Source organism: Dromiciops gliroides, chromosome 5 (genome assembly GCF_019393635.1).
Source record: "Dromiciops gliroides isolate mDroGli1 chromosome 5, mDroGli1.pri, whole genome shotgun sequence".
NCBI classification, from domain to species: Eukaryota; Metazoa; Chordata; class Mammalia; order Microbiotheria; family Microbiotheriidae; genus Dromiciops; species Dromiciops gliroides.
In genome coordinates, this window is record NC_057865.1 from 298,326,067 (window position 1) to 298,398,155 (window position 72,089).

Genomic DNA, 72,089 nt, shown 5'->3' on the forward strand with positions numbered 1-72,089 from the left:
AAAAAAAAAAAAAAGAAAGAAAGAACTATGGAGTATAGATGCTGATTGAACCATATTATTTCTTTTGTTTTGGGTGCTGTTGTTTTTTTTTTTTTCTATTTTGAGGTTTTGCATCACTGCTCTGATTCTTTCTCTTGTAACAGGATTAATGCAGAAATAGGATTAATGTTATTATGTGTATATATATGTGTGTGTATATATATATATCTATATGTATATGTATAGAGATATATAGATATAACCTATATCAGATTACCTGCTGTCTAGGGGATGGGGGAGGGAGGGGAGGGAGGGAGAAAAATCTGAAATTGGAAAGCATGTATAAACAAAAGTTGAGAACTATCTTTACATGTAACGGAAAAAATAAAATACCTCATACATTAAAAAAAAAGATATAAATATTATGTCATTTAAATCTACAACAACCATATGCGATAGGTATTATCATTCTCCCCAGTTTACAGTTGAAGAAACTGAGGCAGACAGAGGTTAAGTGACTTGTTCAGGATCTAACTTCTAGTAAGTATCTAAGACCCAGATTTGACTTCAAATCTTCCTGAATCTGGGCCCAGCATTCTGTCTTCTGCCACATCGCGGTTCCTAGGAGAAAGGACCTTAAGGCCTTGCCAAGAGAGGATCAGTTAAAGGAACTGGGGAGAGTTCACTCTCAATGTACTTCTCTGGTGCCCTTCTCCAAGGGCATCCAGATTTAGAGCTCTTCAGACACACTGCCAGAATATACTGAGAGCTTCTTGAGGGCGTAAGCTGAAACTTAGGCATCTTTTTGTTTCTCTCAGATCATAAAAAGTCCCTTAAATTAAAAAAAAAAAGTAGAGAGTTAAAGGAGGTCTCTTCTTCTTTGGGAGGTCCCCACTTCCTCGCCCAACTGCTTGATTCATGATTTTTGGTTTATGGGCCTTTAATATTAAGCTTCCTTTCTCCTGTAGGTTACCTGTTACTTGTGAAAGGATGTGTATGGTGTTTGGAGAAGAGAAATAATAAAAGAAAGAAGGAAAGAAAAAAAGAAAAAGGAAAGAAAGAGAAAGAAAAAGAAGCAAGAAAAGAAAGAAAGAGAAAAGAAAGAAGGAAAGAAAGAAAAGAAATAAGGAAAGAAGGAAAGAAAGAAAGAAGGAAAGGAAGGAAGGAAGGAAGGAAGGAAGGAAGGAAGGAAGGAAGGAAGGAAGGAAGGAAGGAAGGAAGGAGGGAGGGAAGGAAGGAGGGAGGGAAGGAAGGAAGGAAGAAATCATCCCCACTAGAATAAAAGGAACAAATGATCATTCATTCTCTGACTGAAGACCTTCAAGGAGGGGCAACCCACCACCTGTCAACAAAGTTTCTGCCACTTCAAGACGACTCACTGTTTGTAGTTATTTTCTTTCTGGCGTCAAGTCTAAATTTGTTTCTTTGCAATCTCCACACCGCTTCTAGATCTTTCCTCTGGGGCCAAAGAGAATAAGTTTCAGCCATCTTCCAAATTCTTGAAAAGACTGTCTCTCCCATTCTTCTCTTCTCCAAGCTGAAGAGCCATCTTGCCTTTAACTTACCATCCTATGGCAAGATCTCAAAGACTTTCACAATCCTTGTCTCTCTTCTCATGATACATCAGAGCTTATCAATGTCCTTCCTAAAATGGGTGTCCCAAACTGCCTGTCATGCTCCAAATGTGGTTTCATCACAGTGAGATAATCATCCATCCCTCTCTTTCTGTAGCCTAACATTTATTTTTATTTTCCATTCCATATTCTTTCCCTCCCCCACTCATTGAGAAGGGGGGGCATCTAGGTGGTGTGGTGGATAAAGCACTGGACCTGGAATCAGGAGAATCTGAGTTCAAGTCTCACTACAGACATGTACTAGCTGTGTGACCCTGGGCAAGTCACAACCTCAATTGCCTTAAACATCCAGGGCCATCTTCAGTCATCCTGATCTGGACCCAGATGGCTCTGGAGAAGAGAGTGAGGTGGGTAACCTTGCATAGCCCTCCCTCAAATCAATTCAATGCAAGTCATGACATCATCCTGATGTTATGGTCCTTTTCAAGAATGAAGGACAAACAACATCATTGAGAAGGCAGGAAATGCAATATCCATTATATATGTGAGTTAGATTCTTTAGTAGAATATCATTTTGACTCCTATTCACCATTTGGTTCTCTATAGCCAACATTGTGTTGTGTTCATTTCAGACAATTCGTTGTCACTCCATGTTTTCCTCATTGCACTTTTGTGAAATAATTGTTTGGACTCAAGCATCAGACTTTGCATTTTTCTCTACTGAATTTCATCTCAATAGATTTTGTTGAATATTCTATCTTTCCCAGATCTTTTGGCATCCTGTTATGCATTGTGTTCCGTCTCCTATGCTTTGTTTCATCTGGAACTATGATGTGGAAACCACTTGGGACTGTATCCAAGTTATGGATAAACATGTCATATGTGCTATGGATACTCCATACCTTCCAAATGGACACAGAACCATCAGTGACTAACTCATTGATCTCTGAGTGCTTTCAATGAAGCAGTGTTGAGTCCATATAATTGTCTTTAAAAATATTGCTTTTTTGTTTGACATTTCAGAATATACCCCAGTAAGTGATCTCTTTTAATAAAGAACAAAAAGGAAATATAAGAACCTGTTCTGCAAAACTATTAACATATATACAGAATCTGTCACCTAGGTAATATTCCATGGACACATTCCTCTATCTTTGCAAATAAAGATGAAAGGGATTTTTCTCACGTCTCCACCAGGGTCAAATGTTGCATAAATTTCTGTTTCCTGGCCCCTATGTCTTGCCCATCAATTGCCTTCTGATTCTAATTTCAGAGGACCTGGTCCTGCACCATGTAGGACCAGCACAAGAAATCTGTCTCAGTGAAGTGTTCTTCTGGATGCCTTGGCTCACTCATGCCTCAAGTTTATTGCAAAGGCATAGGCAGATGGGGTGGGGGTGCAGGTCAGGCAGAAAAGAAGCCAATCTTTGGAAATCAAACTGTGCCCTCCTACCTCTATACTTTTGCTTAGGCTGTTTTCTGCACCTGAAATGTGTTTTCTCACACACTTCACCTATTCACCTTCTGCCTACCCTTTAAGGTCCAACTAACCTGACATTTTTCTCCAGAAAAGATTACCTTATTGGCTGGTGGATTCCTTTCTTCTCAGATCTCAGAGAACTAGCAGATGCTACATCTATAGAACACCTTGAAGCCTGAAAACCCTTTACATGTCTTATCTCATTTTATCTTCAAAACAACCTGATATGGTAAGTTTTATTATACCTATTTAATAAATTGAAGAAACTGAGGCCCAGGGATTAAAGAGAGGTTAATAAGGGTCACAAGCTCTTAACTATTCTGAGGGGGTATTTGGACTCATGACTTGCTGACTCAAATTTTCCCACTGTCCTCATTATGTCACACTGCCTAACTTCCTTTACTCTTGGTTTACAGTTCCCAATAAAAAATAGTAATTGATAAAATAATAAAAACATCTATTAATGACTTCCTACATATCGGACACAGTACTAGGCACTGAAACTAAACTTTTAGTCCCCAGGGAAGAGTACAGCAGTTAATAAGTATTTGCTATATTGAATTAAGCCCCAAATATCTAGGTCCAGGGGGCCTACCATAGTGGTGAGGTAGGGGGAGGATCAGAGAGATGGGAAATCAGTTTCTGGAGCAAGAGTTCTCAGCCTTCTCTCTTTTGATATTGTCTGATGCTTGGGTGTGGAACAGAGCACACAGAGGCATTTTTGTAGCTGGATGTGGTACAGGAAGTGGATTCAGTATAACTGTTACCTGAGAAAAGCAGGGATTTTTCTCTTCCCTCACTTCCTGTCCTCATACTAGGGGACTTAAACCTATATATTGATTCTCCTTCAATCATCCTAAAAATTCAATTTCTCAGCTTTCCCTGACCTCCCCCCATCCTCAGCCACACGAAAAGATGGTCATACCCTTGATTTTGCTATCACCCACAAATACACCACATCCAGGATCAAGAGTTCAGAAATCCCCCTATCCAATCATAATTTATTGGCTTTCTGCCACTCCCTCTGCCTTGCCTCATGACACCCTACTCTTCATCTGAACTGACCTTCAGTGCTTTGACCCCTCAGTTGCCTCTCAGATGATCTGCACTTGTCACTCACTCTCCTCTTCTCCATCTCGAAGCCTTGGTGAACCAATTCTATTGTACATTGTACCCCACTCTTGGATCCCTAGCTCCCTTGTCATTTCCCAGTCTCCTCCAAGATGTCATCCCATTTGTCATCTCCACATTTACGCACATATTTTCAGTCCCTTTCTCACTCAATCCTTCCATCTCAGCTGATCATCATCTTTTCTCTCTACTGCCCTTTTTAGCTAAACATCTACAATAGATGCCTCCAATTTCTCTCCTTTAACCCTTTTCTTATCCCCTTATAATCTGGCTTCTGACCTTCTCAATCCACCCAAACAGCTCTTTCCAAAGTTACTGATGATCTCTTAGTCACCAGATCCAATGGCCTTTTCTCAAGCCTCATTCCCCTTGACCTCTCTGTGGCCTTGGACACTTGATCACTCTCTCCCCCCTGCATACTCTCTTCTCTCGAGGTTTTCAGGAACTCCCTCTCTCCTGGTTCTCCTCTTACCTAACAACTCTTTCACAGTTTCCTTTGCTGGATCTTTATCCAGATCACACTGTAGGGGGAACACAGGGTCCTATCCTGGGCCCTCTCTTCTTTCTCTCTGTTACTTCACTTGATCCCATCAATTTCCATGGATGTAATTGCCATTTTTATGCTGACTATTCTCAGATCAACCTAAGTTGCCCTAAGCTCTCTTTGGACCTGCAATCTCACATTTCCAACTGCCTTTCAAACATATTGCAATGGATTCTTGGAGACATTTAAACTAAACACATCTAAAACAGAATTCATTTATTGTTCCTTCTAAATCCTCCCCACTGACTCCCAACTTCTTCATTGCTGTAGAGGGCATCACAGTTCTACTAACCCTTCAGGTTCATAATCTGTGAGTCATCTTGGACTTCTCATTCTCTCTCACTGACCCACCCCATCCAATCAGTCACCATATTGCATTTCACCTCTGAAATATATCTTGAATTCACCACTTTCTCTCCTCTGACACTGCCCCCACCTTCGTGCAGGCACTCATCACCTCATACCTGAACTATTACAATAACTGCTGGTGGGTCTCCTGCTTCAATTTTCTCCTCACTCAAATCTGTCTTTCATTCAGCCACCAAAGTGACTTTCCTAAAGTGCAGATCTGAACCTGACCCCCACCCCCCAGTCAATAAACCCCAATGGTTCCCTATTGCCTCTAGGATCAAGTACAAAATTCTCTGCTTGCCTTCAAAGCCCTTTATAACCTAGCCCCTTGCTACATTTCCAGTCTTGTTAGACCTCACTGCCTACCCCAGTGATCCTGGCCTCCTGCATATTCCCCAAACAAGACACTCCAGATCTGAGCTCTGAGCATCTGCTCTGATTGTCCCCCTCAGATGGAACACTATTCCTCCTCATCCCAGCCTATTGGACTTCCTGACCTCCTTTAAGTCCCAACTAAAATCCCATATTCTATGAGAAACCTTTTCTTATACCTCTAAATGCCAGTGCCTTTCCTCTATTATTATTTCCTGCTTGTTTGTTATGTGGCATTTTGGTATATAGCTGCCTCCCTCATTAGACTGTGAACTCCTAGAGGGCAAGGATTGTCTTCTGCCTCTTTTTGTATGCCTACTGCTTAGCACAATGCCCAGCAAGCAATAATTGGCAATAATAAAATTATATTGATTGGATGGTAGTAAAACCATTGAGGAGAGCTTGGTCCCAATGTTTGCTCCTTCTGGGTAGATGCCAGAGGCCACACATCTGGGCCCTCAGTGCCTAGGCATCCACTACATCTGGCTTCCAAATTTTAACTGCTTTAAGAATTAAAAGGAAGGAATAGAGGATAAAGGCTTAGATGTTGGTGGTGTTGTGGAAGGGTGATTCAAGGTACATGAGATTCCAGCATGTTCACGTCACAGACTCTCAGATTTATATGGGACTTTAGCAACATCTACTGAGAGAATCTCTGACAAATAACTTCCCAGATTCTACTTCAAGACCTTTAGTGATGAAGTCCTTCCTTATCTCTTGAAACATCCCAGTTGGGAGGAGTTTCTCTTTGTTGAGCTAAAACAATTTTATTCCTCTACTATTTGGATGGGGAAACTGGAAATGTTGAATAAGACTTGTTGCTGCTGCCATATGTTATGGGTAGGGAATTCTATAATCTTTGTTGGCTTCAGGAAAGGACCTACCAGATTAGGAAAAATTGAAGGTGGCAAGAGATTGGAGATACTGAAAGAGGCATTCTCCCACAGAACATGGAAAGGAGTGAGCTCTATGGCATAAGTAGATAGAATTAGTCTTAGCAAGGAGAAGTCTTAGCCAATTCTCCAAATAATTTTGGAGCAAAAGAGATAATATCTAAAGCCCCTACAAGTTCTAGACATGCTATGAATCAAGTCTAAGATCTAACTGTACATTCCTCAAAGAGACCTTAGCATCTGGTTCAATAATAGATCTCTCAGTCTCAATGATAATTTTTAAAAGAAAATTGATTCAATTATACTGATCAAGACTGAAAGAAAGCTTCAGTAACTGACTCATAGAAGAGGTAAGAAACTATATCTCCTCATTTTTCTTTGAAAAGGTGGGGTATGATGGGTTTTGCATAAACTGTCAGATTTAGTCAATGCTTCAGTCTATTTTGTTGAGCCGCTATTTTCCTCTCTTTTTTTATTCTTTTTTTCCCCCACAGGGCAATGAGTGTTAAGTGACTTGCCCAGGGTCACACAGCTAGTAAGTGGCCAGTGTCTGAGGCCATATGTGAACTCAGGTCCTCCTGAATCCACAGCCACTGCTTTATCCACTGCAGTGCTACCTAGCTGCCCTCTTTTTCTTTATTCTTAAAAGAAATGGCTCACTGGGGAGGGAGGGTAGAAAAAGTGTACTTGAAAATAAAGGTAATTTAAAAAAAGATGAATAAAACATTTAAGTGAAAATAAAACAGAAACCCTATTTTTCTAACATAGCCTCCCTGATACCATTATTTCTTCAATATTTTCCAGAATGTAGAATCATTTTCAAAAGAAAACAAACATCTGCTTTTGCTGGTAGATGTGGCATACCTCCATCATTAGAATATCTTGTCTACTTTATCCCATTGCACACCTGCCATTTCTTATGTAGACATATTCCTTACCTAAAAGGAGCACAAAAATAACATTATATGTTAAACACAGTGGGGAAAACCAGTTTGGGGCAAAATCCAAATAATTCTGTGGAAAATGAGAGAAAAATAGCCTCTCAGATATGTGACTGAGGAGAAATGAAAGAAAGAAAAAAAGTTTGAAAGTTCTAGAGTGGAAGCACATTCCTCAGGGGCAAAAATCCTGAGAGATTGTTAAATGGCTGCAAAGCATTGCTTCCTAGAAGCTAATTTAGATATTCTTGGTTTTAGGGCTTTTGCATTTATTGCTGAAAAACTCTGAATCAAATAACTGCTTAGAAAACATGGGACTCTCTTTATATTAACTATTTGTACCATTTCTAACAGAAATGTGGATTTGAGGCTTCTCAACCCAAGATATAGCCAGGTCACTGCACAAAGGGAAGCCCTGATTTGAGGCATCAGAAACCAGATAAGAAGCCATCTTGATAAGTTACAGGTAAGCTGCTGAGAGAAGTCAATGAAATAATCTCTTAACATGAGACATCAGAAGACAGGACACAGCAGTCAACAGAGATGAAATGCCAAAAGTAGGTTAGAGCAGCTGACTTGAGAGAGACAGCCTCTGCAGTTAGTGTAGGGAGCTGAACTGTTTGGAGGAAAGTTTTGATGCTGGGAACTGAATGGAATAAGCAGAATCCTGAAAAGTATGAAGAGCTTAAGAACCTACTTTGTTTTTAGTGCCATCTATAGCTAGAGAGTCAAAACCCCCAAAAGAATGAGATTGCCATGCATACTCTCCATAGCTAAAGGGAAAAATTTCTCAAAGCACTTAGAGAGATGATTTGAATAGCTTTGATGATCCCAGGCTTAAAGGGAAATGCTTTTTGCTGGAAGTTTCCTGCTACCTCAGTATCCAACCAAGAGAGCTGAACTGGAAAGATATACAGATCTAAGGCATTAGGTTGCCATTTCCTAAAAGAGCTTAACAGTGCTTCAGTGTACTGAGGGTACTGAGAGAAGCATTTTTGTTCAGCAGGAGGGTAGGGGAGCCTGGAAGAGAAGTCCCCAACAGGTGGCATGTGGCATGAAATGCTTTTTTCAAAACAGGAAGGAAATCAGTGGCTACAGTCCATAATCATGAGTTGCTCCAGCCACCTGGATTTTCCTACACATTTTCCCTACTGCTAGATTTCTGTAAGTTTGTGTCTATTTATCTTCCCATGGATATGTGCATTGTTGGGAGTGTGAGAACCAGGTACATGGATGGACTGTGACATGTTATTAATTTTGTTGTTCAGTGATTTTTCAGTAATGCCTAACTATTCATGAACCCATTTGGGGTTTTCTTGGCAAAAAAAAAAAATACTGGAGTATTTTGCCATTTCCTTCTCCAGTTCATTTTACAGATGAGAAAACTGAAGCAAATAGGGTTAAGGGAAAATAATAAATGTCTGAAGCCAGATTTGAATGGAGGAAGATGAATCTTCCTAACTCTAGTACAGCACTCTGTCCTCTACAACACCCAGATTCCCCTAAGTATTCATATATTTGCTTTAATTTAAATATTTGGAAGCTAGGTGGCACAGTGGAAAGAAGGCTGCACATGGAGTCACAAAGACTCCTCTTCATGAATTCAAACTCCACCTCAGACATCTACTAGATGTGTGAACCTGGGCAAGTCTCTTAACTGTTTTTGCCAAGAAAACGTCAAATGGATTCATGATGTGACTGAAAATGACACAATAATTTCTTTTTTTTAGAAACATTTTTTGTTATATGTGATGGCTTTCTGGGAGGGGAGGATTAATATAGAAAGACAAATAGATATAAAAATGACTTTTTTAAAAGAAGAATTGATAACACTTTTGTGATTGATTTTTGTAAAGGGAAAGAACATTAGTATGTCTATTTGGGGGGTCTACACACAGAAGTCCAAGGGCTGTAATCATAAGTATATATATGTATTTTCTTGGGACATGAGTGTTAGCAATAGGGGCATTGAGAGTTTCACTGTAGCTGTGCTGTGTCTGCCACCACATCCTTCTGATTTGGGAGTGGGATGGACCTCCAGACCTTCAAGAATGGGCATCAGAAAGGGAGTGGGTGGGTTTTATTACCTTGGGTCCTTCTACACTTGCCATGAATCATCCTCATCTGCATATTCCTATTCCAATTTAAGTTCCTAGTTGTCAGGAATCTCCAATATCGCCAAAGTCAGTCACATGGCCTCACTGCTCTGTGCTGAGCAGGTGCTAAAACTATATTACACTGAACAAAACTAACTTGGGGAGAGCTTGCTCTCCCCCCCCCACCCCTGTGAGGGACAAGGGGACAAGACCATGCATCTTAGAGGAATCATAGTCTTTAATTCCCAAGAATGTGACAAGATGATAATTGTCCCTATGATAAAGGTATCATAAGATGATAAAAATAAGATTAAATTAAAGCCTTGCCTCACATGGCCAGGAGAGCTGACAACTAACTTATGTTCAGGAGGGGAAGGGCCATAGACTTAGCTTCATATCCAGATTTATTTATTTTTTATCAAAGATGTGAATGGCTACAAAGGATCTTCATGAAACATAAAACTTCTCAATTTCCCCTTCCTCATCATCATAAAAAGAATAGATAAGTAGATGATAGATAGATAGATGGACAGACAGACAGATAGATAGAGAAGTAGATAGGTAGGGAAGCAAATAGGTAGACAGACACAGATGGACAGATGGACAGGTAGATAGATAGATATGTGTTATTGTGGTTAAATTACTCTGCATATGTGTGTATGTATGTTTGTGTGTAGCAATTTGTACCAGGCTACACATATAGTAGGTGGTAGACTTGGGAGTTATCCCATTTTTTCTCTTCCTAAATTCAGTTCCCTTTCTATAAGCCTTTCATTCCCCACCTCACAGGAACATAGGTTGTTATGAGCAAAGTGATTTGTAAACTCTAAAGTAGTATAAAAATGGGAGTAATTTGAATCAAGTAGTTTCTGAGTTTTATAATACTAATACCTTAGCCAAGAGCACCTTGGCTCCTTGGCTGGTCTACCAAACACTCTATTTCCCCAGTTCAATTATTCTTCCAATGAGGAAATAGGATTAGTTATCAATAGTTAAGATGTTTGAATGGTTTAATGGAACTGTAGCCCATACACCAGGAAAGGCCAACAGCATCCTTGGTAAATGTAAACCCATTAAGTACAATGCTAGAGTAGCCACCCCTGGCACATGCCTCACTGATAATGGCTCGTAAGTGCCACGGTGCTTAATGACAGAGCTGCTGTTTACTGACAATGGACCTGGCTGGAATCTATGAAGCAATGGTGATCTTGCTATAATGTCATCTTCTTCCACTTTGCTTTCTATTAATAAGTGATAAGCAATAGAGTATAGGACAGAAAATGGGATGCTAATGGACTTTAGCAAGATGACTGCAGCATACATTGCCTGGACAACTGTGTCCATGTTGCCAGAAAGCACTGCAGAGAACTTATGGGCCATTTGCAAACTTTAAAGATTGGAAGGTATGTAACTTTTAACTACATGGAATATACCCAGGGTGGTTGTTGTTGTAATGATATCTGCATATGAAGTTAATAAGAGATTAGATCTTGACAAGTCACTACTCTCAAGTGGATCTTCCATCCAGGCCAATCACTGCAATCCATTAAGGTTCTTGCCTGTGCATCATTTACAGGCTTTTTTCAAATAGAACTGTCATTGACTTTCAAGAAAAAAAATAGGATTTGCAAAAAAGCCATTGGCAAGCATGGTTCCTTCTTTTGTTTTATGAGGATTGTTTGAAATGTGAATTTCATCCTTTCTGATGAAATTTTGAATTTGTTGAAGTCTGGGACACATACACACACCCACACACACCCACACACACCCACACAATCCCCCCAAGAAAACCACTGGATTAACCAGTAAATTCAGTCAAGTAATTAATGAGAGGATAGAGGCAACTATCTTATATATTATCTCAGGTGAACCTAATTTCCAAGTTGGAAAGGACCTCAGTGGGCATCTAGCAGTCTAAATAGAAAACTGACTAAAATACCTTCCATAATATCACTGATGAGAATACATCCAGACTTTGCCTGGAAACCATTAGCAATGGAGACAGTGTAGCTCTCATTGTGTGGAAAGCCTTTGTATTGATCCTAAATCTCTCTGTGATTCTTCCCAATTTTTCTTAGTTTTGTTTCTGAGGCCAAGTGAAATAAGGGTAATTTCTCGTACATGTGCAATCCTTAAAATGCCCAAAGACAGTTGACATTTCACCTCCAAGTCTTCTCCTGGTTAAACATCTCTAAGTTCTTAAACTCTTGCTCCTAGGATCTGGCTTCATGGGCTTTCTTCATCCAAGTCTTCTTTTTTTCTGAATGTGCTCCAGTGTATATTACATGATATTTAAATGCCAATATTGTAAATGTCATGTACCAGAAGAATAGCATACAATGAACAGTATTAAAAATAAACTCCAAATATACTCCAGTATACATCCTTACTGTGATTTCAATGATGCATAAAAGGTTGACTTATCTACTAAACAGGTTACATGGGCACCAATAAACCAGGAAAGCAAACTGTGTCATCACTCAGATGAGATTATTGAGAAAAGTGTTAGGGGGGAAAATGTGGAGAGATATGACTATGTGTAATACTTTTTCCTTGGTGCTTTGGACTATATTTAATCTAGTAACCAGGTTGACTGATTTTTTCAGCTTTCATCAGTTTCTTGACCTTTGTATAGTCCCACCTTAGCTTCTTCTTATATTAATATGCCTCTATAGTCAGTCCTTTCTGATTGGAGGAACTCCAATCTCATGTACCAGTCACGGCTAAAGTTCCAGCTTTGAGCAAACCAGGTGAAAGGAAAGGAGCCTAGAGAAGATTGCCATCATCAGGAAGTCATCCAGATTGGTGGTGACTCTTTGGAAAGAGGCAGCAACAAAGCTAGTCAAGGGGAAAGGCTGAAAAAGTAAAGAATAAATATAACATAAAGAAAACTTTTCTTTCATAATACGTAATCTGCATGTGGCTGACATGAGGACTTTAATAACTAAGAATCTTTGATTCCTAAAAGTAATTGGTAAATCTAGAAGAAATAACTTAGGCTTAGCTGGCAGATTTGTGGACTTCAGTTTGTGACAACCAGAAAGAATTAAATCATCTAGTTGCTGGAAAACCACCCTCTTTGGAGCAGAGAAGTGTGGTTGAGAGATATGAAAGACTAGACTTCAGATAAGCTGAGGTTCAAGCAGAACTAGTCTAAGGAGACACTCATAGAGTCACCTGCTTCTTGGAAGAGCTTACTAGAGGAACAATATTTCTTTTGATATTTGGAAGAGCTGACAGGAAGAAGAAGTTTTATCTTTCCTACTTGGAAGATATTACTGAAGGATGGGACCTTGCCCTGAACTGCCCCATACTACCTGACATATGGAAACCTTTCAGAGCTCAGATGAAGGGGCTGGCCTGGAAAAGCTTTACAGATTCAGTACAAGGTTTCTGCTTTTTATGAAAGTGCTTAAAATCTGTCAGCAGTCCAGAGAAGGAACAACCTATGAAAGGCAGGCAGAAAAGAAGTGGCAGCACCAAGCTCTAGAAGAAGGAAGGCTGACATGTTTTTCATGCATGTCCCTTATGGTTGGGAAAGTTTCTGGCCAATCTGCCTCATGAGCACTGAGTTCAATGGAGGGAAAGAAGTGTACCCCCAGTTGACTCTTAGAACATTGTTACCATTCTTGCTTGGCCTTCTGTTTTGTATTTGCATCTGATTAAGAATGAATGTGGTTCATCTTAGCTGATTTGTTACTTAAGAAGTGCGTTAGTTGGGGCTCAGAAATTATAGCTTACACTAGTAGGAAAGTAGTCACTCTTAGACCTGTTAATGTTAGTTGTAGTACCTATCTGTATGTAACGATGTTGACTGGGCCAACCAACTAAGAGAATGAAGAGAAGGAGGAGTGAACAACATGGCCTATAGAGGACAACACATAACTTTTGCAGGTAGAGCAAAGCTGTTAGGAGCAAGCAACTCACTGTAGCAATGGGATCAAGATCCCAAAATATCCTTATACACTAGGTCCAAAGCCTATAATGTGAAATCGAGTAGGGATAAATGCAAAGTCTTATTCCAGGGTTAAGAAAAAAATAGCATTACCAACACAATATGAGTGAGGGATATCTAGACCAAATTTCATTTACCAAGGTGGTTTTTAATCTAAATGAAAGTGCAGAGTCCAGTGAGGTAATAGGCAGTAAGTCCAACCCAATAATAAGCTGGATTGAGAAAGGCTTATGGTCCAGGACTCAGGAAATGATCAACTCACTGTACTTTGCCCTGGTCAGACTTCAACTGGAACAGTTAGTGTATCTATTCCTGGCCTCATATTTTAGTAAGGGCACCGAGAGTCTGGAGGGTATTCATTAGTGGACAACCAAGATAGAAATGAGTCTCGGATACATGCTGCATGGGAATTATCTGAAATCATGAATGTGATAAACCTGACAAATTTCCTTAGCCTACCCAACCACAATTATTGTGCAGTTTTTCCTAGTTACAAGGCCTTTTAATGCAGGCTGATGAGTGATTGTTGATTGATTGACTGACATGTTCTCAGCTAGTTAAGGTATCAAGATGAAAATGGGATGGGTGGTTTTTACCCCATCCTTGCATTTGCATGTATTAGGTGCTTAGCAAGTTCAGCTGAATTAATTTAAATTGAATTGTCATCTGTAAATTTGTTGAGCAGTCATCCATTCTGTCATCCAAGCCACCAAGAACAATGGGGAACAGTATGGGTGAAAGAGCATGATTTCTGATGTTGAGGCCTTAGTTTTAAAGGTTTCATGGAAGGGAAACATGAAGTGGAGAGAGTAAATGTTTGTCCTTTTAAGCTGGTGAGCAGGGTGTTAGAAGGAAAGGTGTCATCATTGCCAATGTGAGGAGAAAGCCAATGGGAAATTTTGGAGGAGTAGAAACAAGCTAGAGCAGAGTTTCCATGGGGCATAGTAAGAGGAGATAGGAGAAGGTGAGGGACAGAAAATTAAAACAATTGTGCTTAATGGTCTGAAAGCTCATTGCCACTGGCTTGAGATTTCTCAAATATAATTGCATGTGTAGAATAGTGTTAGATATTTCATAAGAGGATGTTAGGAAGTGCTTTCCAATAATTAAAATGCAGACACAGCCTTGCTCAGATACAAGACTATGAATAAAGCTGCCACTTCTCTTGTTGTGCCTCACCAACTCACTATATTAGTTCAGTCATGAACATTTGAAGAGAATGGCTTGGGTTGGATTCCAAGCCCCAGACTTATCTCCTATTATCATCACTGACTCCTGTAAGATTTTGTCTAATAGGGAAGGAGAGCTTGGGGTCAGTCACACAGCAGATCAAGTAGCATCGTAGGAGAAAGAAACAGAATCCTTCAGAAGAGGCCTAAGGTATAGTGGGATGATGCTCTCTTTTGATTCATGGAGGTTTTGTTTATGAAGGAGGTGGTTTTAAGATTCCTTTTTGTTTCTTCCAAATTATCAATTGAATAAACACAAGAACTAGATTAAGCATTGAGTCATGGCTTTAAAACTTGGCTGGGCTACTTTATCAATGATGTAATTTTCTTAGAGTCACTTCATCTCTTTGGGCCTCAGTTTCCCCTTTTATTAAGTGATTTTTCCTCTCTTCCTATAACTATCACCTTAGGATTCAAAGTGTAATTAGCTCATATTTATTCATCATTACTATCATGAAATAGGTCTGCCCCCTATTCAGTCTCTCCTACATGCTGCCAGGCTTATTTCCCTTCTATATAGATCTAATAAGGCCATTCCTCAACTGAAAGCACTGTAGTGGCTCCCTTTCTACTGCTACCCAAGAAATGTTTGAATTCCTTGGTTTCTCATTCAAGGTCCCCCTTCCCCACCATCTCTTTTGAAGTTTATCTCCCTCTGAGTCCTCAGTTCTAGACAGTCTGACTAATACTGGACATGACTTGTATTCTCCTTCCTCCATGGCTTTGCTTAGGCTACTTCCTATGCTTACAATACTCCCCTTCTCTTTACTGACTTATTGAATCTCAACCAATACCTTAAATTCTAACTCCATGGGTACTTTTTTCAGGCATCATTCCTGATTATAGAAGAGGGTGTAGGAAAAGAGTGATGGATTTATTCTGAGAGGATCTGGGTTCCAACTTCAGCTCTGCCACTCACAACCTATATGATCTTAGGCAAGTCACCTCCACTTTCTGGGCCTTGGTTTCTGTATCTGTAAAATGACAATGGTAGCACTAGGTGACTTCCAAATTTCCACTGAGCTATAAATTAAGGTCCCTAATCTTACAGAGCAGCCATGCAGTGATTTTTTTTATAATTACTTGTGTTTGTATATTTTTCTCCAACTAGACTGTGAACACCAGACATGCAGGAAATATATTTTGTCTAAACTTTCCCCCTCATCTCACAAAACAGTCCTCTGTACTCAGGAGGGGCCTGATATACGTTTGGCAAAATTGCAGAAGTAATAGGGTAGTGGTTTTCATAGGAACTGTAATTAAGAAACTCCTTAGGAATCATCTCAAATCCTGCTGTCTAGAATAGGCCCTATAAAAGACTATGAAGTTGGTAGGGTTGTCTTTGCTGCCCCTGTCTCTCATCCAAGCACCTCCTCCATCAAATAGATGGCTATCTATCCAATGTTTGTTGATTTCAGGGTACCATGGAAAAAGCACTGGATTTAGAGTCTGAAGGCTTGTTTTCAAATCTTGCTTCTGAAGGCCACTACTTGAGCCTCATTTTCTTCAACTACAAAATGGGGGCTTTGGATTAGATGGCCCTTAGGTCCATTCCAGCTTTATATTTGTGAATTTATAAATATTTCCCCCAGTGTGAAGGCACCAAAGTTCTTACCTTGTACTACAGATGTCCATATTCATTTCCCGTTTTTCCTTCCGTGCCACTTCCTCCACTTACCTTTCTTCATTTTAGTATATAGCACTCTAGCTTCTTAAAAAAACCCCATATTTGGGAGCTACAACATATATAAGTGAGAGAGGATGAGATATAGCATAAAACTATTAAGGTAAGTCAGAAGCAGATGTTACAGAGCTTTGAATATTAGCCTGAGGGGGTTATTTTATTTGAAATGCAATAGGGAAAGCTAAGTTGGTGAATTAGAGGCAGTAAGCAGATAAACTCTCTCAACATTCCCCTCCAAACAATTTAAAAATAATGCCTCAAATCAAATTTTGGAGTGGCAACGCTAAGAAAATATCAGTGTGAGACATTTTTCCATCCTATAAAAACTTAGGAGGTCTGCTGGGGTGGAGGCCTGTCTAGAGTACACACATATAGCAGCAGAAGATTTGAGACCTCTCAGCTCAAAGATGGTAAGGAAGTAAAACAACTGGCCAGGGGGGGAAAAAGTACAGGGGACCCATTGCTGGCACTAAGTGTACCTGTCACTGATCAGCAGCTCAATTGTTCCAGGGCAAAGAAGACTGCTTATGTTCAGTCACAACAGAGCAGAAGTTCTGGTCACAGTTCAAGAGCCAAGAGAAGTACTAGCACTTGTTTAGGAGAGCAGGAAAACTTCCTGAGTAAAGACCAGAGCACAGATTTCAAATCTCTCCCCGCATGATATCACTTTGAAAGCACTGAACACTTGAAGAGTCCCAGAACTAATTCTGAAAACAGTAGCACAGAAAATCCTGAAAATTTAGACAGCAGCTCCTTATCCATAAGTGAGAGTAGCCCAACTTTAACATAATGTCCAAAGCAAGAAATAGGTTGCATAATGAGCAAACAACCACAGCAAGGGAAAAAAACAAACACACAAACAAAAAAACTTGACCATACAAACTACTACTGGGGGCAGCTAGGTGGTGCAGTGGATAAAGCACCAGCCCTGGATTCAGGAGGACCTGAGTTCAAATCTGGACTCAGACAATTGACACTCAGTAGCTGTGTGACCCTCAGCAAGTCACTTAACCCTCATTGCCTTGCAAAAAAGACTAAAGCTCACTGAATAAAATAATTTCTTAAAAATTAGAAGTGGTCAAGTGGAGACTAATGACTCCAAGAGACATAAAGAAACAATAAAACAATGTCAAAAGAATAAAAAATAGAAGAAAATGTGTAATATTTAATTGGAAAAACAATCAGGAAAACAGGAGAAATAATTTAAGAGTTATTAAGAAATATTTTAAGCATTTAAGAATTAGAAAGCTATTATCAACCAAAAATCCTAGATCTGAAGTTTCAATAAATTATGAAGGAATTGTCCCATTATTTTAGATCCATAGTATAAAATAGAAATGGAAATAATCCATTATTCACCTCCTGAAACTGATCAGAAAATTAAAATTCTCCAGAATATTACAACCAAAGTCTAGAGCTCCCAGGTTAAGGAAAAAATATTGCAAGAATCCGCAGTCAGCATCACACAAGATTTAGTGTCTTTTATGTTAAAGGATTGGAGGGATTTTAATGTGGTATTCTGAAAGGCAAAGGAAGTAGTATTATAACCAAGATTATCTACCCAGCAAAACTGAGTGTAATCCTTCAGGGGGAAAATAGATATTTAATGAAATAGAAGACTTTCAAGCATTCCTGATGTAAAGACCAGAACTGAATAGAAAATTTGACATTCCAATAGAAAACTCAAGAGAAGTATAAAAAGGTAAACATCAAAGAATAATCAAAATAGACTCAATAATGGACTATTTGCATTCCTACATGGGAAAATGCTTTATTTTACTCCTAAACACTTTATCATTATTAGGGCAGTTTTAAAAGAGTATACATAGAGAAAAGACATGGTTGTGAGTTATGCTGGAATGATCTCCAAAAAATGAAGGGGTGCCAAAAAAGAAATGCTCTAGAAGAAGGGGAAAAGGAGAATTAGAGTGGAGACATTTTTCTCACATAAAAGAAGTATACAAGGAAGAGCTCTACAGTGAATGAGAAAAGAGTGGGGTGGGCAATGGTTAAAACTCATTCTCATTAAAATTGATTCAAAGAGGGAAGGATATATATATATATTTACATATATACATAAATAGATACATTTACATCTACATCTATGTCTATGTCTACATCTACATACATATATACATACATACATACATACATATACATACATAGGTATACAAACATTCAGTTGTATATAGAAATATTATATCTTACCCTATAGGGAAAAAGGAGAGGAAGGAGATAAGAAAAAGGAGAAAAAAATGATAAAAGGAAGGGTGGAGTAAGGGAGACAGTGGTTAGAAGCAAAATAGATGTTTGAGTAGGTACAGGATTAAAAAGAGGGAAAGAAGGATAAACAGAAAAAAATAGGATTGAGGGGAAATGCACAGCTAATAATCATAACTGAGTACAAATGAGATGATCTCATCCATAAAATGGAAGTGGATAGCAGAATAAATTAGAAATCAGAATTCAACAATACATTGTTTACAAGAGACACACTTGAAACAGAAAGACAGAGAGAGTTAAAATAAAGGACTGAAGTAGAATCTAATATGCTTCAGCTGTAGGAAAAAAAAAAAAAACCACAAGGGTAGTAATCATGATTTCAGACAAAGCAAAAGCAAAAATAGACCTAATTAAAAGAGATAATCAGGAAAACTACATTTTGCTAAAAGGTACCATAGTATCTTTGATGTAATATCAAAAATGTTTATAAGTAAGTTTCTCTGATAAAGGCTTAATTTTTCTCATATATAGGGAATTGAGCCAAATTTACAAAAAATAAGATACATTCCCCAAATGATAAATAGTCAAATGAGATGAACAGGCAGATTTCAGAAGAAATCAAAGCTATCTACAATCATATAAAATACTTTAAATCACTATTGATTAGTTAAATGAAAATTATAATATCTCTAAGGTACCAACTTTCACCTATTAGAAATAATGAATGCTGGAGAGGATGAAGGAAAATAGGTACACTAATGAATTGTTGGAGTAGTGAACTGGTTAAGCCATTCTGGAGAACAATTTGGAAGTATGCCAAAAGAGCTATAAAACTATGCATGTCCTTTGATGAACTAATAGCACTACTCAACTTGTGCCCCAAAGACATCAAAGGGAAAAGAGAAGGACCTATATGTGCAAACATATTTATAGCATCTATTTTTGTGATGGCAAAGATTTGAAAATCGAGGGAATGATCATCAATTGGGGAATGGCTGAACAAGTTGTGGCATTTGATTATGATGGATTACTATCATGCTGTGGGAAGTGAGGAGGGGGGTGACTTCAGCAAAACATGGCAAGACCTATATGAACTAATGCAAAGGGAAGTAAGAAGAACTGTGAGACCATTGTGCACAGTAATAACAATGTTGTGATGAGGACCAAATGTGAAATACTTGGCTACTCTGATCAATACAGTGATCCAAGATAATTCCAAAGGACTCATGATGAAAAAATGCTATCTACCTCCCAAGGGAGAACTGATCAATTGAGTGCAAATTGAAGTATAATTTAGTCACTTTATGTTCTTTGTTTGATTTTAAAAACACACAATATGTCTAAAATGGGATATGTTTTTTCATGATTTTACATGATATCATATTGTTTGCCCTCTCAGTGAATATGGTAGAATGTGGGAGGGAGGGAGAAAATTTGGAATTCAAAATTTAACAAGAAAAGAATGCTAAAAATAAATAAATAATAAATTGATTTAAAAAATTTTTAAAAGGCAAAAAATCCCCACAACAATAGGGAGCTACTATGTTTAACAGAGTCAGACCTATACTTTATGAAAATTACTTTAGCTGTGGGGTAGATGGTTTGGAATGGACAAAGACTGGAGCGGGGTGGGGTGCTAATGAAAAGGCTATTGTCATATTCTTAATGAGAAGTGTTGAAAGCCTGAGCTACAATAGTGTTTGTGTGGGCAGAGGATGCAACAGATTCTTTGATGGTGAAGTTTTTCCTTTACATTAGTATTTGTTTTTTTTTTTTTTTTTTTTTGCAGGGCAATGGGGTTAAGTGACTTGCCCAGGGTCACACAGCTAGTAAGTGTCAAGTGTCTGAGGCCGGATTTGAACTCAGGTACTCCTGAATTCACGGCCGGTGCTTTAACCACTGCGCCACCTAGCTGCCCCCTCCTTTACATTAGTATTTAACCCATTATTCCTATAGTGTAATATCCTGCAATCATGCATGTTTACACGCGTGCACACAAACACACATGCACACACATTTTTCTTCCTCTTTCCATTGTGACACAAGTCAGGAAGTTCTTCAAATTACCTCTTGCAGAATCATCTCTCATTGGAAAACCCAGAGAGATTTCTGGCCTTCCTATTTATCTCAGAAACCTCAATGACCACATGATAAATCTGTCCCCTATGTCTCCAACCCTGAGCATCATATATCTGAATGAGTCCTTTGAAGAATGATGGGCCCTTGCCCTAGACAGTGAGCTGAGAGGAGTGGGTTCCCAGAGGACAGCCAAGGAGCAGACTGCTCACTCAGAATTTGTAATGTTAAGCTGTCCCTTTAGAGTATGGGAGTGTTGTAGGGGATGTTGGGTCTCTAGGTGTATTTTGCCTGAAGATGTATGGCTTGAAATAGAAAATCTATAAAAAGAACAGCCGATAGCCAGATATGATAAGTACTCACCCTTGATTGTCCCCAGTTGAAACCTCTTGTACATAAAATAATAATTTTTCTTTTTAATTTGCCTCTATTGACTCAATTGGGCTGGTCTCTCAGGGCCTAGGTTGAGTAGATAATTAAACAAGGGATGGTGAAGGCCTCCATGTACACTGTCGAAGCCATGCTTATTATAGATCCAGCAACAAATGGAACGTGCACTAATTAAGTGTCTGTGTAAAACACTGGGCTCCTGTTTAGATGTGACCCAGCCCTTGACCCCAGAGAGTGCACAGTCTAGTCCTAGGTTGGAGTTGAATTACAATATAAAATTACATTATAAGTAACAAATATTGATTGATTAATTAAGTAGAACATGGAGGAATAAAAACCTTACTGGGTGAGAGTGAGGGACCAGGGTAAGGCATCACTGACTGGAGCATCCTTGAGAAGTTATCCTTAGAGTTGGTTATTGAAGAAGGGATTGGGATTCCACATGGAAGAGGGGCTGTATACTGCATAGAGGGAACATATTGAATAAAGACATGGATGTGGATGAGCAAGTGTGGGACATTTCAGGGGACAGAGAGTCGTATATATCGGTCACTGATTGGATCACAGATTTACACCTGGATGGAACCTAGGGGTCTTTTATTCTAACCTCTCTACCTCATAAATGAGTAAAATGAGCCCTGAGGAAGTGAGTTGATTAGCAACAAGGTTGTACAGATAGTAAGTATCAGAGAAAGACCTGAAGCCAAGTCCAGTATTTCTACTGTACTGGTCTAAATGGAACATAGAGTCTACAGAGGGGAGGGATATAAGAGAATGGAGGAAGAAGGGAGCATGGGGCCAGATGGTGGAGGACTTTGGCTGGCAGGCAGAGAATCTTGAACCTTACTCAGGGATGGAATAGGGAGTCACTGGATATCATCTCAATGCCCATCCTTGGTGCATTCCCAGAGAATTCCCTGTGTATTTGAAAAGGGGACAAGAGCATGGGGAGGGTGCCTCCTGGAAGATGTCTTAGACACCATCTTTGCCAAGCATGAGAAAACTGATGTTGAGAGGAAAGGGGGATCCACTTAGGGTTACTCAAGAAGTAAGTGGGAGGTAAGACTTTAAATTTGGATTTTCTGGTAAACGTATGTTGGCTTTTGCTGCAGTGTGGAGATATGTGCTCTTAAGAAATATGATTGCTTTTCCTTGGAAATCAGATTATGAAGCTCATTCTCAGATGTGCTCATATTCTGCTCTTCCCAGGAGAAGGAGGCGTACCTGAAGGACAAGAGGATGTGACAGAGCAGAAGGCCACTCCTTGATTTCCTCCCATCAGTGGTTCCCTCACTGGCCACTCTCCCCACATACTGTGGGGCCAGTCAGACAAGATTTGCCCATGTGCCAAGGCTGATCCCACTTCTTTCAAATGTTTGTGAGCCCATGACCGTGTAAGACACTGCAACCACCTAATGATTTATTAATGATATCGCCCAGCAGGGCTTGGAATGGCTCCTACTGAGATAGATATATAGAAAGAAAGATTCTCTCCAAAGTCCAAAGCTTATAATCCTAAATCCCACACCAGGAATGAAAAAGAGAGAGAGAGAGAGAGAGAGAGAGAGAGAGAGAGAGAGAGAGAGAGAGAGAGAGAGAGAGAGAGCTTACTTGCTCTCTGCAGATAGAGCTGCATGTTGAAATTTTTACTGTCTTTTAATGCCACCTATTCCAGGAAGCCTTCACGGATCTGGTTTTAGTGGCTCAGATCTGAACCAGTGCTGTATTTGCCCCCTCTCTGACACATGATCAGGTATAGTGGACATGGATTTTTTTGTCTCTGTAGATTTGCTTCAATCAATCAATTTCCAAGTATTTATTGTTTCCTGTGTCCCAGGAAAAGAATGAAATGGGTGGGTGAGAACAGCCTGTTCCAATGGCCATGAAGGTAGCTGAAGCAGGTGCTATGGAACACTTGGAGCTTAGTCCGACAGGGAAGACTCCAAGGTCATCCACTACATCCCTTGTCATTAACAGTCATCCTGATTTTTCCCTTGTCACTGGACTTTGGTGATTCTGGAAGAGAGAGTGAGACTGATGACTGTGTGACTCTGTCTCACTTAAATCCACTTCAAGAGCAACTCAAGACATCACATGTGGTGTCATTGGTTCTCTTCAAAAATGAAGGACAAGGGCAGCTAGGTGGCATGCTGGATAGAGCACCGGCCCTGGAGTCAGGAGGACCTGAGTTCAAATCTGTCCTCAGACACTTAACACTTACTAGCTGTGTGACCCTAGGCAAGTCACTTAACCCCAATTGCCTCACCAAAAAAACAACAACCCCAAAACAAAAAAATGAAAGACAAGAGCAACAATATCTACTCATAAAGAGATGGCATTCTAATGAGAGAAATAGATATACATATGTATGCATGTGTGCATATGTGTATATATACATATATATATGTGTGTGTGTGTGTGTTTGTGTGTGTATTTAACTGCAACTACAAAGTAACTGAATACAAGGCAGTTTGGCAGAGAGGGCATTAGAAATTGGGGAGGGGCAGGGAGAAGAGGTTCTTGCAGAAGATGCTGCTCAAGCTGTATCTTCAAGGAAACAATGGACTCCATGAGGCAGGCTCAAGTAGGGCAGACATTCCATTCATGGAAGACAGTCAGGGCAAACGAGGAGAGATGGTAAATGGAGTGTCGTGGGTGAGAAGCAAAGAGAAGGTCATTTTGTCTGGATCAGGGGTGGGAGTGATCCTGGCAGCTCCAGTAGGTGAGGACCATTGTGTTATCCAACCTCTGGCTCTAGTGCAGTCCTTAGCCCAGGGCTTTGTTCTAAATCCTTAATGACTATGTATGGATTTGAAGGAATGAATTTTCAAGAGGAAAGAACTCAGAGGAAAAAGCAATATGGTATAATGCTAAAAGAGCTGCATTTCGAGCTGGAGTGCCTGGGTTCAAATTCAGGCTTTGTGACTTATTTCATGTTTGACTATGTGCCTATCCCTTATTCCCTCAGTTTCCCCTTTGAAATGAAGGATCGCAGGCATGGTGGCAGACACCTGTAACTCTAGCCACAGGGAGGCTGAGGCTAGGGCAATGCTTGAGTTTGGGAGTTGTGAGATACAGTCTGAGATACAGAGATAGGTCTGAAATTGAGAGAGTGCATCCACTGAGTCTGGCCCCCATGTGATAAACCCTCTGGAGCAGAGGGTTAGCAGGCCTTGGCCTAAGGAGGGGCAAACTGGCTCAAATCCAAAAGCTTGGGATTGGCCTGTGAGAGGCCACTGTACTCCCAGCCTGGATTAGTTAGGAAGACCCAATCTCAAACTAAACTAAAACTAACCATGCTGATAGCTAATGCTTATATAGTCCTTACCATGTTGCTGGCACTGGACATGAGGTGCTTTACAATTATTACCCCATTTGATCCTCACAACAACCCTGGGAGGTAAGTGCTATTATGACCCCCATTTTACAGATAAGGAAACTGAGACCAACAGAGTGACTTTCCCAGGGTTACACAGCTAGCAAGTGTCTAAGGATGTACTTGGATTCAGGTCTTCCTGAGTCCAGGCCCTAAGCACCACTTATTGTACTCTGCTGCCTATGATGATGATGAGGGAGCTGGAGTGGTGATCTCCAAGGTCCCTTCAATCTCTACATCTTATAATAAGACAGGAGTGGGGCATAAGAAGTGTCTTCAAGTCTTTTGAGGGCTCTCATGTAGAACAAGGATCAGATATTCTGCTTGGCCTCATTCAGGGTGAAGATTTCAGGTGGACCCAAGGACATAGGATGTAAGAGACCCCCCTCAGCCTTGCCAGTCCAGCAGCAGTCGCTAGAAAAGCATTACTCTTCCCTAGCACAAACCAACCCTAGGTCTTCTACCTTCAGATTCACTGGCTCTCTTCAATATCCCCCTTAAGCTGTTTCCTCTCTTCCTCATCTTTAACAAAACTGAACTGAATATGGGTTTGTTTCCCCATTTCTTTGTTGTCCATTTCGCTGTTTGGGCTAAACAGAAAAATGCTGGAACAAGGATCCATTGCCCCCTAGATTCGAAAATGCTCTGGGCATTTGCCTGGGTTCCTTAGATGCTGTGCTAAAGAAAGGAAAACGTTTGGCTAGGAATCCTCAGCTCCTTTTGGACACTGACAGGACATTTTTGTAACCAAGCAACCACTGTGGAATTTTTTTAATGCCAACAATTTTAATATGATATGTCATAGTCAGAACAGATAACTACCATTTCCCCACCTTGTCCAACACGGATGCGGCATCTGATGTCTGCACAGCTTGGGTTTGCTGAATCTGCCTTTGAGAAGTAGACAGTCCCAGAAGCCATGGACCCAGTACTCTCAACAACAAGGACAAGGGGCCAGTGCCTTCTGACATGAGCATCCCCAGTCCCTGGGAGGTAGCATTTAACAGGGTCTAGCAACCAACCAGGAATCTCTCTCCTCTTTGCTGTTATACCTTGACAGACCCTGGAAATCATCTGGTTCTCCTATCTATCTCCAATCTGCAAAAAACAAACAAACAAACAACAGCAACAACAAAAACCAACTGGCCAGTTAATTGAGTGAATGTAGTAAGGGAAAAATTAGAGCCATTCTAACTGGCTGCTTGATGTCCTGTGCCTGCTTACAAGAAGCCATAGGTCAGACTTCTAGGACTGCAGTCCTTTGGGCAGTCTGGGTGAGAATCTTCCCTTTGGCTTGAAGCGATCGTGTTAACGATTCATTTTCCAACAGGCTCTGGCGTCTGCCCTCTAGTGCTGCCTGCAAACTCCTGGGGCTTTTACAGTCAGAGCCCAAACTACCTCTGCCCACACAATGCAACAGGGCTCTAGGTTGTTCTGTACTGGCTACGGAAGTTTTCTGTCAGGACTCCTCAGCTATACTTTCCATTTTAAGAAAACATTTTAATTTAAAGTTTTCAGTCCCAAATTCTGTACCTTCTTCCCTCCCTCCCTTCCCTCCTACCTGAAGTAGTAAGCAGATATAGATTATGCATGTGCAATTATGTAAAACATGAGCAAGTTAATCTTTTTTTGTATAAGAAGATTCAAATAAAAGAAAAAAAGAAAGTGAAAAACAGCATGCTTCAGTCTATATTAATTAATATCAGTTCTTTCTTTGGAGGTGCATACTGTGCTTCATCAATAGTCCTTTGGGATTGTCTTGGAGCATTGTATTGCTAAGAATGGTTGTCTTTCACATTTCTTCATCAAACAATATTGCTGTCTCTGTGCACAACATTCTCTTGGTTCTGCTCATTTCACTATACGTCAGTTCATATAAGCCATCCCAGGTTTTCCTGAAATCATGCTGATTGTCACTTCTTATAGCACATTAATATTCCCTCACCATCCTATACCACAGCTTGTTTAGCCATTCCTTGATTGATGAGCATTCTTTTGATTTCCAAATCTTAGCCATCACAAAAAGAGCTGGTATAAATATTTTTGTACAAATAGGTATTTTTCTCTTTTTTGGATGTCTTTGGGTTGTATGCCTAGCAGTGGTATTGCTGGATCAAAGGGTATGCACAATTTTATGGCCCCTTGGGCATAGTTGCAAATATTGAGGTAAGAAAGGAGATTAACAGCCTCTTTTCAATAATCAAAATAGGGTTTATTTTTAAAACTTTTTATTACTTTTCAGTTACATGTAGAGATAGTTTTCAACATTTTTTGCAGGGCTATAGGGGATTAAGTGACTTGCCCAAGGTCACAGCCAGTAAGTGTCAAGTGTTTGAGGCCAGATTTGAACTCAGGTACTCCTGAATCCAGGGCCGGTGCTTTATCCACTGTGCCACCTAGCTGCCCCCCAAAATAGGGTTTAATAATGGGAACAAATTTAAAACACAAGTCAGGTTAATAAAGCTAGGGACAATGAAAAAGGGAATGGGGGAAGGAAAAAAATATGAGACCTGCAAATTCACCACCACCTGGAACAAGCAGTTTCAAAGAGAAGCAGTTGCACAGTGTTCCAGCATCTCTCTCGCTCTCTCGCACCTCCAAAGTTAAACTTTCCTCCCTTCTCTCTCCCACAGGAAACAGGGCCAACCACACACACACAGCCCTAAGCTAATTGGCTGGCAGCCCTGATTGACAGAACTAACAACTGTCTCTGCAAATGCCAGCCGCCCAGCTTCCAGATGCCAAAGTCCACCTGACCTGTCCTCAATGGGCTTCTCATCATGATGGGGCTTCCCTCATTATAATTTGGCCAGGCCCATGCAGGGGACCAGGTGTCTGGCACAAAGTCAGCATGCATGGTGCATGCTGGGGCCTCCAATCCCAGCCAAAGATGGGGGTCACAGAAACCCCAAATCACAACCAATTCCTTACAATGTGTATTACATATATATATATATATATATAAATGAATTTATAAAACTATGAATTTTCATGAATATATGAAAGTATATTAAAATAAACGTGGCCTAATGGTCTACCCCAAAATACTGTGTTGTTGTCTGTGAAGGTGTTTTCTAGGATCAACATGGTCCTTTAAAGTTTTTCCATTCTGTACATCATCAATCCCCCAACAAAAGGAAACACTAGATGGAAAGAAGGCTTCTAAGCCCCTAGGGATATATTATGACCTCTGGAAAAAAATTTTCACTTCTTATATATTTCTATTTTTCTACAGAAGTTTTCACAAAACTTCAAATTGCCATTGCTTACTAATACTGTGTGTGTTTATGTAAGTGTGTGTATGTGAGTTGTGTATGTATGTGGTCAAAAAACACTAGATGTCACACATGACTACAGACCCAGAGCTGGATCCCTTGGGAAACAGAAGCTTTACCACCTGTGCTTGAGGAATTATTGGTTTGCAAGCTTAGACTTAGGCACAAAATGAAAATACCATATCCAGTACTGATGGGTGTGGTTTACACAGCATATATTGAGAGACCGAGATGAGCAAAAGCACCCCAGGTATGAGGGCTGACCTGTGCAAAGGCATGGGATTCCAAGTCTGAGGCACAGCTAGCAGGGCAGTTTGCCTGGAATACAGAATGTAGGAAAAGGAGAATAAAGGGTGGATTGTTTAAGGGAATAAAATGGAGGATAGTCTGAAATGTTACACAGGGAAGCTGAATCACTAAGGAGTGATTCAAGGTTTTTGACCATTGAGGTAGCATTGTCCAACCATTACCTTAAGATTATTCTTTTTATTGATCTAGTAGATGGATTGAGGAGGGAAGGGTCTGGAGATAGAGATACCACATTGGAGGTTATTCACTTAGTAAGCTCTTGGTTGCCCATTGAGCTGGTTGAGCTTCCAACCACCCCAATTTAATCTGCATGTGTCCCAAATCACTGCTACATTGCAATTATATTAATTATGATACAATTTTGACTTTGTGATGTACAAATTCTGTTGTTCTCTTCTCACTCCTGAGTTTTTCTTGTTTATCATTGAATCTGGCCTGACCTTCCAATACAATGGATTTTTCAACATTTCAAGACATCTGATAGTATCCTTATAGATATACATTCCCCAAATCCATGTATTGGTACATAGTTTTATAAGCTAAGAAGGGAGGCAAGACAAAGCAAGGTAATGTAAGAAAAGGGAAGATAAGGGAAGGGAAGAGGAGGATGGAAGAAAGGAAGAATAATTGGGGGGGGGAAGGATGGAAATAAATCATCCCTTGACAGCCAGCCTGCTGGAGATGAGTCCTTAGACAGTAGACACAGAGATTGTTTCCAGTCCAGTCCTGGAAGTTTTCTCAGCTTGGTAGTTTTTAGGATGTCCAAGACATTATTTCACTGGCACAGATATCAGGAGCACAGGAAACCTCCACACCTCGATGATACACGTGGGTAGGATGTCAGAAGAAGGGATGCTATGCACAATTAACTTTTACTGGTGTCATCTTTGCCCAGAATATTTGCCATGACCTGTGCTGGGCTCGTCTAAACTGAGACATAAAAAACACACCTGTATTATCTGCTCAATAAATGAGCTTCGGAATGCTCAGGCACCTGGGTTTCCCTTTGCCACATGAGCAAGCTGAGGCAAATAGCTGTGTTGCTACTCAGGGAAGATAGAAGGAACAGCAGTGACTGTCAGCAGCTGATAGTGATTCAAATTGTGTTATCATGGAAGCGGAGTGGTGCAGGATGAAAATGACAGAGCCCTAGGTTGGAGCCTGACATAGAGGGGAGACTGGATTCCAGGATGCAGCTGTGCAGTGAGGAGGATCTGAAAGAGGAAGCAAAAGACCCACTCATGCATTTGTATGTTGACTGCAGCCTCCAGCTACTCCTGTACCCCTGGGGCACAGGACTGAGTACAAGTAGACAGTGGTGCCCCATGGGAATATCTTCTTCCTTTCCCCAGCTGCCACAGCTATTTGATCAAGTGTTATCCAAATGGAAACCAGCTAATGCTCACGAGTCCTAGAGAGGGAGAGAGGGAGGGAGGGAGGGAGGCAGGCAGGCAGGCAGGCAGGCAGTGTTGTATAGTGGATAGAGCACTGCATTTGAATGCCACCTCTAACCACAGGCAAGTCTCTTACGTTCTTGGAAGCTCTCTTTCTCCCTCTGTGCATCAGAGATAGTCATACATGAAGTATATACTCCCAGACTTCTTGTTAGGTTAAACTGACATATTGCATGTAGGGTGCTTTGTACATGTATATAAATATGAATTCCAGTGAGTTAATATCATGCATTAGTGAAACTATGATTTCCTATGTGTGGATACCCCTTCCATGATGCCAACTGCTTTCCCCATAGCTTCTCCTGCCCCTCAAGTCCAGCTTATCTGCCTCAATACTTTGTGTGTTGATTTTAAAGGCTAAGATATTATAAGCTGATGGAGTTGTTGCTTTTATGTCTGTCTCATCTTCCCAGAATTTGCACAACAAAAGCTTTCTAATCATCCTGTTACATCCCCCACATCCTAACACAAACACATACTGTAAGCACTTAAATGGACTTGTTCACCAGACTAACTGTCCAGCCTCATTGCCTATTATTACTCCCCTTTACATCTTTTTGGTCTGGCCAAACTGGCTGTCTCCCTTTTTCTGCCATGTGGTATTACATTCCTCTTCATTGTGTCTTTGGAATAGGTTATACTCTAGGCTTAGGATGCCCCTTCTCTTCATCTAGGTGGCAGCACAATTGGATAGATGGCTGAACCTGAAGCTGGAAAGACCTGAATTCAAATCCTGTCTCAGACACTCACTAGCTGTGTGACCCTAGGCAAGTGACTTAACCTCTGTCTGCCTCAGTTTCATCAATTATAAAATGGGGGTTATAACAGCTCTTATTTCTCAAGGTTCTTGTGAGGATCAAATGAACTAATCTCTTTAAAGTGTTTCACACAGTGCCTGACACTTAATAATTGCCTATTCTCCTTACTTCCCTATCCTTCTCCATGTTTTAGAATCTCTTAATTCAGCTTGGATATTTCCTTCTACATGGAGCTTTTCTACTTCTCCCCAGCAGCCAATGCTTCCCTGATTAGTATTTTATATGCATTTTGATGCATTCAGATGTTTACATGTAAGGCATATTTTACATGGTGTATCCCTTCCCATGATATGTTATTTAGGACAGGAGCTGTTCCATCAATCAAACAAACAAGCACTTTGTAAGCACTTCCTGCAGCTAAAATGTTCATTCTTTCTCTGTGTTCCCAGTGAACAGGAAGTGCCTGTTACAGGACGGACACTTAGGAGATGCTTGCTGTTGGGTTGCTAGCTAGATCACACAGCACTTGCTGATGGATTCTTTGACTGTAGCAGAAATAGAAGAGAAGAAACTTGACCAAGGGGGTTTAGGCTCATGAAGCTTCAGTCAACTGATGATTTCAGTTGTCCAGGCCTGATTGGGTTGTATGGCCTTAAATGCCTCAAAATAATCCTTTTCTCTGAATTGATTGTCAGGGAAATTGACAGAATTGCCAAGTTGTTGACTTGGTCTCCATCTGAGCTGATGAATTTAATGCTGGGATTGAAAGGCTTCTGACTGGATCACCACTAGATTTTCTCCAATAGCCTTCAGAGGAGGCCTAACTTCAGGGAATCAAAGTTAAAAATATCTACCAGGTAAAGAGAAAAGAAAATGCAGAATTCTTTAACTTGGACCATGAAGGATCAAAACTTGAACTTTGGCCCTTAAAAATGTGGAACCCTTTGTGTATGCAGTTGAGTGGGAAAAGGTATTTATTAAAGGTTTGAGCATGAGGTTTCAAATTTACTCCCATCCTGTCACTCTGGGTTGTTCACCTATAACTAGCAGACTATAATGGCTACCATTTATCTAGAGTTTCAGGCAATACAAAATGTTTTCCCCCTTATAGGCATGATTATCCTCACTATACAAATGAGGAAACTGAGGCTTGGACTAGTAGAGCTAATAAAAATAATAAAAACTATCATAGTCATAAGTAACATTTACAAAACAGTATGTGTTCAGAACTGACAGGTGTATATATGCACATGCACATATACATATACACAAAGATATTTGTACATGCGGATCTAGATACACAGATCTAGATGATATTAATGAAAAGATTGATATAGACAAAGAATCAGGCATTGAATCAGGAAGATTCATCTTACCGAGTTCAAATCCAGCCTCAGACATGTACTAGGTGTATGACCTGGGCCAAGTCACTTAACCCTGTTTGCCTCAGTTCCTCATTTGTAAAATGAGCTAGAGAAGGAAATGGAAAACCATTCTAATATCTTTGCCAAGAAAACCCCAAATGGGTTTTCATGAAGAGTCAGACACAACTGAAAAGTGACCACCACCAAAAATATATGTAGATATAAATATCCAGGAATCATGGGGGATTGGAGTTCAGGAGGATTTGGGGCTGGAGTTCTAGTTGCATCTGTCTGTCTAACAAGACGTTTTCTTATTTTATCCTACATGATTATCCATGTACAGTTCTATATACAGCATTTAGAGCTATGTTACCATCTATATCTATGTGCAAGGATTGCTATATTGATAAAGATAGTGAGACACAGACATGACAAATTGATTACCACATTACTGCCTAATAGCCATCTACACCTATAGATCTGCACATGCTAAGAGCATTTAAGTCAATAAATATCTATTAAGTACTGACACATGCATATAAAATATGCACAAGCATGAATGTACTTGTGAGTCATTGGCATAAAGATGTTAATGGAATCTGTGGTAGCCAGTAAGATCACTGAAGAAGGGCCTAAAGAGGGAGAAGAAGAGAGAGCTCCAATATAGAACCTTCTGAAATGTACACTTAATGCACACAAAAATTATGAATAGAAGTGGAGGAGCTAGAAAAAGAGGAAGAGAAATAAGAGAAATCAGTGTCATGGAAGCCACAGGAGGAGAGCACACCTAGAAAGGACTCAGGACTAGCTGTGCTGTCAAAATCTACAGAGATTGAAGAGAATGATCACCTAGAAAAGATGGGGGTTGGAAGCCAGATAGAGAGAGATTGAAAACTGAGTGGGAGATGAGGAAATGGAAGATGGGATATAGAAAACTCTTTGCAAAGATTTAGGGGGGAAAGTGAATATATAGAGGCTGATAGCTTGGGGTTAGTGGAGAAAAGTAAACATTTTGAACTATGGTGGGATGGTGGTCATGTTTGTAAGTGTCTATGGATAAAGAGAAACTGACTGAGAAAAAAGATGGTCATAACCAGGAAGTCAGGAAAGAGTGAGATTAAGAACACAAGCGGAGAGCGGACCAACTATGATTCCAGAGGACTGACTCTGAAGAATGGCACTCATCTCCTGACAGAGGTGATGGAAAAAAAAAGTGGTCAATGAGAAACAAGTTTGAATGAAGTCAATATGGACATTTGTTTTGTTAGACAATGGATATTTGTTACAAAGGCTTTATTTTGTTTATTTTCAAGTAGGGGAGAAGTAGTGTGAGAGAGAGAAAATAAATATTTTTTCCATTGAAAAAATAATGTTTACTTTTTCAAACATGGAGGACACACCCATGGGTAGATGAGAAGTCACAAAACTACTGTAATTTGTTCAAAAGGTTCTCCTCCAGTAAAAAGAGGGAGCAGTCTGAGGCCATGACTCTCCAATGATTCCTTCTCATGGATTTGGACTTCTTTCTCCTTAGTCACCATTTGTTTGAATCTCTAGGTTCTGACCTAGTTCCTAGTTTTATACAAGCTCCTCAAAGCATGATCAAGGCCTCTGCCCAGTCAAAACATACTTCCTGTCAATGTCCCTCCAGCTCATCTAATGGTATTCAGGCACTTTAAATAGGTAGTCTAAAGAGTTTGATTGGTTGATGGCATAAGGCATTAGACACATACTCTCTTGGTGAGATTCAGGGGCAACAATATCTTTGTATAAAGTATATCAGAGTATCAGTACCTGATTTTTTTTCCTTCTCACATTATTCTTAGCTCCTTACAATCTGGTTTCTGATCTAATCATTCCACTGAAACTGCTCTCTGCAGGTATACTCATGATTCTTTTGGGGGGGGGCAGGGTGGAGCAATGAGAGTTAAGTGACTTGCCCAGAGTCATACAGCTAGTAAATATGAAGTGTCTGAGGCAAGATTTGAAATCAGGTCCTCCTGAATCCAGTGCTGGTGCTTTATCCACTGTGTCACCTAGCTACCTTCATGAATTCTTAATTACTACATTCAATGGCCTTTTCTCAATCACTGTTCTTGACTTCTCTACAGCCTTTAACACTGTTGACCAACTCTTCATCTTGATACTCTTTTCTCTTTAGGTTTCTATCTCTCCTGATTCTTTTAGCTACCAGACTTCTCTTTAATCAGCCTCCTTCACTAGATCTTCATCAATGTCATTCCATCTATCCCTAGAGGTCATATAGGGCTCTTTCCTGGGTCTTCTTCTCCCTCTTGGTTACTTCTCTTGGTCATCTCCTCAGCTCCCATAGATTTAATGATCATCTCTATGCTGATGATTCTCAGATCTGCTTTTCCTTCCCCAGTCTTTCTGCTGACCTCCACCCTCCCATTTCCAAATTGCCTTTCAGAACTCCTGAACTATATTTCCAGTAGATATCTTAAATCAAATATGTCCCAAACTGGAATCACTGTATTTTCCTCCTGTAAACCTCCCCCCTTCCTTATTTTTTTTTTCAAATGATTTTTTTGATGTTTTTTGTTTTTTGTCTTTTGGTGAGGCAATTAGGGTTAAGTGACTTGCCCAGGGTCACACAGCTAGTAAGTGTTAAGTGTCTGAGGTTGGATTTGAACTTAGTTCCTCTTGACTCCAGGGCTGGTGCTCTATCCACTGCACACCCTAGCTGCCCCCTCCCCAACCCCACCCCCCCCTTCCTTATTAATATAGAGGACAATAATGTCCTCCCAGTTCCTCAGCTTCTCTACGTAGGAGTTATCATAGACTCCTCACCATCACATCTTATAACCAATTTGTTGCCAAGACCTATCAATTTCAGCTCTGCAACATCTTTCCGATATGCCCCCTCCTTTCCTCAGGCACTGCCAGCACCCTGATGTCAGCCCTTATCACCTTGTGCCTTAATTATTTCAATAGTCTACTGGTGGAACTGCCTTCTTCAACTCCCCCCACTCCAATCATGATTCAGCCACCAAACTGTTTTTCCTAAAATGCAGGTCTCATCATGTTTATCTGCTTTTCCCTACCTTCTCAATACATTCCAATGACTCCTTATTGCCTCAAGGATCAAATACAAATTCTTCTGTTTGGCATTCAAAGTCCTTCATAACTTATGCCCTCCCCCCCTCCCCAGTCTTCTTGAACCTTACTCTCAAAGACATACTCTTTGATCTAGTGATAATGGATCTGTTCCTTCAACAGGAAACTTCATCTCTTGATTCTTGGAATTTTCTCTGGTTGTTCCTAATGCCTGGAATATTCTCTCTACTGATTTCTACCTACTGACTTCCCTAGTTTTCTTCAATTACAAACAAAAAATCCCATCTTCTAAAGGAAATGTTTCCCAATTCCATTTAATTCTAGACAATTCCCTCTTTTAATTATTTTCTATTTTCCCATCTATAGCTTATTTGTACACATTTATTTGCTTATTGTCTTCCCCATTATGTTATGAGATCTATAAAAGATGGGACTTTTGAAACTTTTAGTACCCTCTAGTGCTAAGCACAGTACCTGTCCAATGGAAGGTGATTAATAAATGTTTATTGACTGAATTACTGATGGGTAGCATTGTATTACTTGGTTTAAAAGGAATGGAGTGATTTAATGGATTTATTCAATCATTTCCCCTACCTACTACCACCACCACCACCAGAAACACAGATAGTTTATATTTTTATCAGTCAGCATTTTTCCAGTGCAGACTGATTCCTATGAATTAAACTTGAAAATCTTTAGTCTTCAGGCTTTCTGTACTAAAATTAATGATTTGTAAACAAACACTTAAGTGCACCTTGGGTAATATTATTTAGAAAACTCCTTGAATTTTAAAGTAGTAAGAGCCTATAGAGATTGCTTAGCTGGGAAGTGAATTGGAAACTCATTTTGTAGTATAAATAATGACCCCCTTCTGTAAACCGTCCATTTAGAGTCACTGGATGAAAAATTATATTTAGGAAAGACCATAGAGATAATATTGTACAACGTTCTTATTTTGTAGATGAGAAAACTGAGACCTGTGGAATGGAAGGCAAAAAAGTCACACAATTAAGGGTCATGGTGGTGTCTGATGCTCAGTTGTCTAATTCTCGGTTACTGTCTTTCTAGTTTGCCATACTTCAATGCTCCAAATCTTTTAAATACTATAATAATAATAATAGCTAATAAATAAGTAAATACTTGTTGACTTGAATTTAATTGAATTTGGTGTATTAGAATGCCTTGTAAGATGTCTGTGGTATAATGGGACAGGCATTGGACTTGCCATTAGATATCTTTTTGTTGAAGTCACAGCTCTACCAGTTCTAGCTATGTTATCTTGGGCAAGTCTGTCTCTCTGATTTCAGGATCCTTCGTCTGTAACATGTGGACAGTGATCCTTTCGCTGCTTAACTCATGATATTCTTTTAGGGTCAAATAAGATGTTGGCAAACAAAAACTCCTGTTTGCCATTTAAATTCCTTCACATCCTGGCCAATTCCTACCTTTCTATACTCTTGAGAATTTAATCTGCTCCATGAACTCTGCAAGCCAGTGAGATTGCTCTCCTTGCTGTTACTCAAATGTAGACATCACCCTCATGATGCCATAGATACTTTTCCAGAACAGAGCACCACTACACCACCACTACTATGACCATCAATACCCACAAGAACAATGACAACTCATGTCCAGCCCATGTTTCTTTGCACAGATTGTCCCCAGTGCCTTACATGCTATCTCTCCTTACATCCACCTTCTGTTTCTCTGACTCCCTTTATGATTCAAATCAAATCCCATTTTGTGCTAGAGACTTTTCCCTGCTTCCATACCCTCCCCCCATTCGCAGATATCTTGTATGAAACTGGCTATTTACATATTGCCTCTCATTGGAATGTGAACTCTTTGTAGTCAGTGTGGTTTTTTTCCACCTTTCAAGTAACATCCTAAGTGCTTGGCACTGAACTTGGCCTATGGCACATGTTTAAGAAATGCTTGGTGACTAACTGTTGGCCAAGCACTATATTGAGTTTCCTCTTCAACAAATGGCTTTCCTCATCTTAGACTTACTGTCATCATATATATATATATATATATATATATATATATATATATATATATATATATATATATATATATGAAATCTCAGAAAACAGTCTCTTCCACCCAACAAAAAGCTGTATGATTACATGATGCACAAACCTCTCTCCTGAGTTCTGATCATCTGTGTAATAAGTGTGGTCAGAGATCTTAATGTTCACCCCTACTAAACACTGCATAGAAAATGGCTGCTCTATTTTCCCCTGAAATTCCAGAATAGCCTGCTCTTCAACATTCACAAGCTATGGTGGACAGATTCAAGTACAAATTTGTGTGATGATCATCCGTGTTCACAAACCTACCCCCCCCATGTCTGCTCCATTTAAAGGGACAGACCATCCTTTTTCATTTGCTCCCTTTGTGATTGTTCATAAGAAGGCTAACCTCAAATTCAATCATCCATGAAATTGAGCCTGTTTGAGGGCTCCAGGTCCTCTCTGTTTATGCCCCTGGTAAGGATGGCTGACTTAGAGATTGCTGGTTGCCAGACTTGGTTGGGTAAATGGATAAAGCCCCAGGGGTATTCAAATCCCAGTCCTTCCTGGCCAGTCTGTCAGCTGAAATATTTCAGATTTGTGATTGTTCCTCTTCTCTCAAGATACATTTTCTGCCCCCCCTCCACCCAATTTTTTACCTCAATTACAACTCCTGTAAGGGCAGTTCAGCCTGAGGCTGGGCTGGGGAAAAACAGAAATGGGGGTTTTGTCTGAGTGATAAATTAACTCTCTCCTTGCAGGTGTCACTACTTTGGTTTCTCATGAGTAAAGAATTGGTTTAACGGGAGTTTGAAAAAGTGAAAACCAGACTAAAGTATCCAATTTCCTTTCATCTATTTCTTGATGGGAGCAGCATCATCAGGAGGACACTTTCCTTTAGACTTTCAGGAGCTCCAAAATGCAGTCTGCAGAGATAGTGACATGTTCTAGATTTAAGAACTCAGCTCTTATTTTTATAATGTTTCTGAGACTTAGTGGCTTCTCCAGAATAACCCTAAGGAGTACTTAGTGCAGGTAGAGTTGTTCCCAATTCATGGATAAGGAAACTGAGTCTCTGTGGATTCAAATGACATATTCAAGGTCATGTGGTCCAGGAAATAGCAAGAGTCATTTTTGGGGTACAAATCCTGCTATCCTATTCAAATCTAGCAATCTTTCCATGATGTGATGATGACTGAGACACAAGAGAGAGCTACACCTGGAGGTGCCTTTGGAAAACAATTGTCCACACCATCTCCACCATATGCAGATATCTGAATTTTCCACATAAGAGGGTATTCTATAATGAATGCTACCAAAAATGGCCAACATTTCTAAAGCCTTTAAGACTTGCAAGATGCCAAACTTTCATTTTCACATTTGACCCTCAAGTTGATGTTTTTCATTTTATAGATAATGAAACTGAGGCTCAGAGTGATTTATCATGTAAGATGATCTGGGTTTTTATGTCTTAAAAATAAAGTTATTAAGTACCTATTATATTCAAGGGACTGAGCTAAGTGCTTTACAAATATTATCCATTTGATCCTCACAGAAATCCTGAGAGATAGCTGTTGTTATTATTTCAATTTTATAGTTGAGGAAAATGAGGCAAATGAATGTTATTTGACTTGTTTAGCTTCTCATCTAGTAAAAGTAACTTGCCAATCAATAGGGTGGAGTGACTTGCTCAGCTAGTGTCTGAGGCCAGATTTAAGATCTTCCAGAGTCTGGAAGATGGGCCTTCCAGACTCCAGGCCCAGTGCAATATCCACTGTGTCACCTAGTTGCCCCATGCTGGAGCAGATGGGGATAATGGCCAGAATGCAGGTAGCATGGTGAGGAGATGACCAGCAAGTGTCCTGCACAAAATTGCCACTTAATTAATTCCTGCTGATTGATTTATTCTCAAACCTAGATTACTCTTCTCCTTCAGAGTTAGGGAAGTAGATCCAGGCTTTGTGAGTACAAAAACTGGCTTCATGGGTTTCTTTTAATAATATTCGCAACCCATTAAACACTTGTGTGCCATTGTTCTTAAACCTCTCCCAAGTCCAGGTATGCATGTTTCCCCATGGGCAGTTTGAATCATGTACATATGACCTTGGCAGTCTGTGCTCTCACGTCTTTACCAATGGAAAGGACTGGGGGAGGTGGGGGAAGGGGATCCAGGTTGTCCATGGAATGGTTATATTTCTCTGAAGCATCCATATTAATGACCAAGTTCCAGGCTGGATTGATGGATAATTTCTTTGAACTATTATCTATTTACTTCATTTAACTAAATTATCAAAGTTGCTAAGCGAATAAAGTCAATTGATTTCACTCTTTGCCATACCTCTTGTGGTCACACAGTCATATACCGTCATGTGTCCCTGGTTTCAAATGGCTATAAACATTTTTGAATAAGGGGATTCGATTAACCGCCTTTTAGTGGCATGGAAATAATTTCAAGGGCATGCTTATCATGGCAGCTGTTACTGTCCTAGGAGCTGTAATGAAATGTCTGAAAACAGGAACGATGGAAGGTTTCTGTTTCTCCCCTTTTTAACCTGGTGTGACTAGATAGTCTGCAAGTCAATTTAAATCTAGCTAAATAAATCCAGTACTTATTAAGTGCCTACACACTTGTGATAAGATTCAATTGCTACCTTTAGGGAGTTTTCCATCTGGAGTGGGGATAAGTCCTCAATATTTTTAGAAAATAATGCCTGGTGTGTGCTGGACAGAGATACAAATAAAAGGTCACCTATGTTCTGTAGAGGAAGGTTCTCTTTACATAGAGAATTTAGGAAGAAGTAGGTAGATTGGACTTAGGCTTTAAAGGATGGGAAACATTGATGAGACAAAGGGTGGGGATGGATGGTGAGAAATAGTGATGATGGTATCATAGATCAAGAGTTGAATGCAGAGTTGTATTGACTGTATTTTTCTGCATATATTTCCTCTGTTGTTATGTTCAGTTTTTCTTACCCAATAGAATGAAAATTCCCTAAAAGTAAAGATGATTCAATTCCATGGAAAGTTATTAATCAATTTAGGGATCATCTAGGCAACACACTTTTTTACAGATGAGAAAACTGAGGCACAGAAGGGTCAAGTGACTTGCCTGAGGTCAGACTGGTAAGTAACCAGGAGAGGTAGATTTGAATTCAGCTTTCATGTTCCAAACCCACCGTTATTTCCATTGTACCAAGATGACTTTCAGTTACCAAATTCAGCTTATATTCCAGGGAAAATCCTTGGCTCCCACGATTGTCTACTCTTTTTTCAGAATCATAGAATCCCAGAGCTGGATGAAAATTTAGTGGACATCAATCCTAATACATACCCAAACAACACAATCTTTTAGAGCAGCCACAACTAATTGCCATCCAGATTTTGCTTGAATACCTCCAATGAGGGGGAGTTCACCACAGCAAAAGGCAGTTTATTTAATTTAGTAATAACAGGAACTTTTTCTTTACATCAAATCTGTCTCTGGGGGGGGGGAAAGGAAGAAGTAGATTGTGGGGCATGTGGCATAGATGGAAAATTTGCAAGTTTGGCTGAACTATAGAGAATGTGGAAAGAAGTATGAAGGGTGTTACATAAATAAGCAAATCCCAGATGATGTGTTGAATACCACACCAAAAAATTTCAAACTTTTTAATCAAGTCAATAGTAGGATATTGTATGGTGTTTGAGCAGAGACAAGAGAAAAGAAAATCCATGAATGAAAGGACCTGAGGCCCAGAGACGTGAGATCACGTCCTCATGCTATTAAGTGACTTACCCTCAACTTATACTCAAATGTTCTGAATCCCAGGCCAGCGCATTTCTGAGAGCACCTTGCTCCTTCACCATAGATACAAACCATAAACAACACTCATATACACAGAAACAGACATGGACACAGACATTGACATTGACACAGACACAAGCATGAACATAGATATAGACAAGGACATAGATACCAGCATGAACATAGACAGAGACACATACACATACGCATGGCCCAGCTAAAAGAGGAGGCAGGATCTGCACCTTAGAATCAGAAGTACAGGTCAGAGATCATTGGAACTAGAAGGTTGTTGAGATTGAATTCACTAAAGCCAATTGGAAACAAAAAGGAGAATAAATTGGAGGGAATTTCCAAGGCAAATCTAAGCGTCCCCTATGACTGTACTGACTACTGATCATAAATTTTGATGATCAAAACCATAATTAGCAAATAATCTTTAAAGGGGCAGCTAGGTGGCACAGTGGATAAAGCACCAGCCTTGGATTCAGGAGTACCTGAGTTCAAATCTGGCCTCAGACACTTGACACTTTCTAGCTATGTGACACTGGGCAAGTCACTTTATTTGAAGTGAGCAGGAAGACAGCTCTAGAGATAGGACACACTACCAATAAAGACCTCAAGACACCTCAAGGTTACTGCAGAGGAGATGGCCTCTGGATGTAGGTGTGTAAGACTGGAACAGAGAAGAACCTACCTGGGGTGCGACCACCCAGGCTAGTAAAGAAACCATCTGGTAGCTTTCTGTTTTAATGATTATTGCGAACTAAATGCTACATATACCTTGACCTGGTTATTTTCCACTGATAACCTATGGTAACATGGCTACCTATCCCCATTTTAGGATATTTTATAGCTATGGCTTCTTTATGCCTGAGATGTGACACATACCAGCTAACCTTTCTCAGTCCCAGATTCCTCATGTGTAAAATGGAGATAATAATCCCTGCCCTATGAATAGAATAAGACTCAAGAAAGAAGAGAGATGCACACATTTTGTGAACTCCATTATGGCTGGTAGTGTTATTCCTCATTAGCATCATCTTAATCTCCCTCCTCCACATCTTCATGGTTGTCATGGTCAGAAAGATGGGGAAAACTGAAGAAGCCATCACTTCATTTCTGAATTGAAAGTTTTGGGTGGGGGAAGATCCTTTGTCTAGATTGCTCAAAGTTGTGAGTGGTCTGAGAGAGTGTGATCAAAGTCTCCTCCTCAGGACCTCATTAGAATGGGTCCCATCGCATTAAAATATCAATTTTTCTCATTTTTAACCAATCAGAGTTGATTACCACCCTCAGGAACACCCACTCTTCAAAGGACATATAAGCATTCAGTGGGTTTTTGAGGAATCTTTGGCATTTTATAGTGCCACCGACCCCTTTTATTAACAATCAGATATCATATTAATAACCCCCACAGCCTATCCCCCCAAAAAAGAAAGGAGCCTCAGTCAATGTGGTCCAATACTTTAGTGCTTGTTCAGGAGGAAGGCAGGGAATACCAGTCACTGTGCTATAGAAGGTGCTAACCCTTCCTTCCTCCTTCCTCCTTCCTCCTTCCTCCTTCCTCCTTCCTCCTTCCTCCTTCCTCCTTCCTCCTTCCTCCTTCCTCCTTCCTCCTTCCTCCTTCCTCCTTCCTCCTTCCTCCTTCCTCCTTCCTCCTTCCTCCTTCGGCAATTGGGGTTAAGTGACTTGCACAGGATCACACAGTTAGTAAGTGTCAAGGGTCTGAGGCTGGATTTGAACTTAGGTCCTTCTGAATCCAGGGCTGGTGCTCCATCCATTGAGCCACCTAGCTGCCCTGCTAACACTTTTTAATGACAGAATTACCAGGCCCTTTTGGAGCACATCAGCATGAAGGAATTCCCCAGGGAAGATGTTAACAAGCCCAACTGGCAGCAGGCACAAGATTCTCCTGAGGGGCTGGGCAGGGAGGCATGTACTATCCAGAGACAAAGCACATCAGGCCCCAAGAGGAGCCAGATGGCCCAGATACAAGGTCCTATTCTATTACCTTTGTGGTCTGCAGAACTGCAGGACATGTTGACCTTTGGCTAAAGAATTAATGCAGCTATTTATAATGTTTTCATCATTCTAGAACCGAGAGACAGCAAAACAAAATAAGGGGGAAGCCAAGACCACTGGGACAGCTGTTGGCTAACTCAAAAAGTCTGCCTGGTAATAGAGAGAGAGGGCTGATATTTCCAGTGTGGTCTTAATCTGCCTTTAGGTGAGACCTGGAAGCTCAATTTGTTAGGTAACCCCACCTCCATGTTCTGCATTATCTCCATAGTGTAAGGACAGGTCTTGTCTTGACTATTTGCCTTCATAGCCTAAGCCTACAGAACAATCTTTTCCTCAATCCGTAAGAGCAAATGTCTGGGATAAGGATTTGGGACTGAGGAACAGCTGAGTACAAGTCCAGCTAAAGATTCTTGTTTGCTGTGCAAACCTGGGCAGACCATTCACCTTCTCTGTGTCTTAACTCTGTGCCTTAATTTCCTTGACTATTAAATGAAGGACTTGAACTCAGTGGCCTTTGAAATCCTTTCCAGTTCTATATCAATGATCTGATGGTCCTCAGTATTGGAAAATTGACTCTCGATTCCAACATTCTTAATTCAATTCGATTTCATTCCATCAACATTGATTTTGTGCTCCCAGCACTGGCCATCCACTAGGTTGAGCAGTCGTGTGGAAGCCTGTCTTTCATCTTCTGGAAACCCTGTGGCTTGGATAGACTCGGGACCAAGTCTAAGCTCTGACACCAGCTAATGTCACACAATGGATGGGTCATTTGATCTTGCTAATACCTGTACTACCTACGTTATCTTAGTGTGATGAGAACAGAGCTATGGAAACCCACAGGAAATTATTCCTACGATTTGGTGAGACATTTTAGTCCAATGAGAAGAGCATGTAGGGCAGGAAGTCAGGAGAATTGAGTTCAAATCCCATTTCTGCCATTTGCCAGCTGGGTGGCTGCAGAAAAGAAACAATGTTTCTTGTCTTCCTCCTTGGGAGAAGTAGAATAATCATTCAGATGCTACCTATCTCACAGGGTTGTTGGTGTCTAAGTGTTGTATGAGCCTAAAAACATGGAACTGAGAAGGATTATTATTACAGTGTATTATTCCACAAAACACCCATGTCGTGACCTCATCACAGAAGAAGCAATCACATACATATGACTCTCCAGTAGTCAATGTTTAGTACAGACATATTTATTGATTTTCATATCCCCTCATCTCTATTGCCCTCCATCCTAAAAACCAGTTTGCATAGAGGACAAAATAAATGCAAGCTAGTTTGGGAAATGGAGGGCAAGAGCAGATGAGGGATCTGTATATCTAGATTTGCTGTGTATATATGTGTATACATCCACATGCATACAGTATATACATGTTCAATAGATGCATATGTATATATATATGTATATGTAATTTATATATGTATATGTATGCATGAACATATGTATACAAATGATTAATAAAGTCTTTTTATTGATGTGGTAGCTAGCTAGGTCAGTGGATAGATCGTGGAGTCAGAAAGATCTGAATCCACATCTGGCCTCAGACACTTACTAGCTGTGTGACCCTGGACAAGAGACTTCACAGTTTGCCTCAGTTTCCTCAATTATAAAATGAAATGGAGAAGAAAATGGAAAACCACTCTAATACTCTCATGAAGAGTTGCACACAACTTAAACAACCAAACAAAATAATTATTATTAATAAATTGATTGATAGGAGAGTCTTTCTCTTATCACTGGACTGTTAAATGACACAGAGGAAGGAAAGTCTATAGTGGATGGGCTCAATTCTTCCCATAGAACTTTATGGCACTGGATAGAGATAAATTCCAGGGAATGAAAAGATAGGATGAACTTGTGAACAACCCAGAGCTATCACACAATCCATGTAAGTAACTGTACCACAGCACAGAGATGGTAGATACTTGATTCTTCTTTAGTACTTTATCCACTGTAACATCTGGAGATACATCCCAAGAGGTGGGATCCCTGTGTGGGGAAGTCTCTTCCCCAGTGTTTATCACAATTTGTTCCTTAAGATTCTTCAGAGTTGCCTGAGCGTCAGTGAGTATAAGTGGCTCCCTCATGGCCACAGAGTCAGCAAATGTCAGAGGAAAGATTTGAACCCAGATCTCTCAGCCTTCCATTGTCATGCTCTGTGAACTTCTGCCATTCATAGTGGTTGGCATCCTAGGGAGCTAACATTATGGCAATAGAGTTTCATAGTATGTCATTTTCCTTTATGTGTCACTTTAAGGCTCACACAACCCTTTCCTCATAAACAGGCAGTTAGACAAGAAGATATAGTAGATAATAATAATAACAACTCCCATTTCTATCACATTTTAAGGTTTACAAAGTTGTTCATTCCCTCTACATACAGCCAGGGAGACATAGCATAAGAATCATGATTCCCTTTTCATGGATATAGAAAAAGTAATTGGTAGTCCTGGAAGAGGCTCTGCAGTTGGCCAGCAAATGGCCATGACCCTCATGGCAGATCCCCTCCCTTCTCTGGGACTCAGTTTATTCATCTGTAAAATGAGAGGCTTGGACAAGATGCTCCCTTATAGCTCTAATGCATCTAGTGCCATACCCAGCATGCCCCAGATTCCATCCTTCTTTCAGAGTTCCTTACAGAGGTCACCTTGAATCTTTAGAGGACAAGCATTGTAACAACTCTGCAAAATGGTGGCTCTGAGGCTCCTCTGTGCTATCTCCTGCTTTTGAAGGGGATCAGTTGAGATCACCTCAAGTCTTGCAGCAGCAAAGAGACAAGTCCTGACTTCATCATTTCCCTCTGCAGCCCATTTCCAAGTGGACAAATCAATCTGCCTTTGATTCCTGATAAATGCCATCCCACAGAAATTCAGATTTCCATTAAAAGGTTGGCTAATTATTATGCCATTCCTCACATCAGTTCAGGGGAAAAAATAATTTCCAAAAGCAATGACCATTCACCTTTGGACCCATTAGAAACTCATCTTTATAATGAATTTCTGGGTATTTCTGTCTTTGTGTGATACTAAGCTGCCTTTAAGTATTGAATGATGTTCATCCTGAGGAGAACTCAAGGAAACTCACCGTTGTCTTCCATTTGATATGTGTCCTTACCAAACTTTGGCTGTTATGTTCCTAATGGATGAAATGCTTTAACCTTGCAGATGTGAACAGCCAGTTCGGAATATGATTCTGACATCTAGGCAGCATAGTAGAAAGGACATTTGACCCTGGGATATGGGTACAACTCCATTTAACCAACGTTTCTCAAGTACTATGTGTGAAGATCCTTGGGCTTAGTAAGAAGATACAAAGGTTTTTTGTGTTTGTTTATTTTCATGACACAGGCCTTGCCAAAAGACATTTCAAATATGCAGGGGGCAGGGGGGGAAGACACGAATAAATGGAAAAGTGAAGGGGAGGCCTGGACAAGTCCCCCTCAGAAAATTTAAGAGAAGAGCCTTTCTTCCTGAGTTTGCTATTAACTAACTGGGGGCCTTGCACAAAGCAAAACCTCTACAAGCCTAATTTTCCTCTTCTATAAAGTGAGGGAGTTGGACTAATTTTTTTTTTTTGTGAGGCAATTGGGGTTAAGTGACTTGCCCAGGGTCACACAGCTAGTAAGTGTCAAGTGTCTGAGGCTGGATTTGAACTCAGGTCCTCCTGAATCCAGGGCCAGTGCTCTATCCACTGTGCCACCTAGCTGCCCCTACATTATTTTTAATGGTTTTATTTTTACTTCTTAAAAAGTTTTCTTTCCTTTTTGTTTTTAATTTTTCCCCAATTACATGTAAAGATATTTTTGAGTTCCACATTTTTTCTCCCATCCTCCCTTCCCTCCCCCCTCCTAAGGCCAGTAAGCAATTTGATATAGGTTATACATTACAATCATGTTATACATATTTCCACATTAGTCCAGTTGTAAGATAAGAATCAGAACAAAAAGGAAAAAAATACAAGAAAGAATAAATGAGAAAAATACCAAAAAAAGCAACAACAAAAGTGAAAATAGTCTGCTTTAATCTGCATTCGGACTCCATGGTTCTTTTTCTGAATGCAGATCATTTCCCAACATAAGCCTTTTGGCATTGTCTTGGATCACTGTATTGCTGAGAAGAGCTAAGGGACTAAATTATTTTGAAGACTTTTCCAAACCCTGATGTTCTTTGTTCTATAATGATGACAATAATTAAAAAAATAATTACTATTGCTAAGAGTGTTTTATGATTTGCAAAACACTTTCTATATCATATCTCAGTTGATCTTCACAATAACCCTGTGAGGTAAATATTAGAAGCTACCCATTTTTCACATGAAGAAACAGATGTTGAGTGAGGTTAAGTGCCTTGCCCAGGATCACAGTCAGTCTCTGTCTATATAGTGATTTGAACCCAGATCTTCCTGAGTCCAAGTTCAACACCTAGCTGTTTGAAAGCCCTTTTCTCCTCTGACATTCCCTGTTCTAAGGACCCTCCCACCTCTGAATTTCTTTCTTTATGCTTCTGACCTCCATGTCCTAAGATCCCTGCCAGCTCCCCCATTATTCATTGTAAGAGCCCTCAGACAGATGTGTCCTTGTTCGAACTTCCCTGGTGGCTGGGATCTCATTCATTTTCTAATGGAAGAAGAGTGTCCACTTTTGTATCCTGAGTTGGGGCTAAGAATTGTACCAAAACATGACCCCACACAGTGATCCCTCCTCAACTTTCCCAGGCCTTGGTGATCCAAGCTCCATGCCATGGAAGTTTGCTGGAGCCTCAATGGCCACTCTGCGTGAGCCTTCTGTGCTGCCCAATATCTCTGCAGGACAGTGGAGGAATACAGAGAACAGGCAGCACATGTGCATGTGCTTGCAGTGGAACTCACTGTTGTACCCGAAGCTCAGTATTGCAAGCCTCAGTTCACCCTGAAAATTCAATCCAATTCAGACTGTAATACCACCAGCATGGAATGATTTTTACCTGTGGGCCAGAGAACAGAGGAACTGAGGGAGCAGAATGAGACAATGTATTTTGAGGGGAGAGGGGCTGTGTGACATTCTAGCCAGCCTGAAGGAAAGAACCCACCATCTAACTGGACCCATTTCTGTCCCCTGAAAGTCACTGAAGCATGGACCGAGGTTGATGCCTGCAGTGCCTGGCATAGACTAGGTATTATATAAATACGTACTCCCTTCTTCTTACCATCTCCCAATGTGTTTGTGTTTTTTTTTTTGTTTGTTTGTTTTTGTTTGGTTTTTTGCAGGGCAATGAGGTTTAAGTGACTTCCCCAGGGTCACACAGCTAGTAAGTGTCAAGTGTCTGAGGTCGGATTTGAACTCAGGTACTCCTGAATCCAGGGACTGTGCTTTATCCACTGCTCCACCTAGCTGCCCCCACCTTCCCACAATGTGAATGGAGGTCAAGAAACTTTGAGATCCAGCCCTGGGGGTGGGGGTGGGGGGAGTTACAATATGAATAGGAAGAAATAACAGGGAAAAAAAGACACCTCAGGATGAAGAAAACTCAAAGACTTTGAGCATAAGCAAAAAACTTAACAGAGAAAAACATTAAAAGTAGAAAGAAACATGGCCTTTAGCATGATTTAGCAAACAGATTCAGGCCTCTATGAATAAATATTGCAAAACAAAGGAAAATGACTCAATACTTAATGATGCAGGGCACCCTGTGGAATTTGAGGAGAACATGAAGCCACAACACGCTGTTTCTGTGTAGATTGAGAAATGAGAATTGTGGAAGCAGAATCTATGGCCTCCACAGCAGAAATGATTGGTAGAAAAAACTTGAATCTACAATGGCAAGCCTCACCAAAAATACAAAAAGAGAAACAACTGTTTGGAAATGCAAATACACAGAAGTGAAGGACAATCCAGAAGAAAAAAAAGCAAAAAAGTGATAATAATAAAAGAAAACATGCTCTCAATGCAGGCAAAACATAAATATGTATAGTGATACTCAGAAGAATATGAAAAATTTAAAAAACTTGAGCACTGTGATATAAGAAAAACTACTTAGAACTTGTGAATATAGAAAAGAAAACAAATTGAAAAAAAAAACAAACAACAACACATAGCTTGCCTCCAGGAAAAACAAAAACAAAAAACCATGGAACAAAAGCAAGCAAGCAAGCAAACAATAACAACAAAACAATAGGATGGCTGGAAATTTAATAAGACTATTTTGCACCCATTAGAAAATACAGGGACAGCTAGGTGGCTCAGTGGTAAAGCACCAGCTCTGGATTCAGGAGGGCCTGAGTTCAAATACAGCCTCAGACACTTGACACTTACTAGCTGTCTGACCCTGAGCAAGTCACTTAACCCTCATTGCCCTTCAAAAAAGAAAAAAGAAAAAGAAAGAAAGAAAATACAGGAGGAAATTTCATTTATAGTCTAGGAAAAAAATATAATAAATGAAATGCATCATATTCTATGATAGATGCATTGGAAAAGTCCAAATATCAGGTTCTTGAGGTCCAGGGGTTATGATTAGGGGAGGCTTCCTGGACTAGGGACATTAAACATCATTTAGTACAATCTCCCCATTACGAAGAGGAACACACTGAGGTCTAGAAAGTGGGAGAATGATTTGTCCAATGTGAGGCAGATAACAAGTGACTGAGATTAGATTTAACTTGGGTTTTCTGCCTTAACATTTATAACATCTTTCAGTAAACTATATTTCTCCATACAGTCACAAGAAGACCACTACCTCAAGAGAAAATGCGCTTCAGTATTTTGCAATGCTAATTGTTAGTGGGGAGAAGGGAAAATATGGACCAGGGGAGAAGCTGTCAAAATCTTTAAAACTTATTTTTCTAGGGAAGAGTAATCAGACTGATACTATTGTGTCCAGAAGGCAGAAAGTAAAAACCCAAACTTGTGTTTTTACATCACCTTTATTCTATAATTTTATATATACAAATATACACCCTCCCCAGACAAACCATCCCTTGTAATCAGAACAAGAATCAGAAATAAAAATATAAAATAAGGTACAAACATAAACACACACACTCAGGAAGTAAAATGTAGTTCAACCAAATTACCCGAACATAGTAAGACTATAGTCTCTTGTGTATGCGGTGTGTGACATCTTCCTTCCCTCACCTCTGCAAAGGGAGGAGGCATATTTAAACATTTCCAATCTTGACCATGATGCTTTCCCAGCCTTCAAGGGTGACTTTCTTCTTTGTTGTTGTTGATTGATCTTTCCATTTCCATGATCATGTCCAATGGGTGCTGCTTCCGGGTTCTACTTACTTCATATTGCATTAGGTCCAATGAGACTGAAGAAAGACTTTCTCCACAAGCAGACTGGTCCACACATGAGATGGCAAAGAGGTGAGATCCAAGTCAGGCGAGGTGTTCCAGCAGAGGATGGAGAACTTGAGTCCTGCATGGAGCAGGTTCAAAGACTTGCTGAACTCTGAGGTCTGCTTTGGAGAGAACTTATGACTGTTCGTGGGAGGCACAGAAGACAGAAAGCCCCCTGCTGCATCCGTACTGGCCTTCCTTGAGTTGTTTTCCCTGATGAAGCCAGAACAGCCTTTCTGTCCTGGCGCCCAGTGCAGATTTTTAGAAATCAGCTTCTGTCTCTTGCAACCGTTCTGAGCCTAGTCATGATCCCCGAGTCCATCACCCTGTGCCCAACACAGGCCAACTGGACCTGGAGGGAGGGGCGTGTGTGTTTGTCTGCATGTTTGCGCTTACATTCTGATCCTCAGTAAAATGGATATCAGGCTAAGTGGGCTTCCCACCTCACTCAAATCTTTGGAAACCTTAAAGTCCTTTTGAAAGGTGAGTTTTTACTTAATGCTCCCTAAGGACTTTTCCAGCACTAAAATCCTCTGATTCTTCCTGGCAGGCTTCTCTGATTTCCCTGGGCCACAAGTGAAGCCACCTTTCTCCTAACACTTCACATCTTTATCCTGCATATCCCCTGCATTGTAAAGATGGGTGTACCCATCTCTTCTCTCCTATTTTCTGGAATCACAAGTGTCTCTGTGCCTCTTTAGGAAGGGCAGGGAAAGGCTTTAAATCATTGCATGTCAGAGCTCACACGGAGTCTAAATATCAAAGATCAGAGATGGGAAGGGTCATAGAGAATTGTTAGCCCAATGCCCCTATTTCTCCTTTTATAGGTTAGGAACCTAAGGTCCAGAGAAGGGCAGACAACGCTCCAATGTCACTCAGTCAGTGAATAGCAGACAAAGGTCTTGAACTCCCAAGACAACTCTCCCCTTACTACCTCTTATTCTAGCTCTTTTGATTTGATATCAACTATACCCAGGTTTTACTCAGCTAGTCGGTTCATTGGCCTCAGTTTTTGATGCCAAAACATTATTTTTAATCTTTGCACTTTATTTCTCTCCTCTGAGTGTGAAATGTTCTCAGAAGTCTATGCCTGGTGACCTGTGCTTTTAGCTTCCCATTTTCCACTAGAAAAGAAAAGGGGGAAAATACATTGAGGTCATTTTAAGAATTTATTTTTCATGGGTCCTGGTTTGACAACATTTCAGCGTATGGTGATGGGTGCATCCATAAAGGAGAAGATGAGAGAGAGAAGATTCTTAAATGGAATTTATTGCTTTGAAATTCTCAGCTTTAAAATGATGATTTGGCTTTGACTGGTGTCTGGAGTACTCAGCAAGTGGAGGGCCAGCCGGAGATCCATTTGCAAAGGAACTCAGGGCATGAGGTACCTCTTGGCCCATTTTTGAGAAAGATTTCCTGGACAAGGAGGAATTCCTGGGTTTTTATGTGGGGAAAAGTCTTGGATGGCATGTGTCAGGAAGGCATTTTCTCTGCAGCCATGGGGGTCGGTCAGGGTAGGAGGCAAAATAAGGATGTCTGGGAAAATAGGAATGATTGAATCTGAAAGGAGTTGAGAGGATAAAAAAGGAGGAAAAGAAAATGGGGGAAATTGGAAGGATAGAGGTGGTCTACCTTTGAAGCTGATGGTACAGGCAAGGACTGTGCTGTCTTTGATCTTTATAGACCCAGTCCTCACCCCATGGCTATGTGGATAGTAAAAGGATATTGAATGTGCCTGAATGTGTATAGAGAGAAGCAGCGGGAGGCAATGAGGTATAATGGCTAAGTGTTTAGATGTGGTGTCAGGAAAACACTGGTTTGAATCCCACTTCCGACACTTCCATGGGGGGCAAAGCATTTCCCCTCTGACCCTCAGAATCCTAGAATCCCAAGATCTGAGTGAGAAGAGACTTCAGCACCGCTAACGTGCCTCCCCACACACATGCTCATCTATTCTCCACTTGAATGTATTGAATTTCAGGGAGTTTCTTACCTTATTTATCAGTCCACTCCATTCTTTTAGATAGCTGAGCATTGGGAAGTCCTTTATGGAGTGGCTAAGTCTACAGATCAGTCTGGAAAGAGCAATAAGATTTAGATAGTTAGAATTTGGGTTTGTAGAAATTAAGGATGACTTTCTAACTCCCCTTAGACTATACAGGCCTAACCTCAAGAAGATTGCAGCCTCCTTGCATCATATCATTCAATTTAATCCAATAAACATTCATTGAATGCCTACTTTGTTCAAGGCTTTCCACAACTAGCATCACACCACGTAATAAAAACATATCTCCAGATGAAACATCCCTCCCTGGCTTCCATTGCCTTAAACCAACTTATCTCTTTAAGCAGTGACCTTCCTTAGATGCATTTGGCACAGAGTTTATTTCCAAATTACCATTCGACATCTCAATATTCATGAATTTGAATCCTCTTCTCAGTAGATGTCCCAAAGATTCTGGCCAGGATCATAAAAAAAATCAGGGATATTCTTTTGAATCATTCTGAATCAGTTGTATTTTTTCTTAATAAGCTTTTAACAATGTTTGAGTCTTGACTGTAAAAACTATATCTTTGAAAGTCTAAAGCAGTTATCATGAAGTATTGGGCATTAGGATTCTTTGTTTCTTTTCTATATTGGGATCCTTAACGTTTTTGTTTTTTTTTAATAATGGCCACATTTAATCTAGAGAAGCCTATGGATCCCTTCCCAGAATATCAAGTCAAATCATTAAGCATTTGTAAAAGTCCTACTATGTTCTGGGCAGTGTGCTAAAGGCTGAGACACCAAGAATGGTGATAACTCAGATATTTTTATATGTATAAAATAAAATGCTTAGGATCATATGTACACAAAAAGGAACAAAAATCCAGCTTTCAAAATATTGAAGAAAAAGAAAACATTTCTGCAGTCCATGTTAAGAAGTCTTGCTCTTCTAGACTCTAAAATCTGAGTTCCACCAGGGCATGAACTATTCCTCATCTAAGTCTTATATCTCTTGATCTCAATGCAGTAGTTACTTAATAATTTTTTTTCTTTTTAAAGTTTTTCTACATTTTTATTATAATTTTTAATTAATTAAACAATAAGTTTATCTATTTACTGTTAAATTTTAAATTTTAAATGATTTCCCTTCTTCCCCATTTTTTTGGTTATATTTTAATTTCCGAAATATCTCCCTCCCTCCCTCCCCACCCCACACTAAAGATGTAGATTTATAAATATATGTAAAACTATACTCTACCTCCATCTATTTATCAGCTTTTTCTTTGGAGGTGGATATCACCTTCCTTCATAGATCATTTATAGTTGATTTGAGTATTTATGGTACTTAGAATAACTTGGCTGTTCACAATTATTCTGCAAAGAATATTGCTCTTATTGTATACAATGTTGTCTAGGTTCTGCTCCCTTCCTTTTTCATCATTTCATGCAACTCTTTCCATGTTTTTCTAAAATCTACCGGCTCATCATTTCTTATAGCATAGCAGTATTGCAAGATAATCCTTTACCACAGCATGTAGCCATTCCCCACTTGATGGGCACCTCCTCAATTTCCCGTACTTTGCTACCACAAAGAGAGCTGATCTAAATATTTTTGTACATTGAGGTCCTTTTCCTTTTCCCTGATCCCCTTGGGGAACATACCTAATTGTGGTATTTCTGGGTCAAAGGGTATACACAATTTTCTAAGTGTTTGGGTACAATTTAAGATTGCTTTCCAAAATGGTTGGATCAGTTCACAGTTCTACCAACAGTGTATTTATGTCCCAGTTTTTGATAGATGTAATATAAATTGTTTTGATTTGCATTTCTCTAATCAATAATGATTTAGAACATGTTTTCATATGATTATCTATAGTTTTGATTTCTTCATAGAAAAACTGACTGTTTTTTCTTTGACTGTCATTTGGGGAATGACTCATATTCTTATAAATCTGTCAAAATTATATATTTGAGATATGAGACCTTTATCTGAAAAACTATCTATAAATCCCACTCCCCTAATTTTCTGCTTTCTTTCAAATCATGGCTACATTGATTGTATTTGTATAAAACCTTTTTAATTCAATGTAATCAAAATTATCCATTTTACATCTTGCAATGCTCTCTATCTCTTGATTACTCATCAATTCTTCTCCCATCCATAAGTCTGAAAGGCAACATATTCCACGTTCTTCTAGTTTTTTTATGATACCTCATTTTATATCTCATCATCTATCCATTTTGACCTTATCTTGGTAAATGGTGTAAGATATTGATTATAATGATTCTTTACTGAATCAATGTATGGGTCGACCTTTTAGAGAAATTTTCCATGTTTCCAAACAGGTGAATAGAAAAAAGAGCCATAGTATGTGAGCAATGGAAGGTTAAAAGTCCAACTTATGGGTGACAAAAAGTCCAATTTCTATTCATTTCTAGTGACTCCCACACTGAACGAATACATCATTTTAATTTTATCCAAGATCCTCACCCAATCCCCTGTCTTAAAAAAAAAATGGAAGCCAGGCTCATGGCAATCAATTCTCAGCCTGATAATAGGCAAGTGCAGCTTTCAGACACCCCAGATTGCTAATGGGGATTGTGGGCTTAATTTGCTCAGGTCTGCATTCATTGGAGAGACACTCTATTATGCCTAATCACTTCTTGAGAAGACTCATCAGTTCCTTCACATTTCACAATTCTTTCTAAAAGTGGGCAGCTCAGGCATCATGATTTCACTAACCAGGGTAATGCCATCCTCAGAGCAACATGAACTTTTGACCCAATACAATGAGGGGGCTAGGGAAGCTGCAGGTCATCCCTGTATGGTGCCTAAAATACTATTTTGTAGCAGGCATGAATTCAGACTCTTATGTGCTGCAGGTATGAGTGTGTAGCAAGGTTCTTAGAGATTTTGGCAGAGAAATTACATTGAGACTATTTGGCATTGAGCAAACTCCCCTCATGAGGGATCGTGGGGCATTCTGGGTGACTCTTTCATGCAGTGGTTATGGATGCCATTGGGCATCCCAGCTATGGCTGGGACATCATCCTAGATGCCATATTTCACAAACAGTGAAAAAACCTGGACCTAAAATAAGTGGCTTTTGAGGTTTGTATGGAGGAGATGGGTGTTAGTACTTAAACAGTTTGCTTCCCAGAGTTAGCAACTGCTGCTCAAAGACAAAGTCATGTTGAAATTTTAGTGTCATACCCAGGTCGAACTCAAGAGTCTGGGAAGGGGCCAGCATTTTGTGGAAATGGGTGAGTGAAAAATGGATAAATATTTTGGTCTAATTTGTGGTCTGGACACAGTGCTATATTTCAGGAAGCCCCGGTGCTATAGATCCAAGAACCAAAACCATAAATTCACCTCTCATATGAAGGTAAAGGCAGGAAAATAAGATTTGAACTCAGAAGCAGTAAATTTAAAAAATAATCACAACAATACTATGGTGGAGGTGGATTTTGAGGAGGTGAGTGGCATCGGAGGGACAGTGCCTACACTGACCAGCACCAGAATAACAGAGGACAGGGTGCTATGGCTAGCTGAAGGCAACCCAGCTAAGTGTCATGGTGCCATGCTCTCTAGCTGCAAGCATCCTGCATCCATTGGCATACATGCACCCAAGACAATTAGGAAGGACCCAGCAGGTGTTGCTAAAGATCTGACCTTCTGACACAGAGCATAAGCACTTCCACTGCTCACTGCACACAGGACTTTGGGCAATTTTTGGTCCAGCACCCAAGCCAGAACTCACCTGTGGCAGAGAGAACACAGGATAGAAGCAGAAGCAGGTTAACCCAGTGAGGGAACCCAACTCTCCAGTCAGGAAGCCTTGCTTGAAGAGGTTTCATTTCCTGTTTACTAATCTTCTACCTTTGCCAGTTCCCCAGTCGTGCTCTACAAACTGATTCGGGGAATGCCATCCAGAGGTTTTGTGTTTCCCTGATTTTACTAGCTGCCTGCAGATAGTTTCCCAGTGGGGAAGAGGTTGCCACCCTCATTAGAACTATTGGCAGCAGCTGTTGCCTTCCTCCTCCCACGGCTCAATAGCCCAGGCTTCCTGATTGGGTAACATTGTGGACTTGGAAAATGAAACAGCTACGGAAAAGAGTTTCTTTTTTCAAACCAAATTTCAAACCTCTTTGATTCTCATGAAAGCCCCAGTGTGGGAGCTTCTCAGGCTCCTAACTTTCTTCTCAAATTTTTGGGGTTTGTCGCTCATGAGTTTCCCTTTACTCATTTCAGGGAGTGGAAAAATCTTAATAATAACTGGCAGTTTTATCATTTTTTGTTTTAGATTTCCAAAAGTTTTCTACACACTAGGATTGGGAGTTTGGTTGTTTAAGGGTTATTTTCACTCTTTTAAAGATGAGGAGACTGAATCTCAATTCCAAAAGCTTAAAAACAGACTTTCTAGCCCTGGTTCTTCCTGTCTCCAAATCTAGCATTGTATCCACCACACTACATTGAGTAGTGAAGTCAGGCCTTGAACCCCAGACTTGAGAATTGAAGTCAAAACTCACTGTATGGCCTTTTTCCTTTTCATGTTCTATAGGCTTCTAGCACACGAAGACGTTGTTGAAGCTAGATAGCACAATGGATAGAGCACTGGCCCTAGAGTCAAGAGGACCTGAGTTTAAATATCACCACAGACATTTACTAGCCATGTGACTTTGGAAAGTCACTTAAACCCAACTGCCTTAAAAAACACCCACACAAACAAACATGCAGGACCATCTCCAGTCGTCCTGATATATATCTTGCCACTGGACCCAGATGGCTCTGGAGGAGAGAGTGAGATTAGTGACCTTGCACAGTCCTCCCCCACTTAAATCCAATTCAGTGAAAGTCATGACATTACCTGATGTCATAGTGCTCTTTGAGAACAAAGAACAAAAAAGAACAACAACATGAGGAACTTATTAACTTTATGGATTCAAAGAGACATTCAAGAAAGATCAGTTCCATCTCAAGGCATACCGCCAGGCCAGTGTTTCTGCCTCAGTGTCCTCCTCAGGTCACTCACAGACTCTACTCCATGGCTGTGGAGATGCCTCAGGCATCACCTAATCCAAGTCATATTTTACAGAGGAGGAAATTGAGCCCTAGAAAGGTGAAGAAACTTACTCAAGGTGACCTACTGATTTGGGCCAGAGTTAAGCTTCAGTTCCAAGTCTGATGCCTCTCTCACACTTAGGGCTCTTTCTAGAATATATTCCCGTATCCCTTCCTGACAGTTTCTTCCTCATATTGTTTTTCAAAAGGAAAAATTAGTCCCCAGTGTGTCCAACAAGGCTTTGAACAGATGCCCTTAAAATGCTTGGGATTTTCTGGAAAAAAAATCAAACCCAAACTGGGCCCAGCAATAGTCACAGTGGCATCTTTGTGGGTTAAAAGAGCTTGGAATGGCTTCTGAGGAGTTTCAGAGGGAGGGTTTGAGCTCAACGCCTCTGTAATCAGCAAGGCAGGAGGGTATGTGCTTGGGACCTGCTCGGGGCTGAGGCGAGTGCCTGAGCATCATTAATGAGGCTCTTTAATAAGCAACGGCTGAGGAGCTATTCTAGGGGCCATCTGCTACTGAGCAAGTTGTGAGTCCCAAGCCCTCCCCTGACCAGTACAACATGTGCCTAGACAGGGCTCCAAAGTCAGGGATGGACTTTCCCAGTCCCTGATGCTATGCCTCCCATATGCTGAAGGTTAGTGAGAAGCTAGAATACAAGAAAGCCTTTGCTGTGTGCACACGTGCACATGCGTGCACACACACACACTTTTGATGTCTTCCTTCCTTTCCCCAGCACTTAGCACATTTCATGGCATATAATAAGTACATGATAAGTGCTCATTGCCTGAATGACTGACATCCACCCAGCTTCTGGGATCTCAGTCTGTGCTGACAAGGTCTGGGGAGACAAGAGCCTAGAAGTCCTGTATCCATTTGGGAGACCCCACTTTAGGAAGGCATGGATAAGGGAGACTTGTATAGTAAGAGTATTGGAAACCACAACATGGGATTTATTTCTTGAAGCCTGGAGACTTGGTGGAGGTTAGGGAGGACATGAGGGGCCCTTTCTCTTTTGAGTGAATTCTTCCTGGATTCTCCATTATGAGGAAAGGCCCAAGGCCCACTCATCTCTGCTTCCTCTCCCACTGGTTCTGCATCTCTGGACTTTGCATCTGTTGCCTTTGGATTGAGGAGTCTCACCTCAAGGACTAGGGCCTTTTCACCCTAGACCACACCTCTACCCATATGGCCCCTTCTCCTATTGTTGAATTCCCCTCTAAGCCTTCATTTTGAAGAAGGGCCCCAAGCCCCACCAGCCTTAAGGAAACTCCTGGCTCTGCCATGGGCATGCTGGGCATCCCCACAATGGCCCCTTGTGGGCACTGTCCCCTCTGACATACACGGGTACTTTCCAGCTCTCTTTTATGTATCTCTTGCACCATTAGAATGGAAGCTGCATGGGGGCGGCTAGGTGGCGCAGTGGATAAAGCACCGGCCCTGGATTCAGAAGTACCTGAGTTCAAATCCGGCCTCAGACATTTGACACTTACTGGCTGTGTGACCCTGGGCAAGTCACTTAACCCCCATTGCCCTGTCAAAAAAAAAAAAAAAAGAATGGAAGCTGCATGTAGACATGGACTGTCTTTTCTTTTGCTTCTAATTGTGCCCCATGGTCAGCATGGTGCCTGGCACATAGTAGGTTCCTGATAAATACAGGGTGGGTCCAAAGTCATGAAGTCATGCAGAGATGTCAATATTTAATATGTCCTTTATTTTTGTTTGTAATTTACAAGACTATAGCATCATATACAGTACATAGAAGAAATATATATACCTATATGTATATGTATAATGCATATATAATCTCTATATATTTATAGAAGATAAAGAAAAATAACTTTTAAAATTTATGAAAACATCAGAGCCCTTGGTGATTGTTGGCCCACCCTGTCCTGGTTTCCTGCCTGTCTGATCACACTGCCTGCCAGGTAGCATTAGATTTGATGCAGGGGAGTGACTTGGGATGTGTAAATCAGAAATACCTATGGCAGAAATCGTAAAGGATACATCTCAAGGTGACCTCCTAAATGCTGGGACAAATGTATCCTCCAGCTTCTCTCCACTGACTGAACCAACCACACTATATCTCCAGCTGCAAAGCCAGGACACACAGTATTTGTTAAAGGACTCCCTTTCATGATCCCTGCTCTAGTACAGTGCTTCAGTTGAACATAAAACACTCTGGGCAAGCATGCTTGGCCACCTGGACACTTTGACACCTCTGAGGAGTCCAACAGCATCTAATCTCATTCTCAGCTTGACCTGTTGAGAAATGTTGGTCAGTCACAGCACTGGGGGCATTGGCTGGGGCCCCAGGTACCAGCTGCTCTCTGACTGAAAGGCAAAGCTTCCCATTGCATCCCTTTGTAGTATTGATGAGTTGTTTAAAGGTTTGTTTCAGTGTACAAATACAATTAGCCTTCTGTGTGCAGCGCTGACCCTTATTAAAGCCAGTCTGTGTCATTGATCTGAGGGGCACATGGCCCTTCTCCGTTGATGAATAAACCAGTGGAGTTATTAACAAGAACAGCACAGCCAGGAAGGGATGGTGTGTAAAAGTTGCCATCCAGCTTCTTTCTGAGTGACCACTGTCAGAGCATAGAGGAAAGCACGAATGGGCCAGCTGGGCAGAAGGGAAAGGACACAGGATGTGAAACAATGCCTTGTAGGAGGATCCAACCCCTCTGAGGGCTGGGACATCTTACCTTTGGGGATCTGGGCTAGACCCTGAGAAGGACCCAAAGATGAAGGAGATTTAGCTTCTCCCCTGAAGGAGTGCATACAAAGTATACACATAATGATAATTCCTTCTGTATTAATTTGGCATTTGCATTACCGTTCCTTATCAGTGAAATACTTGATCCTCGAAGAGAAGGGGAACTCCTTGAATGCAGAAGCTGTCTCTCTTTTATCTATGCCTGTTGCCCATTACTATGTTTGGTGTATAATAGGCACCTCACAAGTAATGCTTGTTTATTGAGCAATTGATTATTAATGGAAGGCAAGAGGGTGAGAAGAATTAGTGGTTTTCCAAGATGGAAGGGACCTCAAAAAGACATTCAATTCAATCTGAATCTGAAGATGGCTCCTGTTCATAACAGGATGCAGACAAACTTGTGTGTGGTGTGTGGTGGGGCAGGGGGGCAGGGGGGGGAAGGAAGTGTTCTTGACATGGTCATTTCACTGAACTGGGGCATGGTCTGTGCAGAATCAAAACTGATTATCACAATCTTCCTATGCAAATAACTAGATGGCCATTGTTATCCCTGATAATAATTTACAGAAGAGGAAACTGTAGCACAGAGAGGTTCAATGATGTGTCTATGGGTGCACAGATAGTAGTTGTGGAGGAAGAATGAGAAGCCATGTTTCTGAAAGTATCTAAGGCTCTTTCTATTACAGCACACTGGCTCCCATTTGTTGTCTTTGGGGGAACCTAAATGATAGAAAGATCCAATAATCCATTTGGGGGAAATGAGGGAGGAGTCAGGGACCTGAGAAGAGGACAGCTCTCCAATATAAGGTTTCAAGTTGATTGTGAGTCTGAGACACAGGAAACAGATAAGCTCTGCCAACCATAGCTACTGACCCCCTGGGAATATCATGTGTTTCATGTGTAAGGCTCTCTCCTTTGGGGTCCAGTGCTTTCAAAACCACTTACTAGTAGATCATAGCAGTGCTCCAAAGAGATGCTAACCACAAGTCCATGTGTTGGAAGCAGCAAATTCTATATTAATGTAAGGTAATTTAATTTTCATGGAGGAACAAAATATCTTACCACATGCAAACTATCGTGAAGCCCTCTGATCATCAACATCATTTTCATCTTCACCATCATCTTCACCTCCACTTCCATTTCCATCTCCATCTTCTTCATCACTTTCATCTTCATCACCACCTCCACCTACATTTCTATCTCTTTCTCATCACCTCCATATCCCATCTCCATTTTTGTACATCATCTTCATCTTATCCTTCTAATATTTTTTTATTTTTTATTTATTTTATTATTATCTTTTTATTCATACCATAACCACCTCCATCTGCATGAACTGCATGTTTACCAGCATCATCCTTGTCATCCTTGTCATCATTATCATTGTTGCATTGTCATCATCATGATTACTTCATTATTTTAATCACAGTCTTCATAATCAAACTTTCTATATACTTTAAGGTTTATAAAACTCTGAACACTAATGGGAAGTAGGTAATGCATGTATCACGCACCTCATTTTATAGATAAGAAAACTGAGGCTCACAGAAGGAATTGACTCGCCCGCGATGGCTCAGCTAGTATGGGTTCCAGCAAAGATTCAAACTCGGCTTCATGACGCTAAGACCATTACACTGTGGTGCTTCCAAGGGTAATCTTTTTGAGGGGTCATAAGGATAACTGTTACTGTTGAAAGTAAACCCAATGGAGGTGGACAGCCCTCAGAAGGATTCCAACAGTCTACTCTTTATGACCCCAGGGCTCTGAGAAGTGAACACATGATTACTTAACTGCCACTGAGACCTGGACACTTAAAGAATAAAGAATGGAAGCAAAATTAGATGCTACTGTGGCCATCAATAATGGGGTCAAAGATGGAACCCAGAGGGGAAGAACTGTGTTGGTGATGATGAGATCATGACCTTTGGAGGGGATATATGAGCTGATAGACTAGGAAACACTCCCACTGTCCAGAGGGAAATCAAGTTAGAGGCAGGGTCAGCTGAGGAGTCAGCAACATAAACGACAAAGTCGCTGGTGATGAGTCAAGGAGAGGCAGCAGTGAGTGTGGGCCTGGAGCCAGAGAGAGACCTAAGGAAAGAGTTAATAGGCCATAGCGGCCTTAAGATTCAGGAGAATTAATGGACTGAAACACTCAGACAGTGGGCATTAAACAAACTCATCAAGCCCCCTAACTTCAAATCATGCTGAGCTTTCACAGTGATTCAAATAAATAGCAAATAAAAATCTAAAACTATTGAAAACCTTTTATGGAGATTACTCTGGAGACCCAGTTGGATTGCATGAGTTCTCTCAAAAGATATTAGAGCTTTTTTTGACATCATGATTTTTAATAAGAAAGTGTTTTGGCAGAACTTCCCCCACTGAGTTTATCATTTTAGATCACTTTGCAAGTGGAAGGCTGATTTTTTAATAATTTACTAAACGGTTGAAGAATAAGGACATGTACTTTCATTAATGCAGCCATCAGTGTTAGGCTATTGCAAATGCAGGGCATTCTCTTCTATCATGTCATCTCCCTCCACTCTCCAGGTTTTGACTCTACATCAGTAACCATTGTGTCAGAGGCTCTCAAAGGGCCCAGCTGTGCTTTGGGGGCTTTTCTTATTCTCTGGGTCAAGAGTTTCCTTGTAGGAAACCTGGAAGGATGCACAATACCAAGTGGTGTGCCTAGGGCAATTTCCCACCTGTGAATATGGGATTCACAGCATTACAAAAAAGAGTTTTATTAAAAGAAAGAGAAAATCCAAATAGTTGTTGGGGTCCATTGTAGGGAATAAATTGGCTTTCCAGAAAAATTACATCTGTCAAGTAATACAGATGGGAATAATCCCTGTATTTCTCTTAGTTTAAGGGAAGGCCATCTGACTTAACTGAGTATTTTTGTAATACTCATAAGTGGATCAGGACTGCTACCTCCATAGCAGAAGTGAGAAGGGAAGGAGGGGGGGAACTACTAGGGGGTCCAATGGTGTTCCACTGTAGGTGCCAAACTTTAGGAGAGGTGCCGATAAATCCTGGAACAGGTCCAAATTAGGGCAGCCAGCAGGGCTGAGACTATCCCTGTGAGGATCAGCTAAGAAAACTGATAAGGTTTAAGGGAACTGACCCAGGAACACGGTTGGTGGTTGTTTTAAGGCATGGCTTCTTAGGTCCATTACTCTATTTTTTCCCTTTTCTTTTGGAAACTATTCTTGATAATTATATTTCAATATAAGAGGTTTCTTTTTTATCCCAGGTGTTTGTATGTAAAACTGGATTTTGAGGAAGGGTGCATAGAGTTATGTGAGAGACCTGTGACACACAAAAAGGTCAAGACTGCCCACATGAAAGCAGAATCAGCCTCATTCTCCTTGGTCCCAGAAGGCAAAACTAGGAGCAATAGGTAGGTTATAAAGAAGTAGCTTTAGCCTAGATGTAAATCAGCCCTTCCCGGAAATCCCAGTTCTCCCAGAGTGGGATGGGATGCTTTCTAGGATAAAGCTTTCTCACTCACTTGAAGTGTTACAATAGAACCTGGATGACCACTTGACTGACAGAAGTGCCTACTAAGGGCTAGGTGCTGTGGTAAACACTGTGCAAACATCTTATTTGATCTTCACAACAACCCTGGGAAGTTGATGCTATTAATATTCCCATTGAGACAAATAGAAGTTAGGGGATTTGAGCGACATCACAGTTAGTGAGTTTCTGAGGCTGGATTTGAATTCGGGTTTTTCTGACTCAAGAGCTGCCTAATCCTCTATCCTCTTTGCCACCTAGATGCTCTAAATGTTGATTTTGGAAAGGAAGTCTCTGATTACACATGAGTTGGAGAAGATCCTCTCAGAACCACTTCCTAAATCTGAAGTTCTATCTCTCTCCTCTGAGTGTTGTGAGGGAAGTGGGAGAGCACAGGGAGGTGAAGCTGAAGGGGCTCCTGATAGTCATGAAAAGGAACCTGAGAATGTGGCACAAAGGGATGACGGGGCCCAGCCCTTGCTCATATAGATGCCTGGTTGCTACAGAATGGAGCTTTAATTAGAAATATGAAATATTAAAAGCCCAAATCTGTACCTTCCCTACTGGATTGGTCTCAATCCCCTCCCTCCACACACACATTTGAACGTAAAAACACTGTGTTAGACATAAGCACTCAATGAGTTCAGATCTCATTCTCTCAGTTAATAAACTTACCCTTTCTGAGCATTCATCACTCTGGGTTTGTTCCTGTTCCCTCCAGATGGCCGAGAGTCTGGACAAAACCCAGCCTGTGCCAGAATCATGGGATAAAGCAAAATCCCATCCAAAGACAGGATGGAATTAAGGGTAAGGTGGTTTTGTGTTTTGTTTTGTTTTGTTTTAGAGACGGTGTGATAGAGTAGAACGAACATTGATCTGGGGAGACAGAGACAGAGAGACAGAGAGAGGGAGGGAGAAGGAAGGAAGGAAAGAAGGGAGACAGAGGTAGAGACAGTGACAGGGAGAGATTGAGACAGAAAAAGACAGGGGTAGGGAGACAGGGAGAGATAAAGACAGAGAGATTCAAATTCTGCCTCTGACAATGAGTGTGTGGTTATGGGCAAATGATTTGATTCCTCTGCACCTCTGTATTCCTCAAGGGTAAAATACGGTTAATTATAATTGTTGTGCCTACCTCATTGGGTCTTTGTGAGGCTCAGATGAGGTCATGCATATATCCTATTTTGTAAACATGATTTAGAGTCTATTGTATAAGTGTATGTTTTTTAAATTATTTTTTACATGAATTCAGTTCAAATAGTTTACCTTTGTAATCTTGGCTATGCAAAGCTCCAGGAAGGAGAATGGTCAGAGCACTGGGCATTTTTGAATAGGTGCCTGGGTCTTCAGGTGCTTCAGGTGCTCGTGCCGGAGCTGCTCAATTGATCAAACCCAGCAGACAAGTCAGGAAAGGAACCACTCCCACAACCCTCCATGGGAAAGGCTGAAGGAGGTGAGCATTAGAAAGAATGACAAGAGGAAAAGCTAGGCATCACATCCTTCCTGGTGTGGTGATTCAGTAAATGCCTAAAGGAGTGACATGAAATCCCTTTCGGATGGTGGTGCTGGTAGGTGATGGTAAGGCCCAGTTTGCAGGAGGATGGCATATAAACTCCACACCATGCTGGATAGGCACCAGGGTGCCTGGGAAGCAGGCGAGATCCACATCGAGAGGATTTTCAGTGGGATCGAGGCTGAAATTCAGAGTAATGAGAAACTGCTTTTGAACCTGTTCTGTCTTTCCAAAGTTCCTCCTTTCATGGTGACTGCTAGTCCTGGCCTGCTTTTCAACCTTTTGACTGGTTCCATCTGAACCACTCAGGCACATTCTGCTCTTTCCAACCTTTCTGGTCTTATACAGTCCCCTTCATCCCTTCATCCAAGCTACATTGAATTCCAGCCACTTGAATTTGATTTTCCTGAGGCTGACCTTCGATTTCCTACCTTCAAGCTTTTGCTCAGGCTGTTCTTCATGCCTGGATTTCTCCCTCCCCTTCACCTTTGAGCACCTCTGGCTTCCTGCAAGGCCCAGCTAATGGGGCAAATCCTCTTGATCACCTTGCTAGCATTCCCTTGCTCATCCTCAAATCATGATCTACATACTTACCTGTAGAGAAAAAGGAAAGCCACAAATAGACTCCAGTCTCGCTTCCCAACATTGTCCTTTTTCTCAAATCCCTTTCAAACATGACAACATGTGTTCTGAAGCCCAGGATCATTTCACATGTTATTCATAATATTCTTTACCATGATTTCCTCCTTAAGTCACCATGATTCCCAAAGAGTTTGAGACCCACTCAATGGGCACCACTGCTGTAGAGGATGGAGGGTAAGGCACAGAGTCCAGTTAAGTCAAGGAATGTTTACTAAGAGTCTGCTGTGTTCAAGGATTGAGCTGAATGCTGAATGCTAGAAGTCAGGAAGACATGGATTCATGTATCAGTGATGATCTATACTGGCTGGCCAAGAGCACACTCAGCTTCTCTGTCCCAGCAGGTAAATATCTAAACCTCCAAGCTGAGAGGCAGGTGTTGATCTACCACTGATAATAAGACAAAAAGAAACAAAAGTTACCTTTATTTACAGTGTCCCAGAAGGGTTAGTGCATCTGGGGGTGGGGCTATAATAGCTTAAAACTACATTAAAGGGGGCACCTGGGTGGCGTAGTGGATAAAGCACTGGCCCTGGATTCAGGAGGACCTGAGTTCAAATGTGGCCTCAGACACTTGACACTCACTAGCTGTGTGACCCTGGGCAAGTCACTTTACCCTCATTGCCCTGCCAAAAATTTAAAAAAACTTAAAAAAAACTACTTTAAGACTTTTGGGACACCCTGAATATCATATCCCCTTGTCCCTATTCCCCTCCCCACGCCAATATTCCTTGAGGGTAATGACAGGGCTTCTTTTTCCCTTTTGGAAACTTTATATCATCAGAACCTACTATGTGTACCTAAAAGGTGCTTTGGAAATGCATGTTGGATTGGCTATTTGGGGGAGCATTGACCGAGTGGTTCTGTTATGGCTCAGTCATATTCATTTGATGGTGAGCCCAAAGAACTAGAAGAAAAAAATATATATATACACATATATGTGTATGCTCATGCATGTACCATATACCCACATGTGTCTCTGTATATAAGCAACCAGAAGCACATGAATCTGAGCAAGTCATGGTGAAAACAATTTAGTATCTGACAAGCAATGGTGACCCCAAGACCAGGAAAGAGGAGAAAGTCATTCCTAGCTTTGGTTGCTAAAGGAAGTTATACCCATTGCTCCAGGCAACCCACAAGGCCCTCAGCATGCCTCAGGTGTGTCCCATTCATTGTGAGTGCTTGCTTCCATCCCGCAATTGTTAGCTTGGAGAAAGACACAAATTGAGGAGTTAAATCTGATTAACAGGGCATCCTTAGGAAGTTATGATTTTATGTCATTTCATGTTTCTCCAATATCACATAACTACCAGTTAATAAGCCAGTCGTGCCGGAGCTGCTCAATTGATATTTATCATCTCACAGCCAAACAGAAGGCTCCAGTTCCAATCAGATCATCTCATCCTAGACAATGGGTAGCATTTACTCCCACCTCAGCCTGCTTTAAATACTCTTCCATTTAACTCAATTAGCTAGGAATTTAGAAAGTCAGAATAGGTTAAGCCCCCTCTAATGGCAGACTTCTTTCCATCCTAACTAAAATTAATTGCAGCCTCATTTTGCCGAAGTATGATAAATGTCATGCTAATTAAATAGTGCTAACCGCACCCGCTATAATTATTTCAACCTAGAAAAAATATAACTGTGCTATTAAGTTCATTCCTTAGTGACTAGGGCTCACCAGCTATGCTGAAGACCATTCATTCAACTCTCTTACATGAGTTTGGGGAAAACTTTTCCAGTTCTCCATTTCCAAGGTCTAGGTTGGGGATTTTTAACTATGGAAAGTGTAAGCTTTTGTTTCCAAGTCACAGGAAAGGAATCCATGGTTTAGTTGGTCCACAACTACCAAAAATAGTGCTTAGGAAAACACCTTCTCTTAAAGATTTTCCAAGGCATTTGACTGGATTAGTTTATTACCCTTCAAAGTGGCCTCTCTCCCTTCAAAGGTGTGTGTTCCTAATCACCAATGCATTCCACAATTTCAGTCATATTAAGGGTGGTCATGTTGCATATGGCAGAAAGATTACTGGGCTTGGAGTAAGGAAAATCTGGGTTCCAATCCTACCTATGACACTCATTGGCTGTGTAACCCTGGACAAGTAACCTCCCCTCTCCATGCCTCAGTTCCACATTCTGAAAAATGGGAATAATAATCCCTGTATAACCTCCCTCAAAGTGTTAGTTGTATGGAAAGCATTTTGGAAGCAGTAAGAGAAATGGGAGTTATTATTTTTGTTCTATAATTTTAGACTTTTAAGGAAGAAGAGTCATTGGAGACTTCAAAGAAATAAGTTGTAACTGGCACTTTAAAGTATGCAAAGTCCCTGACATACACGATCTCCAGTTGTTATTGTTATTATTGTTATAGAGATTAGGAGGGGGAAGTTAGGTGGTGAGATGGATAAAGCACCAGCCCTGGATTCAGGAGGGCCTGAGTTCAAATCCAGCCTCAGACACTTGACACTTACTACCTGTGTGACCCTGGGCAAGTCATTTAACCCTCAGTGCCCTGCAAAAAATATTTAAAAAAAATAAAGGAGATTAGGAAATTGCTCAGTGCTCTAGTCAGTCAGTCAGCTAATATTTATTAAGCACCTACTATATGCCAGGCACTGTGATAAATTCTGTGGATTACAAAAAGAGGCAAAAGACAGCCCCTGGCCTCAGGGACAATCTGATTTCCCAGAAGGACTACGAAGGCTAAGGTAGAGTGAAAGTGCCATCCTGAGTTGAGAGACCTTGTTCTCTAACCCAGAAGCCCCATATATCAATAAAATTTCAGGCCCATTTCTTGGGCCCTCCATACAAACTTTAAAGGCATTCTATAAGTGCCCCTTTGTTAGAATTATTAATGGGACTTAAATTGTATTCATGTTCTTAGATGCCTTGTCATATGACTAATTCATCTGATTATCATCCCAGTCTTGTTTGCTTGCTTGTTTTTGTTTGTTTGTTTGTTTTTTAACAAGAACTATGGTCTTCTCATACCTCAATGCTGCTGTTGATTTTTTTAAGGTTTTATTGTTGTCTAATCATTAGCAAACTCTTAAAATCATATGGATAGAGTGATAGAACTCTGAGGTCATCTAGTCCAATCATCTCATTTTGCATGTAAGGAAATCAAGGCACAGAAAAGTTAAATGACCAAGAAAAAAGGTCACACACATGGTAAGTGTCAGAGAAAGCATTGAAACTGAGACCCTCTGATATCAAAACCAGTGTTCCATTTCCATGCTAAAATTCATCTGATTGGAATCAGTTCATTGTTTCAGCCAAATGTGTTTATGGCGTTTCTGTCTTTCAATGTGTTAAACATTCCTCTAAACATCAGCTCACTTGATTATGGGATAAGCATATCATCTATGTCATTACTCAGGAAACAGGTAAAAATGGTTCTTCCAAACTGCCCAACAATAGTCTTCAAGGCCCTTCATCATTATCAGCTATGATTCACCTCCACAACCCTCTGTTTCAGTCACATAACATCTGGCATGTATAACCTGCTGGTGTTTACAAAGCCCTGCCTTGTTCACCATTTCCTCTGACACAATCCTCAGAATAGTTTCTGAAGTGGGTGGTAAAGTTCAGAAACTGCTCCATTCACTTTGACATTTCTCTAAGTGGGCAATGTGCAGACTGTCAGATATTGTCAGTCAGTCACAAAGCATTTATAATGTCCTTACTATATGTGAGGCACTATGCTAAGTTCTAGGGATGGAAACATAAACAGAAAGACAGAATTGTCCCTCAAGAAGTTTATATTCTAATGGAATAAGACAATACACTAAAGGAAGCTGGCAAGGGGGGCAGGACCTAGGCAGCCAGCAAAGAGTATGAAAAAGGAAATCCTTAGTGCAGATTGGAAAGGAGTGAGACTTGACTGGCCTACATGCATTCCTTCCATGGAGGTTCTAGGAGTAGCTATTCTATCAAGGAAGAAGTCTCAATGGTGGAGGGCACATCCAGTATCTGGGTTTCATGGTTTCTGGGGCATGACAGAGCAAGTCTAAAGTGAATAATGGAGAGTAAATATAATGTGAACATTTCTAACTCTTTGTCATAACTTGACCTTCCTTAATGGCCTTCCTCTCTCCTCTCCATTTGACTAAATTCTATCATTCTTCAAAATTTCACCTAAATCCCCACCAAGGAGTCTTTCTTGACTGCTCTTCCTCATTGATCATTTCCTTATTTATACACTTGCAGCATTTATTGTCAGAACCTCTTCCTTGGCACTTGGTCTTATAGTTACTTGTATCTTTATCCATCTATTTCTGTGAACATGTTATCTTCAACTATTGAATTATAAGCTCCTCAAAGACAAAGGCAATAAACTGCATTTCTTCCTTCCCTCTTCTACCTTCCAGCCCATAAACAGTAAGAATACGACATATGTGTAATCCTTGGGGAGAAGATTAAACTTTAGTAAAGCTGAGTGTCTATCCACTTTGTAACTGAATAGTAAAATGTCTTCCCCATTCTTTCTATTTCCATTCTACTCTGAACATTTTATCTCCTTATGTATCCTTCAAAGTGGAATTCCATACAGTCATTCAAATAGTCTGTTGTATCTATGGGACACAGGATGTTACCAGTTTAGACTCAGATACCTGAAGCCAGAATGCTTCTTGATTTAGTTTCCCCAAAATGTTATCAGCAGGAACAATCCTGGATTCTTTCTTTCTTTCTTTCTTTCTTTCTTTCTTTCTTTCTTTCTTTCTTTCTTTCTTTCTTTCTTTCTTTCTTTCTTTCTTTCTTTCTTTCTTTCTTTCTTTCTTTCTCTCTCTCTCTCTCTCTCTCTCTCTCTCTCTCTCTCTCTTTCTTTCTTTCTTTCTTTCTTTCTTTCTTTCTTTCTTTCTTTCTTTCTTTCTTTCTTTTTGGTGGAGACCAACAGACCAGTGGTCTTTGTTATTTAGCTGGCGCAGATGCAGAATGCTTTTTCCAAGCCTATTTTAACAGGGTGTTATTTGGGGAGAAGGGAGATAACCCACCTGAGAAGGTAATTGCTCATTTAAGATTGTCATACAAAATCATTATTTGTGAACAGATCCTTGGCATCACAAATCAGAAAAGCACCTTCTGGCTGCACCCGATGGGCCAATTGATTTTCTCACCATGAATGTAGGAAACACTGGGCAGTCAACAAGCCCTAACAACACCCAGACTGCTTGATTAAAAACAGCATAATTGAATGAAGCCCGCATGGCACTGTAAATGAGGTGAACATACAGATTTATACAAAAAAAGAGAGATTAATGCCCCCTTTCCTGGGCCCAATGCTCTATTATCTTCTGTAGCTGGCATCTCCCTGGGCGTATTTCAATGGCCCATGATAATAGCTGCCACTGGAATGAAAGCCACAGCATGGAGGGGTGCTGAATTGCCCAGTCATGTTGACAACTGACACAGCTGCTCTGGCCAAATGTTCTGGATTTGATATTGACCATCCTACCTTTCCCTGTGGGGTGCCTCCTCCCTCCTTTTGCAAATTACTTCTGGACCTCAAAATTGCAGTGATCGCCAAACATAACACGTGCATCCTGCCCACACTTAAAATCTTTCAGCAGCTCAAGAGTAGCAACCTGCCACAGCCAAGAGCAAGAAGTGTGACATTGTGCCACAGAGACAGCTCCAAGCTAGGGTTTAGGGCATCTTGGACACTGTTCCAACTCTCCCACTATTTTGAGGAGTGATCTTGGTCAAATCACATCCTACTTCTCGGACTCAGTTTCCTCACTTGTAACTGGGGGGGCAGGGATGAAGAGTTGTATATGATGGTGTCTAAGGCAGCTCCTGTCTCTGATATTCCCTGTTTTGAGATGCCTGTTGTTTTTCTATCTGTTTGACTCCAGGCAAGTCCCATGACTTTATCTCTAAAATAGAGATGATAATCCCTGCCCAACCCATCCCAGAAGATATTGGCAAATGTACAGTGAAACATTGGATATTCCAAATGCTACGCAAATATGTTATTATAGTTATAAATCCAAAATGTTCATATACAAACCATTTTATTGGATTTTGAGAATCTGTATAAATTGGCTTACAATGGATTTCCCTCAAACCAGAAAAAAGGACACAGCATTTCCATTCAGGATTAACTAAAGAATCAAATTTCACCTGAGGAAACAAAACACCCTAGGAGACACTAACTCATCAGAAATAAACCTGCTTCATTTTAATGATCAGAACAAATGTCCATATCTCCTTTCTCCCTTACCTTCACTCTTCATAGAGATAACCAGGAAACATTTAAATAAGTATGAAACAAAAAAACAAAACAAAAAAAAATGGGGCGGCTAGGTGGCGTAGTGGATAGAGCACCAGCCCTGGAGTCAGGAGTACCTGAGTTCAAATCCAGCATCGGACACTTAACACTTACTAGCTGTGTGACCCTGGGCAAGTCACTTAACCCCAATTTCCTCACTAAAAAAACAAAAACAAAAAACAAATAAATAAGTATGAACAAAATGACAAAAATAGGAAAATTGATTTAATTATTAAGGTTTTTATAGATAGGTTCTCAGGACTGGAGGGAACCTTGTAATGACTTGTAGTATAGTCCAGGGATTCCCCAACAGAAATCCTTTCCAAATTATCTACAGCCTAGAATTATCCAGTTTGGGCTTAAAAATGCTCAAGGGTGGGTGGGGGGGGGAGCTTATTAGAACCTGAAAGTAAAATGTCTCACCCAAAGTCAGAGAGAGTCGGTAGGAGTAGAGATAAGATTTGAGTTCAATTCTTCTGATTCCAAATTCAGTTTTCTTCCCACTGTCCTACTTCTGACTGTGAAGGTGTGAAGGTGAGTTCAACAAAACCTGGGTAGAAGGATAGCCTGATATTTTCTCCTAGAGAAAAGAGGGAGCCATTGACTGCTTTTGAGCATGGAAGTAACAAAGTTAGATCAATACTTTAGGAAGATTTCAAGAATTAAATTCTGAAGACACAAAGGGAAAAAAATATAG

The 72,089-nt window shown here is 40.6% G+C and overlaps 1 long non-coding RNA gene across 1 annotated transcript; it reads right to left on the minus strand.

Moving 5' to 3' along the window:
* Positions 1–25,267: 25,267 nt before the first annotated feature.
* On the minus strand, positions 25,268–55,546 carry LOC122727822. The gene is made up of 3 exons (XR_006353203.1): positions 55,421–55,546; positions 51,666–51,747; positions 25,268–25,389 (listed from the first exon to the last, which is right to left on the minus strand). It is a non-coding gene; the product is annotated as an uncharacterized LOC122727822 (long non-coding RNA).
* Positions 55,547–72,089: the final 16,543 nt, after the last annotated feature.